This window comes from Delphinapterus leucas, chromosome 15 (assembly GCF_059928025.1).
Source record: "Delphinapterus leucas isolate spDelLeu-1000000601 "Yukka" chromosome 15, BTC_Dleu_Yukka2, whole genome shotgun sequence".
Lineage (NCBI taxonomy): Eukaryota > Metazoa > Chordata > Mammalia > Artiodactyla > Monodontidae > Delphinapterus > Delphinapterus leucas.
In genome coordinates this window covers 84,063,932-84,134,417 of record NC_143143.1, presented here as the reverse complement: position 1 = coordinate 84,134,417, position 70,486 = coordinate 84,063,932, and the positions used below count along the sequence as shown (strand labels likewise).

General features: G+C 50.1%; 2 protein-coding genes across 8 annotated transcripts in view; both read right to left on the bottom strand.

The window, feature by feature from the left end:
• Window positions 1–10,923, bottom strand: part of NPEPL1 (aminopeptidase like 1) — an 18,082-nt gene extending 7,159 nt beyond the window's left edge. Inside the window, exons 1-6 of one of the 2 annotated variants that reach the window (XM_022597366.3) lie at window positions 10,669–10,923; window positions 9,790–9,975; window positions 9,019–9,189; window positions 5,088–5,177; window positions 4,556–4,637; window positions 2,751–2,893 (exon numbers count right to left, since the gene is read on the bottom strand). In XM_022597366.3, coding sequence (XP_022453074.2) covers window positions 2,751–2,893; window positions 4,556–4,637; window positions 5,088–5,177; window positions 9,019–9,189; window positions 9,790–9,975; window positions 10,669–10,818 — 822 coding nt within the window. In that variant the 5' untranslated portion in view covers window positions 10,819–10,923. The remainder of the gene's footprint in view (window positions 1–2,750; window positions 2,894–4,555; window positions 4,638–5,087; window positions 5,178–9,018; window positions 9,190–9,789; window positions 9,976–10,668) is intronic. The other variant, XM_022597365.2, reaches the window with a different exon arrangement.
• A 2,458-nt stretch (window positions 10,924–13,381) lies between these two features.
• Window positions 13,382–47,160, bottom strand: STX16 (syntaxin 16). 6 transcript variants are annotated; one of them, XM_089897108.1, is made up of 8 exons: window positions 46,284–47,160; window positions 31,748–31,855; window positions 31,197–31,337; window positions 30,059–30,224; window positions 28,881–28,972; window positions 28,180–28,323; window positions 26,882–26,962; window positions 13,382–13,494 (listed from the first exon to the last, which is right to left on the bottom strand). In XM_089897108.1, the coding sequence occupies exons 1-8, from the start codon at window positions 46,362–46,364 to the stop codon at window positions 13,453–13,455; spliced, it is 855 nt and encodes a 284-aa protein (XP_089753234.1). In that variant the 5' UTR covers window positions 46,365–47,160; the 3' UTR covers window positions 13,382–13,452. The 6 variants fall into 6 exon arrangements, with proteins under 6 accessions (XP_089753234.1, XP_089753235.1, XP_022453076.2 ...); XM_089897109.1 differs by having other exon boundaries at window positions 13,410–13,491; XM_022597368.2 differs by lacking the exon at window positions 13,382–13,494 and adding an exon at window positions 23,063–24,496 and having other exon boundaries at window positions 46,284–47,158.
• Between the last annotated feature and the right edge of the window lie 23,326 nt (window positions 47,161–70,486).

The window sequence follows — 70,486 nt, the reverse complement described above, 5'->3', positions numbered from 1 at the left end:
TGAGTTACCTGAAGAGGGTACTAAAATGCTTCTCCCTTTTCTAACTACAAAAGCACTGGGGCCAGATTTCCTTTCTGTATCTCAACGAAAACAGATCACAACAGACTAAATGCAGATCACAGCTGTCTTCTATTAAGGCACACATTAAAGAGCTGCAAAAAAGTAAAACATTGCCACTCCTCTCGGTAATTTTTTTTCGTTTTGGAAAATACAGTTCTTTTCATAAAACTGTATTATTTACAATGGTATGCAATGGGGTCATATTGTTATTTTTTAATGAATTAATAAATATCTTAAAAATTTCCCAGTTTTAATTTCTAGTAGGGTAAATACCAGCAGACATCACCCTTATAAACAAAATCTCTTTGGAATCAATACTTGTTAAGACTGGAAGGGGTCCTGAGTCTAACACACTTGAGACCTGTTAATTCACGCTGATCCTGATTTGCCTTGAAAACCAGGGTTGTTCCTGCAAAACTGGGAGAGGGTGCCACCAGCAAAATGACTAATTTCCAGGAAGCCCTGCTTCTCACTCCCGCCCTCCAACAAGCCACCATCCAAATGAGCCTGAAATTCTGCCCCCCAGAACTCAGGGCAAGAGCCCCCATCAAGGGTGTGGGCGGGGAGCCAGCACCAGGTGCAGCTAGAGGGGCTCACCATCGGCAGAGAATTTAAAATGGTAATAAACCGACCAGAAGTCAGTCTGCCTGTTGTCATCAGTGGAAAAATATTCCTCCTGCTGTTGGCTGAAGCGAGCCCTAATCACATGAATAAAAGCTTCAAGTCCACCTGTGTTAACTCCTACAACACTGACTCCAGCAACACTGTCCCACATGGATACTCATCACTGCCGGTGGCGCAGACTCCGCGAGGTGCCCTGGTTCTGAGTCGGGCTCCGGAGGCGGCCGGCCGGTCAGCGTCCACAGCGCCTGTGATGGCGAGTTCCTGCCCTCGGATGGTGCGCTCGGAGTGAACCCCAGGGAGCAGCGAGCCTCTTTGCTGCCCTCAGTCTCGGGGAACCACTGGAGTCGTGGTGTTTAAAATGTTTTTACTCCACAGACGTCTGAAAGCTGCTGGACTTGATCTCAAAGGACCGGAGACACGGATGCTATACCAATTTGGGGAGTTTCTTGGGAAATGGGATTCTTAGCAGTCTCTGCCGAGGGACCCTACTGTTGGAGACTTTCCCTGAGTATTTGTGTATCCGTTGCTTCATGGGATAGAAACTCTTCAAAATTAAAATGAATTGTGTTGTTTTGGATCAACTATGAGTGAACACAGACTGACCAACCTGGTACCTCTGTCTAGTGAACACAAAGACGTGAAGATGACCAATTTCGATAAAGTCATTGACAAATCCCCAGAAGCTAAGGCCTGACAGCAGTGTCTGAGGCTGGCATACATCACCACGAGAGAATAACGTGGAGGCATCAGTTTTTTCCTATCAAAAATGACATTAATGCTATTTTCTTTTTTTCTTTGGCCGCACCTCACAACATGCGGAACTTCCCTGAATAGGGATCAAACCTACGTCCCCTGAAGTGGAAGGTGGAGTCTTAACCACTGGACCACCAGGTAAGCCCACATTAATGCTGTTTAAAAGTGTTAATGGATGACTGTTTTCTTTATTTGTACTATAACATTCATTTTTAATTTTTTATTGACATGATAATATGTATGGAATTCAATGAAAGGGAATTCACTACTGGTGTTTGGTTTTTTTAAACATACATTATTTGTTTCATTTCCCGATTAGTCCTGAAAGTAATTTTGTTGTTTAGAAGAGGAGGGATGTTAAAAAAAAAAGATCATCTACTCTAGGTACCAAATACAGAAGTGCAAAAAGGAGCAGCACAAGCCCTACCCTGAACAGCAGCTGACCCTGGGGTGTGACGTCAGAGGAGCGACAGGGAGTGGCGGGACCGGCCGCCAGCCGGAGGAAGGAGGCGCACCCACAGGAGCAGCTGCCGCTTAGCTCCAGCAGGGCGCCCCCAGGTGCCAATGCACGACCAGCGCTGCCAGGTCCCCTGAGGTTACAAAAGGTAAGAGACCCAGTCCCGTGAGAATTCTTCCTGTTTTTAAATGCTGGTAACTAATTCGGATTTTAAAACACCATCTGGGCCAAGAGGACGCGTCTGAGAGCCACGAGGGCTGCCAGTCGTCAATGTCTTCCCTGCGCGAGCTTAGCTCGCGCTCAGCCGTCTAAAAGCTCCCTCTCCGGGATGGCTGACTCTCCTCTTCCAGTTTCCCCCTGGAGCCCAGCCCGGGCCTGGAGCACCTGCATGTGGGATGAGCAGATGAAGACACCTCTCCCCCTGCTCCTGGTGCAGGGCAGGCCCCTGGGCGTGAGAAGGGGCCGCCCTTAAGAGGGACTCTGGGACTTGCAGCCTCCCAGCAACGCTCCCAGGCGCCTGGCTCCTGGGCCCAAACTCCCCTCCCTTTAACCAGGGCATCTGCTTTCCGAAGGTCTCGTGAGAACCACCACTAAGCATCCTCTTGGGGGACCTCAGACGGTCGTGGAGACGGTGGGCGTCTCCCCAGGCCCCTTCCTTCTTCTCCTCCAGATTTTCTGTTTCCGGCCTCCTGTCTGAAGTGCGGGCGTGAAATCGTCTGCCTCTCGGGGGACTGGGCCCCACGGCCTCCCCACTGGACGCCCCGACTCCGAGGCCCAGGAACCTTGCTCCTTCCTCCGACGCCCGAGAAGGGGCCCTCCCACCCGGCCCCGCCCGAGCCCCAGCCCCGCACCTCACCTTCCCCTTCATGCTGAGACCCCCGGTGTCATAGACGATGCCCTTGCCCACCCACGCGATGGTCTGGGTGGCTCCGACCGGGGTGTGGCTGAGGACGGCTAGGGCTGGGGGGTGGAGGGCGGCCTTGCCCACACCGTAGATCCCTAGGGAAAGCACAGGACACGTCAGTGAGGCGCGGGCTGGACCCAGCAGAAGACTCCCGGAAGCCCCCCAGCAACACTGCTCTCCCCCCGAAGTAGCCACTGGCCTGTGGACGTTCCTCCCGGAGAGCTCCCTGCCCCCTCCCGCCCCCTCCCGCCCTCTCCCGCCCCCTGGCCGGTGTGGGATAGGGGAAGGCAAATGAGTTCACTGCCCTGGGACTGCAAATGAATTCTGCACGAAGTACTGTGAGGCAAGAAAACCCGCTGAGAAAAAAAATATTGTACCATTCCCAGAAAGACGTGAACAGGATTGCAGAATGAAGTGGTTTCTGGATAATTCTGCAAGGCCGCTCCAGCCCCTGCCTGCCCTCCCTTCCCTGACCTCTCTGTGCACTCAGGAGGTACCTCCCTTTCCGACCTCGCTCCCACCACTGCCTCACTGTTGGTTCCTATGCCCTATCTTTCTCAAGAAAACTGTGGCTTGCTGTGGGCACAGCCCATGCCTCACAGTCCCCCAGTAATCGAACTGCACAATCGTAGCAACCAGGATAAGGGGCCGTAATAGCTGCCTGGCAAACTGCTACTCATCCTGCAAGACCCGCTGCCAACGCCACCTCCTCCGTGAAGCCTTCTGACTGAACGGCCTCTGCCTCCACTAACGTGTGCCCACAGACTCTGCCTCTGGGCATTCACGATCGTGTGGATCCCCTCCCCGAAGTGTGTGCAGGACGGCACGTCTCAGTGCCTCCGGGTGTGGCAGAGATGACAAGACCACTTCCAAGATTAGGTGACAGAAGAAGACCTCGCCTCTATGTTGCTCTTTCTTGTCTCTTGTTCGGAGACCTTGCTCTGAGAGAGGTAGTTGCCACGTTGTAAGTTGCTCAAGGACAGGCCCACAAGACAAGGAACAGCCAGTGGGGCCCAGAGGCCTGCTGGCAGGGCCGTGAGTGAGCCCTGCTGGGAGCACGCGGCCAGCCCCAGTGGGGCCTTCAGATGACCGCAGCCTCGAGAGAGGCGCTGGGCCGGACCCAGCTAAGCCACGCCCGATTCCCCCCCTACAGGACTGCAAGACAAGGGACACGTGTTGCTTTCGGCTGCTACCTTCTGGGGTAATTGGCTTTGCAGCCTCAGATAACAACGACAGTGACCTTCCCAGCTCCTGTCCTAGTCACCGCACCTCAGTGCCTGGGAGTTGGGGGAGGACAGGCCTGGCAATGAGGAAAGGCTCTCTGAGGAGGTGGCCAAGGCGTGCAGGGTAAGACGGCCCCGTCGTGAGACTGTCTCGGGGGAAAGCATCCCAGACAGAAAGGGCCGCAAGTGCAGGCCTTGATGTAGACGTGAACTTGTGTATTCGAGGAACAGAAAGGCCCTGCTGGGTGAGCCGGGGAGCCAGGACAGCAGCACGTGGGAGGCTGCAGAGGGAGTGGGTGGGGGAGGCCTTGGATCCTGAGGCTTCCAGGATCTGAATCAGAATCTGAATCGCTGCCTCCTCTCTCCCCCACAGATGGTCTGCTTCCCAGGGTCTGGCCTCGGGGCTGCACACGGGCTGGGTTCCTTCAGAGCGAAGCTTGGGACGACACACCATGCAGCCTGGTGCCCCCCTGCCACCCAGGTACCCCGGGCCGCTCCTGAGGCCAGGATCTGTGAGGACCAGCCCCCACCCACCTCCAAATCCTCTTGTCTTCAGCTCCTCGTCCCGGATAACGGTTGGGACGATCCCCAGTTCTTTTCCAACTTTCTTAATCTCCTGGATGGGTTCATGGAAAAAACAACAACACACAAACACGTGAAGACGGCTTAAATCAGGGCGAGGCCAGGGCCTGGGCCAGGGGTGAGCAGATGCCTTACGGTGGGAGAGGGATGGGCTGTGATGCCGTGGCTTTGACTCTTGGCTCTGAGCATGATTAAACCCAGGAGAGGCGGCTCCCCCTCCAAACTCTGCGATTTCCTGCAGCCCATGGCTGGAGTCCTGCTGAGGGGCCTTGGGGAGGAAGCTCTGTCCTCCCTCCACCCTCAGCTGAGGCCTGGGGGCCCCTCGGCTCTGGGTGGACGGCAGGACTCTGCCCGCAGCAGCCCGCGGCTTCCCCAGACGAGGTGCAGAGACTGTGGACCATCCCCCCGCAGCCCTGGGTTTCCTGACTCTCCTTGGGGTCTACCGACACCATCCCAGTCCTGGCAGGACCCCAGGGCTACGAACCTCGAGGAAGGTGTCTGTGTTCATCTCATTGCAGGGCGTGTCCACGATGCGGGCTGCCAGCCGCACGCCTTCTGTGGCGCTTGTTAAACACTAGGAGAAACAAAAGGCCGTCACTGGGGCCCTGGGACCAGGTGGAAGGCATCCCTCCTCATCCAATGGCCAGGGGCCCAGAGGTGTCAGAGGCACATGTCACCCGGGAGAGGTTGCAGGGCTGCCGCCAGGGGAGCAAGGGCAGGTAGAAGGGAAGCAGAAGTTTGTCCGTGACCCTCCAGCCGTCTACATAAAGTCCAACGCAGCTCCAGAATCACAGAGGAACCCTTCAAGTCTGGCATCCTGCCCGGCCTACCAGGGGCCCACCTTGCTTTCTAAACCTCATCTCCTGCTACGTATGCCCCTCATCCAGGTGGCAGGTGGCCCTCCTGCCTGCCTCTGAACACACATTATGTCTGGCCTCTGCCAACGCCCTACCCCCTTCTCAGGAGGAGGTGTTGCCCTCTGTTATGGACTGAATGTCCTGAAGCCCTGACCCTCAATGGGGTGGTATTAGGGGGCTTTAGGAGGTGATCAGGTTTCAACGAGGTCAGGAGGGTGGGGCCCCACGATGGGATAACTGCCCCTAAGAAGAGGACATAGCGCGCTTCCCTGGTGGCGCAGTGGTTAAGAATCCGCCTGCCAGTGCAGTGGACATGGGTTCAAGCCCTGGTCCGGGAAGATCCCACGTGCCGTGGAGCAACTAAGCCCACGAGCCACAACTACTGAGCCTGTGCTCTAGAGCCCGCGAGCCACAACTGCTGAAGCATGCGGGCCTAGAGCCCATGCTCCGCAACAAGACAAGCCACCGCAACGAGAAGCCCACGCACCGCAACGAAGAGCGGCCCCCACTCACTGCAACTAGAGAAACCCCGCGCGCAGCAACGAAGACCCAATGAGGCAATAAATAAATAAATAAAATAAATAAATTTATAAAAAAAAAAAGAAGAGGACACAGCAAGAATGTGGTGGTCTGAAAGCCGGGAAGAGAGCCCTCACAGGACCCACCGTGATCCTGGACGTCCTAAACATGTGCTATTCAAGCCCCCCGTCTGTGGGCTGTTGTCATGGTGGCCTGAGCAGACCAAACGACTCCCCTTCTGTTGCCAAGATCCCAGCTACGCTTTGAGGTACTTCTCAAAGGCCATATCCTCCAGGAGCTTCTCTGGATCCTCCCAATGGAGAAAAGGTCCCTGGGCCCGCTGGGGAGGTGTTTTTCTCACGTGGGCCCCATGTGAGTGTCACAGCCCCCCACCCTTTTTCCTGGTCGTCTGATGTGACACTGCTCTGGCCACAGGGCCAGGAGGGAAGGACACAGACAGACCGGCCTTGGGCACCGACCCAGTGCCCAAAGGGCAGCAGGAGCCTGCCACCGGCCACCACGGGAGGCACTGCAGAAAGGGCACGGCACACGCAGAGGTCATGCTCATCCCCTCTCCCCTCGGCTGTCCACGTAGCAGGAGATGAGGTTTAGAAAGCAAGGTGGGCCGCAAGCGTCAGCCGTGACGCTCAGCTTTGCCTCCTGCCCCACCTGGCCCTCCAGCACCCACCTCCAGGGCCTGGCTGCCTTTCCCTGTGCAGGAAAGAGGCAACATCAAGAGAGAGGCGCAGCGTGGGTCTGGCGGGGGTGAGGACGGCACCCCGTTCCTCACCGCCTCTTCCAGCGCCGCAGGGACCGGGAGGGCAGGCTCCGGGCCCACAACGGCAGCCCAGCCACCTCTCAGGCTGTCCCGAGGCAGTTAAACCCTGGAGCCTCAGAGGCAGAGACTTGACAGCTCAGATGCGAGATGTGCCGTGTAGCCCCCGCTGCCTGTCAGCGGGCTCTCCCCCAGGAGGGTGAGGGTCTCTGTCTGTGGGGCACCTACTGTGCACCAGGCTCCACACTAGACTCTGAATTCAAAGACGTCCAAGGGACGCCAAGTCCAGCAGAGAATCACAACACATTGTTCCATTAGATGCCACAGAGGAGGAGGGTAGGAGAGGCCACAGACACAGGGTCTAAGTGGTCCCCGTGGTGAGGAAAAGGCCAGCCGGGGTGTCAGAGACTCATGTGCTCACGATCCAAGACAGAAGAGAAAGAGGGCTGACGGACGGTGGCCGCGGTTTAAGCCTGGCTCTACCCCATGCTGGCGTGGCCCCGATAAGTCACTTAATATCTCTGAGGCTCAGTCTGCTCAACTCTAAAGTGGGGAGAGTTAACAGAACCCATTTCACTGGGCAGTTGTGAGAATTAAGCGTGTGCGCACACGTGTGCTCGGAGCAGCGCCTGACACCTGACAAGCACGCGCAAAGCGCTGGCCCCTGCCTGGTTGTGAGGCAGTGGGAAGCGGAACCGGAGGGGGGAGTCTGGAGGCAGCGAGGCCAGTTAGGAGGCTGCCGCCATGGTCCCAGAGAACAGTGGGGTGCAGGTGGGCAAAGTAGGTGGGATGTAGGGGCCAGGGAGACCCTTCATCACATACAAAGCCGGTGCGGGGATCATTATGCACAGGACCAGGACCCTGCCCTCCGGGGGCTGGGGGACTCCGACTCCAGCGCAGGGCACAGAGGCTAAACTCAGATGCGTAATGTCCGGTGCAGATGGCTCTCGGCTGGCAAGAGGGTCTGGCAGTGTGGGAGAGGCTGGGCTAGCCAGGATGGCCAGGCCTCCCCGAGGAAGGGATGCGGGCAGAAGCCGGACTGAGACCAGGCAGAACCAGAGCCGGAGGGGCCCTGGAGAGGGACCCTGGGCAGGACTGGGCTTGGTGAGGCCAAGGGACAGCAGGAAGCCAGTCCCTGTGGCTGAGGGCAGGAGGAGAGGGGCTTGGAGGGGCTAGAGGATGCTCAGGCCTCCAGCCCCAGCCCAGACCTCAGAAGGAACTCCCTGGAGCTGGAGGGAAGGAGTGATCATTGGTGTCCAACTGCAGGCTGGAACCCAGGGGCACTGAAACCACCCAGAGAGGAGGGAGTGAGGCCAGAATGCTCCCACGGTTGGGGGGCGGGGGGCGACCACAAAGGGAACGCGGAGAGGGCGGGGCAGGCGGAAAAGGTACGGGGAGGAGAGAAGGCTCAGGCTCCCGGCTGGGCGGGTGCCCTTCAAGGAGGGATGACCAGTGCTCAAGTCAGACAGATGTGGCCCTTGGAAAACAATGTCAGGAAGGGGGTGGGCGAACTCCATGCTGGTGGGCTGAGGGGGGAAAGGGAGTTAAGATAGGCAGAGCAATCGGACCATGGGAGGTGAAGGGAAGAGAAAAGAGGAGCTGTCTCAGGACGGCAGAGATGAGGCACATGGTCTCCTCCTGGGGGAAAGAATCCCGGTGGAGGGGGAGCAGTTACAGACCTGGGGGCACAGAGCGGATGAGGGGCTGCTCAAGGGGCCGGAGACAGAGCGCCGGGTGAGGGAGGGGAGGGGAAAGGACCACCTGAGTCTGGCGGTTGGAGCGGGGGCTGCAGGTGGGGAGGGTGAGACCACAGCACCACTGGGCTGGGAGGGTCACCACGGGAGGGAAAGCTGGCATTCGGCCCACACGAGGACTTCTAGGTTGGAAATCACTTCCAGCCTCGCCATGCCTCAAAAGGATCAAACGAAGGAGGATCAAATGAAATAACATATGTAAAAGCGCACCATAAAGGGTAACGTGATACATACACGGGCAGGATTATCAGTTTCAAAACATGGAAGCGCCTGGCGCGGGGTAGGTGCTTGACCAACACTGGCTGAATAGAACCGAACCCTGAGAACGAACGAGACCACCCTGGGGAGAGGGAGCCCGCTGCCCGGCTTTGGACAGGCCCCGGGGGCCTTCTCGGGAATGCCAGCAGCCCTGTCCTGTCCTCCCAGGGAGTGGGAAAGAGAGCTCTGCCCAAGCTGGGGGGCGGTGGGGAGTGCGGCACGGGGCCCCAGTCTGAACTTCCAGACACCCACTTGCAAAGTGGACACTTCCACTGGCCCGTTGTCTTGTCCCACCAGGAAAAACTCCACTGTGACGGTCTTCTTCTCCGGGCGCCGTGATGCCCCCGAGCGTTGGGTGAAGAGTGGGAAAGCGCGGGCCAGGGCACAGGCCGAGGCGAAGGCGTCTGACCGCTCACAGACCATCTGCAGCACAGAGAGTGGAGCTGTGGTGAAGGGGAGCGAAGCGGGGTTGGGCCCGGGGGATGGGACCCAGGGCCCAACCCATGGGAGCCGCCATCAGGAAGTGCTAGGGCCCCAGAGCTGGGTCAGAGGCCACTGTGGAAACAATCTGGACGGAGATGCCCCAGCAAAGCCATCATCCCAGGGGCCTTCCCCGGAATCACTGTCCCACGATGTGAGAAGAAAACGTCAGCCACCAGATGGGGTCAACTGCCTCTCGAGACAGGAAGGCAGGACGTGCAGCGCTGCACAGCGGACGCAGGCTCAGGAAGCCTGGGTCTGAGTCTCAGGTCTGCCACCCAAACTGATCTGGGGTAGACCGTTCCGTCTCGGGACCCTCGGTATCCCCGGCAGCGGTAAGGCCGGGGCTGCACGGTGCGGTCGCGGCAGCATCATCCACACCGGGGATACCGTGGGCCGGAGTGCTCTGCGGTCCGGAGCGCTCTGCGGTCCGGAGCGCTCTGCGGTCCGGAGGGCTGAGCCACAGGCCCCGGCCAACAGGCCAGCACGCAGCGACCCGAAGCTCGGGGGCCCGTGCGGGGCCAGCCCCTCAGAAGAACTCACCAGAATGCACCGATGGGTTCCCGGCGGCAGGCAGGTCCGCACGAGCCGGGTGACGAAATGCGCGGCCGAGGGGCTATTGTGCCGGCTCACCCTGGAGGGCAGGGCGGCCACGGTGGCGTAGTTCAGGTAGAGGGGACAGCTGTCCGTGGGGCTGGGGTTGAGCGTGCTTAGGGCAGCCTGCCAGAGCTGCATCAGAAGGGGAGACACAAGACAGACACCAGCCTTTACAGGGCCGCCGGCCAGAGCCCTGCGCGCAGACGCCTGCCTCACTTGCTAAAAGGGCACTTTTGCAGCCTCCCCGCGGCACCCAGGATCCCTAATTAAGAAGTGTCACATCTCACTAGATAAGCGCTGTGTGCGTACGCTGGCACGCGTCCACCCTCGTGGGATTAAACAGTGGGGACTTAAACGGCCAGGCTGGAGGCTGCTCTGCTACAAACGCTGGAAACCTGCACTGGGGTGGGACGCAGCCAGGTGCCCCTGGAGGGGGGCGGGCGGCACCGCCACAAGGGCTCTGGAAGGTGGTGTCAGGGCCGCGCAGTCTGCCGGGGCCCGGCCCCTCGAGGGCAGTTCCTTCGCGCCTGGTCGAAGGACAGGCCAGCTCTGCCCACGAGCCTGCGGCCCGGGTGGGTGCGGGGCACGCGCGGCCTCCGGGCGGGGCTGCTGGACGGGAGCCCGCTCCTCTGCTTCCTGGGAGGCGGGCGGCCCCGGGCCTCGCCGGCCGGCCTGGCCTGCTGGGCGCGCCCGGGCCGGCGGGCGGGCGAGCTGGGGGCGCCGGGCGGTCGAGGCGGGGCCTCCGCGGCCTCCCGGCCGGCCCGGCCCCGCCCGGCCTCCGCTCGCCGGCAGGGCGGCGCATGGCGGCCGGCGCGGCCCGCTCACCTCCTCGGTGACCCGGGGCAGCAGCTTCCCGCGGACGTGGCTCCAGGGCACGCGGTGCAGGTGGTGCAGCTGCCCGAGCAGCAGCAGCGGCCGGCTCTGCGGGTCCGCGTCCCCGGCGCTCGCCTGGAACTGCAGCCCCACGCTCGCCATCTTCGCCGGCCTAAGCCCCCTGCCCCGGCCACCGCGCCCGCCGCGCTTGGGCTCCCGCTCCGGCCGGGCCTCGGCGCCGCCCCGGCCCTGCCCGGCCGCCGGCCCCGCCTCCCCCGCCGCTCCGGGCCGCTCGCGAGACGTGCAGGGCCCGCCCGGGGCGCGAGGGGGCGCCGGGCCGGCGGGGCGGGGGGCAGGCCCGGGCCGGGCGGCCCGGGGCCGCCCGGACCTGCAGGCCCCGGCCCGGGGCGGGCCCCTAACTCCGCCAGGCCCCGCACCGCAGGCAGTAGGCCCAGGCCCGGCCCCACCAGGCCCCATTCCCGGCAGGCCTCAAGCCCCGGCAGGCCTCAGACCGTGGCAGGCCCTGACCCTGGGGCAGGTCCCGAGGTGGGTCCTTCCGTGCTAGTGAGGAAACACAGCTCTCCAGACGGTACTTCCGGGAAGGGGTCCCCCAGCCCCGGCAGGCTGCCAGCGGACCCTAGTGGACCTGAGCTCCAGCAGGTCCTGAGCAGACGCAGGCCCGACCTCAAGGCCACCCCAGCCCGTCCACCAGACCACAGTCTAGGTGGGCCCTGAGCCAGCCCAGCCCCGAGGAGAGGCAGGCCTCCCAGGGGTCTCTGAGCGGCAGTGGTGGTCCAGCTGGACCCCTCCCGGAGCCCTCGCCACACCCTGTCGCGTTTGGGCTGGCTGGGTGATTCTTGGATTCGGGCCAGCTCCCAGTCGCACGAGGACCCCCTGGCATGCTAGGCAGTGTACATAGTCCCCTTCTCCTTAGTGGGTTCCTGAACCTTTGTCAGACCCCAGTATTTGCCAGGCCTGTCCTGGATGTAACGAGGGCACCGGGGACTGGGTGTCCATTCAGGTTGCTGCTTCTGGGATGGCCAGTTATGAACCCAGGCATCACCTCCCCAGACCACCCCTTTGCGAGAAGCTGTCCCTGCAGCCTCCCACCGCGCTTAGGGAGAGAGGAGGGACAGCCAGTGGTTTACAAGACCCCTGAGCCCACCCCTCGCTGAGGAGGGAAGGCTAGTGGAGGGGCCCCTAGAGGGTGGGGGGGCACCTGGTGGATGGTGAGTGTGCCCGGCTCCCACTGCGGCTCAGGTACGAGGGTCCGGGGGTGGGGACCCAGTTGAGGAAGCTCTCCCAGGAGTCATTTAAAGATAAACACCTGTCACTCCATCCCATCCACATCCTGATTGCTCAAGGGCCTTTGGTTGGCACCCCTCTCTGCTACCTCAGCTAGTTCCATGCACCAGTCCTCTTATATTTAGAGTTTTCTCTTCATAACCAACCTTAAAAAGCAGCAGAGCCAACTCTCTAGTGTGGCAGCCAAGCGCCACGGCCGCTGACCTCCCAGCGTGTCCCTGACTCCCTGACTTGTGACTTGCGCCACCCACGCACGAGCCACACTCCCATCTTCCCTGTCTGCTCCCTCCACGTCTGTCCCTGGCACAGGGCAGACGGCCCCAAGCATCCCACGGACTAGAGCCTCTTTCTTCAGGGCCTGGCACAGAGCAGCCCTCAGTTTCTGACTGAGTGAAAGGAATTCCTTCGAAACCCTCAGCTTTCCCGACACAAAAGTCAGCGCTAATTGGATCTTATTTTCCTCAAAAGATTTTACAGCAGCTGAATGTTTTCACACATTTGTAAAGGGTACGAAGAGCATGTATGAAGATCTATCACTCTTTCTTCTGTTTGCAAATATGCTGCAGACAGGCGTGTGGGGCACTTGGGGGCGGTGGGGAGGGCTTCCTGGAAGGTGAGGGACGTTAAGCCCTGCCCTGATGGATGAAGTAGGACTTATGCAGGCTAACGGGTTGGGATGGGACGGGACGGGACGGGACGGGGATGGGGGGAGGCACAGACCCCCGTGTCCACGGGGCTCTGAAACCAGAGTGTAAGAGCAGCGGGTTGCCAGAGACTAGGGAAGGAGCGGGGTCAGGGGGACCAGGGAGTCTTTGATTCAATCCATAGACTTTTGCAAAGTGAGGGAGGATCTGAGCCGCATTTCAGAAAGCCAGATCTGGCAGTGTTTGTGTACAGGGAGTTGGGGGGCGGGAGGGGGGCAGAGAAACTGCTGGTAGACCATCTTTCCCTTTAGAATTCTTCCGTATTTAATAATAGACTGAATAACCCCGATGGCCCCGAGAAAGGGTGAACAAGATGATTAAATGCAACCAACATTTATGGAACACTTACGTACACAAAGCAAGAGAAAATGGTAGATGCTTGTTAGAGGCAGATATTCCTGCTTCTGGTTTTAAGCCGTCCCTGAATCGAAGGGATCCAGACTAAACAGAACATTAAGGAATGATTCCACTTCAAACGCCCGCCAATTTCCTCAAGATGCTGCTTGTGACAGATATGACTATATTCCAGGAAAGTACTTTCCCCTTTTCACTGCAGACTCTGCGGACTTCAACATAAATAAGACAGGCCCCACTTTGTTTAGATAAATTTTTATGAAGGTATTAATCCTGAGCTTAGTATATATTTCACTGTCAATGAAAAATTCACCTCAATTTAATTTTCTTAAAAGATGAAAATTTAAAACAACTTACCAGGCTCTTTAATGCAACCCAAGAAGTAACTCATGTTTTTGATGACTTGAAACTCATTCCAAACTCAACTGGGTCTTCAGACTTTTAATTTAGGAGTTGAGGAAAAGACTAAAATCTTCTGGAAGAAATCAGAATAAAGTTCCCAGGACATATTAGGAAGTTTTTTGGTACAGGTTACACACTAGAACATAATACTTAAGTCATATCATGTAAGATGGCTCTCTGTGTATGAGATGTGCATTTTTGTGTTAATTTCATGCCAGAGTTTACCTATATAAAATCAAAACATATGAGTACCAGTTCTGAAGAGCTTCAGGCCAGGTCAGGCTTTGGGGATGTGCAGCAGTGTGTGTGTGTGTGTGTGTGTGTGTGTGTGTGTGTGTGCACGTGCGCACAGGGGTGAAGGAACAAACACAGCAGTAAAACCAAGAAATTCAGTCACTGGGAGAAGACTGAGTTTGGATGAGATATTTGAGCTGGGTCTTGAGGGCAGGTGTGCCAGCCAGTCTGATCCCTGACAAGGGAATCGTTCACGCGAAGACCCAAAGTACTACTAACGGGCAGGGCCCATTCTGGAACCAACGTGGCTCCCGTGGCTGCACATAAAGTGTGCGTGAGGTGTATGCTGAGCCCTGGCCTTTGGACTTGACCTTGCGGGCCACTGAAAGCCAGTGGACGTGCCTCAGTCAGGACCAACGTGAAATCAAGGGAGGGCTTGTTCCTGGTTGAGAAGGACCTGCTGCTTCTTGTTCCCAGAGGATGCAGAGGAAGGCTCGGCTCCAGCCACCTCCCTCCATGGAGCAGCTGGCCTGCAAGGGAGCCCCCATCCAAGAAAGGTGGTGGGTGACCCGTGCACAACCCCCCTGGAGGCTGCCTGTGTCCAGCGTGTGCCCTCCATCACCACGCCTGGACCTCAGGGAGCCTCCCAGTTACATTTTGTAAATACTGCGTCAGACGTGCCAACTAGAAGATTTGTATGTTCCCTCAAGGATTGAAAATTAACTGATTGCCATAAAAATCACATTTCCCTAAACACTTTTTTGAAAAATGCATGAACTTATGGAAAAGTTGAAAAACCAGTACAATGAATATGCCTTTCACCTAGGTTCATATATATGTGTATGGATGTGTATGGGTGCATATATAGGTATTTTTCTCTGCATCATGTAAAGTTAGCTGCACACACTTAACCCTAAATGCCTCTGTGCATCTCCCTTAGGAACAGGGACACCAGCCCCCATGATGACAACAGCCATGGAAATTTAACACAGAAGCCATTCTATCATCTAATGCAGTTCCCATTGAAACTTCTTTAATTTGTCCCCAAAATGTCCTTCATGGCCTTTTCCTTTTAAATCCAGAATCCAAGTAAGGATCAGGCGTTCTGCTTGGTTGTCAAGGCTCTTTGGTCTCCTTTAATCCAGAACAATCCCTGCCTTTGTCTTTTCTGACATTGACGCGTCTCACAGAAGGTCCCCACGGTCTGGACTCCTCTGATGGTTTCCTTATGATTAGATTCGGGTTAGATGTTTTTGGCAACAGTGCACATTGTGTTTCCCACTGGGCCCCATCAGGAACCGCATAACCTAGGTTGTCTCGCCTTATTGGCCAAGGCTGGTAACTTGGTTTAAGCGGGGTCGGCCAGATCTCTTCATGGTAAAGGTATACTTCCCCCTTTATACCGAATAGAATGGAAATCAGCTTCCTCTTTATAATGCATGGAGTGACACTCTGAGACTATGAGAATGTTCTGTTTCCTGACAACCTTTCCCCCATGGCTTTCAAATCCAATAATGATCTCTGCCTGCATCAAGGACTGGTTGCAGCATGGTTATTTTCCAGCTATCTCATCCCTTCTACACTTGCTGCCTGGTATTTTTTTTTTTTTTTTTTTGCGGTACGCGGGCCTCTCACTGTTGTGGCCTCTCCCATTGCGGAGCACAGGCTCCGGACGCTCACGGGCCCAGCCGCTCCGCGGCATGTGGGTTCTTCCCGGACCGGGGCACGAACCCGCGCCCCCTGCATCGGCAGGCGGACTCTCAACCACTGCGCCACCAGGGAAGCCCTGCCTGGTATTCTTGAGTAAAGAAGCCCATCACCTGTGGAGGTCTAGGGCCAAAATGAAAATGTGGAGCCTCTTTTTCAAGATGGTGACAGAAGAGCATTGACCCCAAGACAGGGCCTGGGCGACTGCAGTGGCTGCAAGCCCAGGATGCCGGCCTTTCCCCCACTGAGGACATACGTAAGTGGGTATCTTTCAGCGTCTCTGCTCCAAGCGTCCCCACTTCGGCCGGTGAGAGCCCAGCAGGCAGGTTCCTGTGTCTTTTTCCCATGTCCCTATCGGTTTTTGTGTATTTCTGTCCTTTCTGGAACAATAAGATGACCCCCGGGCTCACAGTGTGCCTTCCTTGCCCCACCTCTACAGCCAGCCACTTCCAAGGAACCCTGTTTCCTTTTGGTTGGGGGAATGGCCGGTAAGAAAGTAAGAGCTTCCTATGGAGAAACCCAGAACTGCATTCCAGGTGTGCTCACAGCTCCTTGGGTGTCACTGCTCCCAATCCTTCTAGAGGACAGCAGTAGAATTTGTTTTATAGGGACACTCAGTTGTTCTTTCCTACAACTCTCACCAAATAGCGTCCACTCCTGACAACAAACCTACCGCATCAAGCTTCCTTCCTCCCATCCTTCCTTCCTTCCTTCTTTCCTTCCTTCCTTCCTCCCTCCCTCCCTCCCTCCCTCCTTCCTTTCTTCCTTCATGTTCTTAGAATGTATCCCACTGATATCTTCAAAGTTTACTTCGTGTCTGTGTGGTCTGTCTATCTGACGTCCATCTAGATTCCTATGTTTCTGTTTGTATTCAACGTAAGGGTTTGCTGGGTCAACTGAAGTAAAAACACACAATGTGAGAGCCGTGAGTTCAGTTCTATTTGGGGACTCACTGAGGACTCTAGCCCAGGAGCTCTGAGGAACTGCTCCAAAGAGGTGGGGTGGGGGGAGGTGTCAGTATATATGTGATATTGGAGAAGGAGTAGGTGCAATCAAGCACACGTCTTGGTAGAAGGTTACTATTAGTCATGAGGAACAGATACCTCAGTTCAAGATTTCAGCACTTTTCTAAGTATGGGAAGATACAAGAATCTAGGTTCATGAAATTTTCTCCTGAAAATATCTAGTTATCTGAGGGTCTGTTCTCCTTGTTTTCCCAGAGCACAGAGGGCCTCATTCCTGATCTCCACCCTGAATTCCTTTCAGGGTGTATGGTAGGTAGAACTGGATGACGGGCAACATTCTTTGTTTTACAGCTGTTTTGTAGTTCTTTTTTACATTTTCAGTTTTTGAACACGTAAAACATTTGTATGGTTCAAGAGATGAAGCTGTGAAAAGGAATGCTCAAAGAAATCTCCTGTCCCACCCCTTTCCACATTCTCCCACAGTAACCATTTTTATTACTTTTTAGTTTATCTTTCTTGTTTCCTTTTGAAAAAAAAAAGATTATATATATTCACGGATCTTACACAAAAGACAGCATATTGCACGTCATCTTTTGCGCTCTGCTTTAAAAGCACATTCTGTCGTCTCATCTCAAGCCCTGTGTTTGTTTTTACCTTCCAGGATCAGTGGGATGACAGAATGTGTTAATCAAAACGTTACTAGTGGAATCATTTATGAACAACAAAAAGCATGCCTTCTTAACATCAGTTTTCAGGGCTTCTCGGTAAAATGAGGGCTGAATGAGTTGCTCTCGGAGCTCCCTGGCCGTGCTAGCAGCCTAAATTATTCTCCCAGGAAGGGGAAAGTGTCAGATAGTAATGACCCTCATGTCTCGGGAACTAAATTTCTATTTACTTCTCAACACCTGCAAAATTATTTTTGTGGTTGTAAAAGTTTTCAAGGGCATATTGAAGACCTGGAGCCTGGGGATGGGGTGGCTGAAGGAAGTAAGAGAGAAATCATTAACAGACCAAACGTGGTTCTACATTCCTTGAAGCAAACTCAGCATATAAAATGGAGATGTATAGGAAAGCGAAATGAGGGGTCCGTGTTTATTTTGATCAAGAAATCGTTTCTTTAGGAAAAGCTTCCCTTATAGGATCCTCTGAAGTAGTAGGCTTCTCGAGTGCCTCGAAAATGACTCAGTCTTCAAAAACCCGAGTCACACTTTTTTTGCAGAAACACTTGTGTAAGGCAACACGTCTATCTTAGTATCTAAATGTGGATCTCTTCAAAAGTGAGAACGAATCCGAATCTGTTGCTCATGATTTTGGTAGAGCTGAGCAGTGTGGAGGTAAGGCTGGGGGAGGGAAAAATTAACCAGAAATCCTTGGGTTTTTTTTTTTTTAAGGCCCATGAGAAGGAAATTCAGTATTTTTTTCTCACTGATTCTGGAAGGCTCCATATTTTGGGCCGGTTCCTAGTCATGGATGGGAAGCACAAAGATGCAGCAACCTTGCATGTATTATTACCATGCAGGTTAAAATGCTAGGTTTGAAATCAGATCACTTATCCCTTCTCGGTGATTTACGAAACTTGAGTGACATTATAACCCAAACAGAGTAAAACGCATTCCAATCAGGTCTGGGGTTCTCCTAACATCTTCATAAATTCAGTAACACTTAAACATCACCTATGAGAACCATAAAAAGACATTCTGAAGGCTTTTTCTTAAAACGTAAGTACGCACTATAAAGTACTGTTTTTAAAACATGATTGATTTGTTACATTATAAATTCAGCAGCACGTGAAACCAAGTTGTGTATATACCAAGAGTTCCCCTCTTTTTTTTCCCTTTCCTTTAAATGAGAGGCTACTCTCCATCCTCCAGTACTCCTGGGGCCATAGAACAGGGAGAGGAGAGGTGGGCGGGGTACAGTGTCAGGCGCGGGGGGCTGCGGCAGTCCGAGGGGAAGGAGTGACAGGGCTGCATGGCAGCCAGCTCTGGGACTTAGCAAGTCAGGGTGCATGATCTGTGCTGTGTGTCTGCACCTTCGCCGGGGACTTTCGCCTGCCGCTGTTGTGCAAAAACACACGACGGGTGCCTCCACAAGGCACGACGTTAAGTGTTGAAGTCCTGTGTAAATTTAATTATCAGCATGAACTGAAGGTACTGTCATCGTTTAACTCAGCCGACCTTTTAAATGGATAACCAACCTTGAGGCTTAATTGGATTCAAAAAAATCAATTTCTAGCCACTGCCTATCGTGGAAATGAAGCGCTACATTCTCAGGCAACTGTAAAATCAGTTCTGCTTGAGACTATTTTTTATTATTTACAACATCAACATGACATGATCCATCTTGGTCAGCGTTTTATGCAGACGTACACCTTTTATGCGGACAACCGCCGATGGACACGTACGCACACCGAGGCACATCACAAAAACAGCACTGCTGTCTGCTGGGCGGCAGCCTTAGTCATCGGCAGCCAGCTCTTCACACCAATTACACGAAAAACTGAGCTCGGGGTAATGACATACCGCTGTTGGCAAATCTCTCTTAGCCTCAGTCTGCTCTAATCTTTGTAATAAGAAAAAAAAAAAATCCTTGAGGAAGCTTTTACCAAATCACATCTTGACCATTAAATCTTTCTGGAAGAAGGTCATTTAATTTTAGGGAAAGAAATGAACAATGAAAAGGGCGTAAGCAGAAACAGTACTGGTCTGGAAATTGGGAAGTCTAAGATTCTAGTTCCCGCCATGCGTTCCACTAGTCTTGTGACCCTGGCAAACCCTCTGTCAGCTCTCAGTTTCCCCATCTGGAAAAGGGGGAGGTTTGGCGGGGAGAAGGGGGGCTGCTCTATTTCCCTAACAGCTGAGGAAAATGGAGGTCTATTATGGTGCCGAATCAGAAGGCCAAGTTTAAAAAAAAAAAACAAAAACAGACATTTGATTCCCTCAGCACTTCCTCTGAGCAAAAGAGACCAAATGATGCAAACCAGAGCCCTTCTGCTTCCATTACAACAATTACAAAATGAGAGAAATAGTGATTCCTAACGACGGAATTTAGACAATTAGCTAAGAAGCAATTTTAGCATAACAGTTGACAAACAGAAATCACTAAACCCAGTGGCCTAGCTTAACTAAGCCCGATTTAAATGTGCATCGCATTGAGTGGAGTCTCACTTAAATGATCCATTTTAGCCAGATTACAGAGCTGAAACGGGGCCCCACACAATTATCTTAAACATTCAGGGCAGGCCAGAGAGCTCATTTGGACAATTGGACAAATGGTTATTTTCTTTTGCCTCAACTGACCAGATAATTGTACACAAATCCCTGCCATTTGATGCTGTGGAATGTCCCTTTGTGTTGGAAGAAGACCCAGCCACGGACCAGTAGACCACCGTGGGGGTGGTGTGGAGTCGGGGGACGGGATGCGCACGGCACACGGCTGATGCCCACCGTCCAACTCCAAGTCCTGAATCGGAGGCACCTTCAGACGTGCAGAGGTTCTACACTCCCGCACCAGCACCCTCATTAGTTCTAACACCCATCATTTCGAAGGGGGTTGTTGTCTCCCAATTTAAAAACAAAACTAAACAAAAACATCAGGCAGCAAGGTTAGAGGTGGCATCTGGGTGGTCGAGGGAACTTGGAGAGAGGAAACTAGGAGTTTTTAAAGGGCTCACACACACAGGGATCTACACCTCGGGCCCACATGTCCACGTGTGCACAGCGCTGAGTTTCAGAGTGTAGCTAACATCAAACAAGAGTGTGCCCCTCTAAGTCTTAGGAGGAGAGGACACTTAGGATAACCAGCCGATGAACTAGCACCATCCCATCCTCCCTACACCCGACTAATGAGTGTCCGATCTGTGGAGACAGCGAGCCAGTTTCTCCGCATGGGTCCCACATTTGACTAGGACAGGGGGTCCTGATGACCAGAGTTAATAAGCCAGCAGGTAGAGAAACACGCCACCCAATAAACGCAGAAGCAGATGGTGGCAGGCTGGGTGAGTCGTTCTGCTGTGGCTACACAGGTGTGACGGACAAACCAGGAGGGATTCTAGGCTGCTCCGACTCCAGGTTACCATCACAGCTCTGAGAAGGCGCTCAGGACACTGACAGGGGCAACTACTTGCAGCCTGCCCTCCTACCGTCAGTGTGTGTCCCCGAGAGGAACCACCCAACGGCCCACACGCGACACAGTCACGCCTGAGGGCCAGCACCCAAGGAGCTCTCTGCCCAGCAAGCAGTGTTTCCAATCACTGTACCTGCGCATCCCTGGAGCACCACCTCAAGAGAAGGCCACCAAAACCTCAGCGGGAACACGACCCACGAGGCTACCGCTCAAGGAACACACGCGTCCGGCAGAGCCCACGCGTGTGGCCGCTTCTACCGCGGCCCCATCAGGATGGAGCGTTTCTTCGGTGTGTATCCTCGGAGAGTGGACTTGATCGTGGACAGAGCCAATGGCTGATAAGCAAGCTGGGGGGCTGTGGTTCTAGTCCAAAGACAAGGGGAGCGCACAGGAAGAGGAGGCTGCTTCTTCCGAGTGGATCAGCGGGCTCCGAAGACACCGTGTTGCCTGGGGCACCAGCGACCTCCAAGGACTGAATGCCTGGTGCCCAAGGAGACCGCCTGCAGAGTCAGCTCCCGCTTCCATGTGTGCGGACCCTGGGGTGTAGCTAAGAAGACACACGCCCGGTGCGCCCCGATGGCATCTCTCGCCAGGCATGCACGGGTGAGAGTCAGCGATGAGTTAACAGAGAACCATCCCGGCCTTGGAGGAGCCCAGCACGTTCGAGGGGAATTACGGTCCTGGCTTTGAGTTCGACTGGCAAACACCACCCCTGAAATTTTCGGATTAATAGGATGGGAAACGTTCAAAGTCATTTAGAAGTTCAAGTCTCCCGGAGCCCGTGTGTACGAATTACTTCTCAAAAAGGCACACGTAACTACGGTTTTATCTAAGATCTCCAGTGTTTCTTGGTATGTATAGAGAGCATACATTTTCATCAGGAAAGTAATTATCTGCCTTTTTGTATAGTGGACAGCAAATCGATTGGTCCCCTTGAAAGCACCCATTAGACAGAAAGATGGACTCTCAGACACTGAGACAAAGGCCTCGGCACAAAACAAACAGTCATCAGCCCAAACGATCACAGAACAGGCCAGGCTCTCCCGAAACACAGACGCACGTGAAGAAAACATGTGCCCCATCGTTAAAATTAATACTAGGATAGCAGGATGTTCTTTAATCTGCACGACTGCTTTATTGTACAAAAAGTTTCCAGTAACAGTAAATTAGTTTTAAAAAAAGGACAAAAAAAGTCATTTTAGATAGAAGCGCTTCACTAATTGCTTTATTTAAGCACACAAGAAAAAAAGTCTTATCTGACCAATTAGGTTGGAAGGGTTTTATTACCTTTAAGAAGCCATTAGCCAGGATAAAACACTGAAAGCGCTTGTGTCAAAACAAATAAATAATGCTCTCTCAGTTAGCAGAGAACGCAGTAAATTCGTTAAATTAGAGATGTATGCGGCTTCACACCCATGGTGGGCGAGCCAGCACCTCCCCCCAACCCCAAATTAATAAAACAAGAGACAGTAGCTTTCAGTTACGATCTCCCGGGAAAGATCAGGAGCTTTGGGGAACTGACAGTTAATGTCTACGTTCCCCCTCTCCAGCCCTGGTCAACAGAGCCACCCAGGGCACGTTACAGGGGGCAGGGGTCCGGGCTGCGCCCCGAGGAGCCCTCCCTGTGGGTCCTCTTCTCGGGGCGCGCTCCAGGCGAGGGGAGAAACTGGGCAGGCCATCACCGCCACCAGAGCTGCCGGCAGGAAAAGGAGGGCGAGAAGGACCCTCAGGTGCCGGGACGCTGAGTACTAACCCGCCCCCCGCAACGCTGCCGCGCTTTCCGCAAGTGAAGGCTCAACAGAGCAAGTACAGTGTTTTGCGGTGCATGGGCTCAGGGCCACTTCCCCACCTTGGGCCACAGTGGTGGCAGCGGACGGCTGGGCTTTAGCTGGCACTGCACTGGATCCAGTCAGCTGCCCGGATCCCACACAGGATCCTTCAAACCATTCCTAGTCAGATTCATACTTTTACCCAAATGAGTTGGGTAAAAAACCCAACTCTAGTCACCCTATTCACTGAAAATAAATGCAAATGAACAGTGATCCTTTCTTAATGGGCCACTTTCCTTCAAACTTGAAAAGCTTCAGCAGTAACCCATATCACCATCGCAGGCTGTCTGGGAGGGAAGCCCCTCATCTCGACAGCCCCACTCCTAGGAGAAGCTTGACTCCATGAGGTCAAAACCGTTGAGACGAAAGACGCCTACGGCTACTCTCGAGGACCGCAGAAGCCCCCCGCCGTTTCAGGGGCGATCGAGGAGGGGCTGGCCTCTTATCCCCTGGCCTTCTTTCCCAATAAATAACTGTCAGGGAATGCCGTGCTATTTCCTGAAATGCCAGGGTCACCTTTAGACCCTCCTACGGCCGCATCAGCAATAAGAAAACCAGTGACTGCCCCGTGTCGTAAACCACTTGGGAGGGGAAGGCTGGGGCAGGGGTCTGGGTTTTAAGCCCATGAACTGTTTGGACAACTTGAATCTCGGGACTTGAGTTTAAATTTCTGGAAATAACTTCAAAGTCAATCCTAGAGAGACATTTTATGTGACTGGTCCAAATAAACGGCAGCACATTTAATGAGATCATGCTCTTTTAAAACATTTTAAGAAAGGTAAAAATCATGGAAAGCCATTGAAAATGATGCAAAGACCATTAAAACAATACTGGTGTCTCAAGACCAATTAAAACATGAACAACTTCAGTTTTCAAAGTTATCATCACTTTCCACATTATTCCACAGGTCCAGGAATATATTCAAGCACCATATTGATAATAGGTAAGTAAACAACAAAGTCCTACACTGGCGATCTGATTCACGCTCACACAAACGAGGGGCTTTTCTAGGCAAGATTTTCACAAATTGCAAGAATATGCCCACTTTCTGGGCATGGTAAGCGGCAATGGAAGGGCCAATAAATCAAACCACTGGTGGAATATTTTACTTTGAAATGGAGTGATGTGTGGTTAATAATTTGAGACCCACTAATCCTATATGGGGTGACCCATTTAGAATGGCCTCTGTGTAAATTCACAGTTCATTAAATGGTGTCTGGTTTGAACAGGTCATTAAGCAGTGAGTACATAAGCAATGCATTGAGCAAGGATGGCTGGGGACGAGCACAGGGACACACTGGCTGCTTCCGGTGACTTTCACGACACTACCGAGCTTCCTCTCAATGTGAGGTTATTTCAAATCACCAACTTTTAAATTTAGGTGGTTTTGTTTAGTAACCCCTTTTGGTTACAGGAGAACATGCAGTGCACAACTTTTAGATGAGGAATACTCCATTTACAATTAATTTAAACTTATAAAGCTGTTTTAACTGGTCCATCTAAATGTGTTAATTAACATCAATGATGGTTTCTTATTTTTTCACACTTTGTTACTCTGATCATTAACAGTGATGGAAAAGCTAAATTAAGTTAATGGGGAATGGATTACAAATTCTTAAAGGACTTCTCAGTTTGTTTTCAACTGGAAAATATATAGAGAAAAATGAAGAGGCATTTTTGCCTTTACTCATAAATTTTTGGTACCAAATTTCTTAAAAACCAGATGGTTTAAAAAAAATTTTTCCAAAAATTATTTTAACATGCTGCTCAGACATGACTGCTAAAAAAATAGCATATACAGATATAATATATTGAACAGCGTGAGGAGGCCTGTAAACCTTCAACTCGTTTTCTCTTTCTAAAAAAAAAATATATTATAACTGAAGAGAGAACTCATCTCTAATCTGCAGCAGTATCCAAGGTCCTTCAAGTGTTGACAGTGAAGGAAAACCAGAAGCCCCTTCCCCTCGCGTGAGCACGACTGTGCGGCCGAGTCCATGGAAACGCTCGCGGCCCCGACGGGCCCGGGGCCGCGCCTCTGCAGGAACCCACGGGCGCCGGGCGCGCGCACCCGGGTCCACGCGGGCCTCACACACCGACCCCACGCTGCTCAGTGCGACTTCACGCCGACGAGGACAACAATGAGGACAATGATGATGACAAATAATATTAAAATCACAAGCATCTTCCGATTCTTCTTTTGATACTGCTCTGCCTACAGAGAGAGGAGGGAAAAAAGGCCGTCATTTTCCCCAAAATCCCAAATCGCGTCTCGCTCACTTCCAGTCCTAGGCCTCTGGCTGCACCCACACACCCGACACCTCTGCCACCGGCTCCATCACCACGATTCCTGCCATCAGCTCCCGCGGGTTCAATCCACGCGAGTCCCATGACCCCGGAGCTCCCTATTTACCCGGCTTCGCTAACGCCCGCGCTGGGGACCCGCCATCACACGGAGGCCGCCGGAGAGGCAGAAGGCTCTGCTTTCAGATCCCTGTGGGCCGCTTCTCCTTACTTCTCCTTCCACTGACCGCAAGGACCCACTCTTTCAACAGAAGCCTCTCGCTTCCGGACACAGTTCTCTGGATGAACGCACAGCTCCTTCACTAAGAAATCGAACACCTGGCTAAAGTTACCACAGCCAGCAGGGATGGAACCGAGGGTCCCAAAGAAGCTTGTTTTCTACCTCCTCTGAATTTGGGAACAAGAAGAAACTCAACCTTTGAAGTAGAAACAGGAAAGTTGGCCCTGTGGTGTCAAGCGCAGAAACAACCCACGGAGTCCAGTGCTGTGCGTCTGGTGACACACACGCCCGTGGTGCAGAATGTGACCCACAGAAAGGAGCGGGGAGAAGAGAGTCGTGAGGGTGTCCCCGTCCACGTCGGGGAGAGCACGTCCTGCCCTTCCGTGGACAGCGCTGCTTCACAGTGAAGGGGAAAGCAAGGAGACAGCCTGAGGGCCGTACCTGCTCAGAACGTGCAACCTCTCCTGCCCTACTTCCCCGTCCCCACCAACCTTCCGACCAGAACGTCTGTTTCCTAAGCGAGCCTGCCCGCCCACCAGGAGCCACACAGCCACAGGAGGAAACCTCAGCGCAGACAGGTTCACCCGTCTGGAGAGCCCGGCCCGTGCGAAGCAGCTCCCAAGGCTCCATCAGCCTCAGATGAGCTGACCGCCAAGGCAACGGCCAGCCATGCCTGGAGAAAGAGGACGGCGCGTGCTTAGTTTTCTAATGAGTAACCTGCAACACCACGGAAGCTGACACCAAATGATACACTTCGAAACCTCTCAAAATGGTTTATAAAGTAGAACCTTCAACAAAATTTTTAGTTCCCACTAGATTTGTACACTCGCGCGGAGAAAGCTTTTTCCCCTTATCTGTGTTATATCAAAAAACAAGTTTCGCCAGTTTTTATTGAAGAAACTTCAAAACCGATGCATAATTCAACAGCATATGAAAGGCCGGGCATTACAGAGTGACAAACTAAAGTTAGTTTTCACTCTTTTAATACACAAAGCTTGGCAACCGAGTGAACCCAACGCTTAAAAAGCCCTCTGCATGTACAAGGCAAGCCTCTTTTTTCTCAGTATATGCTGGAACGCCACTCCCCATCCGGCATGTGGTGACAAAAGCACGTGGAAGAGGCAGTGAAGGGCTTCTGGTCAGACCTATGCGAGGTCTTTCTGTAAACCTGACACTACCGTCAGATACGGCCATCTCTGCCACAGGAAGTGGCTGGTTTCAGAAAGGTGATAGAGAAGTACATTAGTGAATGTACTAGGAAAAATGACCATTATATACGGCTAGGAATACTGCTAGGTCTCAAAGACATGAGGAAATGGACACAATTTATTTTATTTGTGAAGTATCACATTCCTTTTAAAGAAAACATGCACCCAATTATATATGAGAGTCACTCAGCAGCGTATGTGTATGTTTCTCATAACTCACTACAAGATTTTTAAGACGTTTTCCATCTATTTTTAACAAGTATCATGAAAAACATTCCTGAAACAGCCACTTTATTATTAGCCAAGAATCAGAGAGCTAATACTCTCACTTCAACAAACTACTCTTTCCTCAAGGTAGTACACAGATATACTGCGGTAATTAAAAGGGAAAATTAGATTTTTATCTTCTCCAGAATGAATCCCCACCAGCAATTTATCAGAAAAGTATCACAACAAAGAGAGGCCTGAGTCAGCAGCAACAAGCAGATAGAATGCTCAACACATATTTTAACAAATACCCACTCAAATCGATTTCCTAAAACAAGAAGACCTAAACAAGGAATAAAATACTTTCTAAAAGGGAGAAAACCCCAATTCCTTCAGAATTCCCTGTCACGAAAGGGGATTCTCGGCAATTTCAGACCTGCGTGTGAGGTACGCCCGGAATCACTGACTGCAGGAAAATGGCAACAGTGCACGTGGTCGGCTCTGAATAAAAACGACATGGTGCATTTTTACGGTCCTATCTCGAGCCGACGGCAGACGAGAATGCCGAAGCCAGTTACGATGGAAGAGAAGCCCTCTCATGAATTCTTGATATCTCATAATAGTTCTTCAGATTCTCAACCACTGAAAGATATGGCATTACCTTGTGGAGCTGTTTCAAGCCGTCTTCCGTTTTGATACAGGACTGTTCAACATTATAGTCGATTCTATCAAGGACGGTACCCTGAGTAATAAATGACAGTTACAGACGATCAACAACCACAACTGGGAACACGGAACTTCAAAAATAAGAGATGCAAATCGCAGACATCATTATCCACAGAATTATCTGTCTTACTTAACTGTGATGGAAAGGTGCACACTGCCAGGTCTGGGATCCATCACCGTGCAATATGAGGCACTCAGGGGCAGGCTGCTGCACTAGTTGTAATGAAAGTCTAGCTCAGGAGGAAGAGATACTGACAAATTGAGGTTTCTTTTTTGGATTTAGCCACTGCAGGATATGCCATATTCAGACTTACTGGGGCTTTAAAAAATATACGGTTCAGTGGAAATAGGCTCTGAGTGGTGAAGGGCTTGCGTCTGTGCCCGTTTGTTGCTTAAATACTTGGATTCAAGTAAGCAGAGAGGGCCAGTTAAGCCAGGCCTGGTTACGATGAGGCCTGGAAATTGACTATCATGTCTATAAACGTCAGTCACCATGTGGCTCCATGGGTCAGAACAAACACGGTAAGCTCCAAGCCACATGTAAAATTACACATTCGCCTCAGGGAGAATTTTGTTTTTAATTGTTTAATCTCTTGGTTCAAACAGGAAGAAGGGACACTGGGCTACACAGAAGGACAGGGCTGTGAATGGAAACGTGCTGTGTTAGGAGACGACAGCAAGAGCAGTTCCGTGGGAGCCTCGGGAGTAATTAATGTAACTAGATCTCCCAGAGCCTCGCCACTCCATTCTGAGGCTGGTTTCAGGGGGATCAGGACCCAAATCCCTGCTGGCAAGATAATAAAATACCCTAATCAGATTGCAACAGCGAACAAACAATTTAATTCTACTCAAGAGCTAGTGGTTCCAGTTGCCATTACACAATAACCTGCCAAAATTAGAAGGGAAACCTTATCTATTGGCAGAATCACTGCTGAGCATGGGCAGACCAACCAGGCCCCCACCGTGGGGTGCTCCCATAAGCACCCTTGGGGTAGAGGCAGAGACTAGGAGAACTGTCACTGACATTTGTTTTTTATCTAAAAAAAAGTTTATTAGTGTTTTTATGGGGAACGATAGCAGTATATGTACATAATCCTTACACACACATATACATACATTCGGGGAGTAGGTTCAAATCGTTTTCCTGACGGAAGTGCAGAACCAGAAACGTCTGGAGAAGGACTAGATACTATGGCAGGAAAGCCCGCTGAGGAGGCAGGTAAGTTCACGTACCTGCTCTGCAATCATGGCCCCTAGGTCCCTAAATATCTCGTTTAGGTCGCAAATAGACTGCACGATGCGGCCAACCTCCCGCTCCCGCGCGTCCACCATCAGCGTGCTCTGCCCCACCAGCGCCAGCTGGTCGTCTGTGAAACCCTAGCAAAACAAAAAGGACGAAATGTGTGCGTTAGCTTTCACTCCCCTCAGGAAAGCTACAGTGTACCATTTTAGATGTAACTGAAAGGAAATAAATTCTGAAACTATTTCTGTAAAGCACATAAACCACAGATAAGCACTTATTCTTCCCTAACAGGAAAGATCCAAATTCCCCAAACAAGCGGGCTCTAAAGCACTAGCGGCCAAAGCAGGGGACACAGAGAACCCCGCGTTTGCAGCTACCCAAGGGCTAAGTAGCAAAACCACCGGGGAGAAGCCTGCGCACCTCTGGGTTCTTCCCAGGAGTGGGGTGGGCAGACTGCTTTCCGGAAGGTTCTGGAAGGCAGATGACAAGGTCTCCCTGCAGCCTTTGGAAAGGAAGAAACAGTATGGCCCCCATGACCGTTCTTCCGCCGGCTGCAAAAGCCACTTGATGGATGTGCACGTCACGCAGGGCTGATCCATTTGCATCACATGGAAGTTAAAGGTCCACGAAGAGAAGGAAAACAGACCGGAGCGCAAATGCACGGCAGTCAATTCTGCAGCCCCTCACGTACCCGATCATAAAGAGTATTATCGTCTCCATCGTCCATCAGTGGTACTGATGTATCAAAAAAATGCTGGGATCTTTCCTCTCGATTCTTCAGGCCTATCATGGATAGGAATTCACTTTACTTGAATACGTAAACCATCCTGGTTACTGTCCCACCGTTAAAAAGGGGAAATCTAGAGTAAAACTCAACAGTCAAAATGGAGACATTCTTAGCAGCTTTAAAAGAACCCTATCTCACCTCCAACAGAGGTGGGGGGGACAGTAAAGGACTACAAACATGCAACAGTGTGGAGTACTTGGGGTTATCTAAGACAAAAATCACACCGTAAATGTGTATAATTCACTGGATGCCAAGTGAATGACAAAATGACACAACCATGTGAGAATCTCTAAGAGAAGCAGAAATATTTAATCTAACTGCTGTTACAAAGCATTAAAAAAAAAAAATCAATATCTCTCCCTAAAACCATCTCTAGTAGAATTCCAAATGGCCCTAGTCAAATTTTAGAAATAGTAAAATTAAAACACAAATATGCCAGTTGTCAGGAGGAGGGAGAACTAGTTTTGGGGGAGCCTGTGGGGATACTATTGATTACAATGGCAATAAAGGAAAAACCAGTTTATAGGGTAATTAGAATGAGGGTGTAGCTGAAGCCTGACTTGGCACTATTTAGGAAGGAAGGGAGGCCGAGTAAATCACTGTGCCTGGGGAGAAAACGTTTGTTTAAACTACTCCCAGGAAAGGTGTTGAGACTCTCTCTCAAATACTTGTTGTTGTGCAAATATGAAGCTTTAACATGATTACAACTGTTTTTTACCTACTTAGCAGCAGCTCCTCCACCCCTAACATCTAGAAAGCTACAAGCTTTTAAAATGTGCCAGACTGATTTTCAAATACTTTAAACTTGACACGGCCTATGTTTCTGTTTTGTTCTTTTTTAGATGAGAACGATTTGACACCCTGTCGCCGTGGTTTCAACCTGGGCATGGTTTCCCATTGGGGGCGGAAGGGAGCTCCTTTCTGTTCCGTAAGGTGGGAATGTGCTCAAAAGCTAACAACGAAAGGCACAGGACAAAATGGAGACTAGTAGCAAAAGAGAAGGGTAAAAACACCAAGCTGTGGCAGGCTCTAACGCCGGAACCCCCGTTACTCAACGAGGCCCTGCACGGGCGGACACTCACGCTTGAGGTAGCCCGACTGCGCGCGCCGGAAGCGGGCGGACAGCTCCTGCAGAGTCTGCGCCAGGGAGCCCACCACGTTGCGAAGCAGCCGCTCTTCCTGCTCCGAGCAGGCCCTGCGGGCCTGGCTGGGCAGTGCCTGCACTGCACGCTGGCACCTGTGGAAGAGCTGGGAGAACAGGTGGCGCTCACAGCAGGCCGGCGGGTGGGGGTGGTGGTGGCCCAAGGTGCCCCTCGGCCTCTTCGCTCACCGGCCAGAGTGAGACACACAGCGCTCTGTCCAGACCGGCTGGCTCCGAGAACGGCCAAGAGATCAATGCTGAACCGGACCTGAACAAATGGGGTGTGTGTGCGCGTGCGCGTGTGCGTGCTTGCGCGCGCGCGCACGCTGTGTGCATCACTCCTTACGGCCTTCTTCTCATTTAGTCCCGACAACCACCCTAAGAGGCAGGTATTATTATTATCACTCCCATTTTACAGACGAGAACACTGGAGTCCAAGGGATTAAATGAGAATCATGCCATTGTTACATGGCTAAAAGCCGGGATCCAAACACTCCAACACCCCAGGGCTTTTCCCACCCACCCCACCGCTTCTCTGTGCATTAGCAACACAGGAGATTTAAACAGACGGAAAATGTAAGCGCGCTAGTTTACACACGAGCCACATTATTTTAGAATTATTCAAACGTAACATTTTACAAGAAACATTTCTAGGACGCTGAGTTTCTCTAGGATACTAATAGACTCAGTCTGGGGCAACAGCTCTCCATCCTTTCAGTTACAACCACCCTTTTTTTTTAACATGAAAAAATCTTGCACACTCGTATACAATAGAACTTACACATCTTAAAACCAAATGATTGAACTCAATAATGTTCTGAATTTAATTTTCAAATCAACCCACAGTGGTATCTACGAACAAATGAAAAACAGTCCCCACCCCTCCAAGGCACGGAGCAGACGCTGCCACCTGGAGCAGCTCAGGGCCTCCTAGAGTCCCTCTGTGAACCTCCGGTCGGGAAGTGGAACTCTGGGATTAATCTGCAATCTGATTTAGAGCCGGACCGCGTTCCGGATTTTGAGAGGGGGAGAAGGCTGGGAAGCGCAGGCTCCCGCCTGCGGGCCCCTTCCGTCCTCACCTGCGTGATCTCTTGGGTGGTTATTTCGATGGCATGCTCCTGCTCGAGGCTGTCATCCAGGGTGGGTCTGTTTAAGTGCTGGTCATGAAGGCTGGCTAACTCCTTCATCTTCTGTTTAATCTGGCCAACATCGTACTGTATCTAAACACATGAAATCACAGAACATCACTGCTGCCTGCCAGGTTATCTGTCTGCCTCTGAGACAACTGGCTACACTCACAGTACGGAGCTCAGTCTTCAGCCAACTTGTAGCTGCCTGAGCAACTTTTAATTCAAACGACCAGACATTCAAATAGCACTCCTGGTTTCACAGTTCTTCAGTTCATTTCTATAATTCAGGTAGTTAGTACTAAAACCAAAATCACAAGCGTGCACACACACACACACACACACACACACACCCCTTTCTTGTGGCATGTGAACAGAATAATCCTAAATCTAACATACTTCCAGGGACACTCATTGGAGTCTTTATGGCAGGTATCTTAAGATACGTTAATGTCCTAATTACCTCAATAAATAAGAGAGTGTGGAACTAACATTCAACTTACTTCATCCACTCCATCCACCCATTTAGGAGGTAACCGCTTTGTCACGCCAACTGCTGCCTCTGGGTCTAAGCTAATGCCCGACACCAGAGCCATGCGATCATCAGCGAGCTACAGGGAAATAAAGGGACATTAAAAAAATTATTCAAATTCAATTTAGATAAGCACAGTCTTACTCCCTTTTACTGCTGCTCCCTAAGAAGATTCAGAAACGGAGGAATAAATGCACTTCCCTGTGTTACAAACTTGCTTCTGATACTGCTAGGGTATGGAATGGTTTTCCTGTCTCTTCATGCACCACTTCTTAATTTCCTTGGGCATACTTGTGGACATGCATTTGACTTGCTCTGGCTATGGAAATGTAATGAAAAAGTCAACAAAAGATCCTTACAAGAAAAACCTTAGTACTATCCTATGATGGGATGGCATGAACCTCAGCAATTAATTTGATCAGACAGATGCAAGTTAAAAAAAAAATTCTAGGCTGTAAATGGAACTAACACAAAAAGGTCACGGTTTACTTACATACACTTAGCTTATTTTGTGAATAGGGCTGATCTAGTTATCTCAGTCACAAGATCATTAACCATGTGTTAAACTGTGTGAAAGAACTGCCTAAAACAGTCAGCAAATTATCCACCATTTGGCAAAAGCAATCCTTAAAATTTCAAGGCACTCTTACACTGTCCTTTCCTTTCTTTGGTTAAATGTCCACGGGCAACATTTTCACTTATTTTGAAATGATCTCAATAGTTCTTGTTTACTTTACCTATGTAATACACGGCCGGAGGAAGCTTTTAAGAATGGGAGGGGAATCGTGGGTTCGGCATGCTGAAGCTGCCCTCTGGCCTGGAGGCAGTGAATGCTGAAAGGGTCCCGAGGTACCCTCTGGAGCCCAGCACTGACAAATGCCAGTTTCAGAAGATGCAAATGATGATCAAAATAGAATGGAAAACAGCACATGAAAGTCCTTCCTTTACAGGTAATACTTTGTAAATTTTCTAAATCACACTGCAGAATTGGGTGAAGAATTTATATTGCTTTTCTCCCCACCTCTGCATTTATCTAGATTTATTGTTTTTCATTCATTTGGCAAATACCTGTTTGCTTTTCTAACAATAAAGGAACAAGGCAAAATGTTTAACATCCTCAGACGAAGGGGGAAGATAAATCACATAAGGAAAAGCCTAAATTAAAAGAACTCTTCAAGTAATAAGCCCTAAATCCCGAGCAGAGAGATTGTAGCAAAATCCCTAAAAGCAAATGAGAGTCCTGCGTCTGCCAGCCGTCATGCCTGGGGTGGCGCTGCCCCCACTGGCTCAGGGGACCAGCAGCCCCAGAAGTGCTCCCAGAGTGTCTGAGTCGTGATCAGGGCCAGCGCATTCCGCCGCCGCGTGGACCCTGCAGGGCCGGTGTCATTTCAGGTCTTAAACAAATGGTGCGTCATCCCACCTGCACTATCTGGGCTTCTGCGTCTGTGACATGGTAATTCTCAACCAGAGCCACCTTGTCTGTTTTTAAGAGTTCACTAACAGGAATTTTACATTCTCTTTATTATTTTAATCCTCACAAAAGCTAGGTGAGCTAGGAACTATTATTCCAATCTATAAATGAGGAAATTGAAACTCAGGAAAGTTAACTAGCTTGCCCAAGGTCACAGCGTATTATGTGACAGATTAAAACCTGGATCGGCTACTCCAGGAGCACCGTCCACCCGGATTGGCAGGCGCGTGAAATATAACTGTAACTTGCTAAACGCACCAGGACAACAAGCCCTCAGACTTAAAGGATAACACCAGACACGGTCCTCGGATCCATTCCCTACCAACTACACCAGGGACTACAGGACAGGCTCTGGCTGAGCACAGAGGCATCCACAGAGCAGCCTCTCTCGAGGACCAGCTGCAGATGCAGCCCCAAGGTGCAGACCTCACTCCACACAGAGTTGTGTATTCCTCAGAAGTCCTGCCCCAAAGTCACCAAGAGCTATGCAACTTTGTGGAGGGCACGATGACCAAAACGGAAGGGACAAATCACACATCAGCACCCAGCGTCTGCCAGCTATACAGCAGGCACTGTAGAGTTGCCCGAGAGCAGAACTTGATCTTAAATCTCCAGCTGTTCATACAAAGCAACACCTACGGGTCATAGTTTCTACTACGCCAGTTTATCATCTAACCCACTACATTTTACTATGACACCGTATCTCAATAAAGTAATAATAGGAATTTGTTTTATTTAGAGCTTTTAAACTCACGATTTTGAACTGCTGTTACGGTTTACTAATATCCATTAAACTAAAAAGGATACAGAGATGGTATTCACCTAAATTTATCTGCACGATCATTAGTATCAACTTCTCTGAAACAAATAAGAAATTATAAATCACATATGAAAAGTCAGTTGAAGTGGATTCAACTCTTTTTTAAGCAGTACTTGATTTTACACCATAGATGTGTTCCCCCAAAAAACGCATGTAAAAGAGTGTGCAAACACACCCTCTTCAAGTGTCCTAAGGAAGCTTGCTCATCGAGAGATCCCCACGTGAGGGGGACAGATGCTAGCCCATCTAGCTGGCCCTAGCTTTCCCACATGCTGTATCAGGATGTTGCCAATAAGACAGAAGAGCTGATTCTTTGAGACTGAGAGCTTTAAACAGGGAAGAATTGGTCCCCTTTACGGTATAATCTGCAGCAATAGCTCATCATGATGAAGAAACGCAGCCGGACTCAGAAGAAACGTGGCATTTATTTTATCAGTATGGATTTGTAATACATTTCACAGTATGTACTATTTTTCTTTTAAGACTGTTTTGGGAAGGGAAAACCTAATTGAAGATAAGTGTCACTTAAAAATGGGAACAAATATGAACATTAAAAAATACATCTTAAATGCAAAACAATCACCCTTTCAACTTCAGAAACCTCACTGCCAATCTCAACACGTTTTCTCATTTTTAAGATCCAGAATATATCAGTTTTCAAGTTGCCATCCAAGCCTGTTCAGACCTTAAAAAGCTGCCAGATTTTTCATTCTCTTTACTTGTCCCTACTCCACTCGGTGTCCCCCTCCCAGATAGATGGTGTTGGTCATTAAAGCTTTTCTTAATGAACTTGTGCTTCTGAAGCAAAAAAAAAAATCTTCCTTACTTTTTAAATAAGAAAAATTTTTTTTAATAAAATTGTGTTTATGAGGATTAAGAATTCTTGTCTCTTTGATTTGTAACCCTTGTCCTCCAAGAACTATAGTGCACGACCACAACCCAGAGTCATCCAGCTCAACTGCATCAAGGCAGGAAAATTGCAACGGATGCTCACAATGGCGCACCCAAAGGCTTCTTGTTCAGCTCATCAAAATTATCTTCTGTTCCTGGTCCACTTTAGACACTGACAACTGTCCCTTTAAAGAGTACCAGACAGCATGCACGAGTGCTTGATCTATGGACGGAACACACACACACACACACACACACACACACACACACACACACGAGCACAGTCTTGTAAATCCTGCTGTCCCAAACATACAGCCTTCCTCCTCTTAGTGAACCCTGCCTTTACGAGAAGGCTGATTTGGTGTACCGTAAGATTAAGGAAATGGCAGGGCCCCTGCAGGGACTAGGAAAGTCAAACACAGCCCCTCCCACCCCCCCGCCACACACCCATGTAAAAAAAACACACCAAGTTCAGCCATAATGCCCTGGTAATAAGAACCAGTACTGACCATTCTGGACTTTTTAAATGTTCTGTGGCAACGAACATTTAAAAAAAGTCCAGAAGGGACGTTGACAATGACAGCCTGGCAGCTCCGGTTTCCACCTGAGACAGTGTGGGAGTGTGTATGATTGCGGTCAGAGCACAAGCATAACTCACTGGGCTCGGAAGGCTAATTGAGACAATTAGGCTGAAGAAATCTCAGTTCTTTGAGGGAGTGAATAAGCCTGTTGTAGAAAAGAGAATCAGGGACTGTCAGCCCTACAGTTTTGTTTTTTCTTTAATCTGTGATAGTTCTAAAAGTGTTTACTTTTTCTGATTATGAAACAATAAATGTTCAAAATTGACACTTCTTTAAATGTGCAAAAAATATAGGAAATTTAAAAATCTGACAATCACACCACCCAGATACAATGTTACTAGTTTCATTGAGTTTCCTTTTTTTCTCAACTCTCATATACGTCCTAAAAAAAAAAAAAAAAGTAGGGAGCAACAATTAACCTGCGCTCTGTTGGTGCTGGACCCCCACTGACTTGGTCATTTTAGTCCCAACAACAAAAGTCCAGAGGGCACTGCTCCCTGTTCTACAAATACAGACACCGAGGGGCTCACAGACTTTCCTTCTCAATGCTGCCCTCAGCAGGGGGACCAGTGAGCCAGCCTGTGGCCCCCACGTCCCTGCTACTTCACCCTGCCCTTCCCAGGCTATATGGTTTGGGAGCCTGATTTTACATCTTGTAATTTTTTAATAGTTCCTCCTATGAATTTTAAAACCCAACAACTTGGGAGATGACTTTGTCCTAGGCAGGGAGTAGATGAGAGCAGAGAGCAGAGGACAGGGCCATACGCTGGGCAAAAGGGTGAACGGTGGGTGGGTTTTCTCCCTGGGCACACCTTACTTAGTATTCCTGAAGAAGAACACAGCCTGCTATCCCCACGGTGCAGCAGATCTTCGAACTGGTTTGAGTAGGAGAAACGACAAACCAATGTGAACACACTGCAGGAGGCCACCCCGTGACACAGTCAGGACAGTGTGCTCAGGCCTCACCTACCCAGGGGTGGGCTTCCATCTGACCCACGCCAGGATCGATTCGAAACCCTACCGCAGCCTTGGCAAGGTGAGGCTCTGGACACCGTTCCTAACACAGCCCCAGCTCCTCGGTCAGCGCCTGGCACTTCGTGGTAATAAATACGCAATTATAATTAGCTGCGTGAGTCAACAATAAATGGAATGAATGAATGAAGTAAATAAAAGACAGGTCATATACAATTCACTTCACTGATACAATGGTTCTGGACAAAGGACAAGAAGGGGAAGTGAGTGGCTCGGGTGGCCGAAGGGCCACGTGGCCCCGGAATGGAAAGGCTTGGAGCTCGGAGGGCCTCTTGGCACGTGAGGTGCGTGTGGCTGGGAAGGGGCTCTCCACTCGGGGTCTCTGCTAGAGATCGTGGCAGAGAGAATTTCTGCGGGGGGAGCCAGTGTCTGGAACTTGCTGCCTGAAGAGGAAGTAGGAGAGACTGGAAATAGGTTCAGACGGCGGAGCCCTCAGGAAAGACGACCCTTGACAGCCCCGGTGGGAGAAGTGTTCAAACTTAAGCTGTTCTGCTGTTTGTTTTTTCCCCACAGCCCACTTCCTTTTTGGGGCCACAAGTCCCACATTTCCAAACCGTTCAGTAAGCGGTAGCATCCATTCTTAGATGGATGGGTTTGGTTTTAAATACTAATTGTTTTTTAATGACTCAAGTAATAGATACACATGGTTTAAAAATATATATCCAACCTACGGAAAGGGTTTGCAACAGAAAGGCAGTTTCCCTTCCATCCCAGACTTTTTTCCTGGAAGGTATCCACTGTTAATAGTTTCTTCTGTCTCTTTGCAGAAATCTAAGTACACACAAGCCTGAATGTTAGTTATTTTTCTTAAAAAAATAAAATAATTTTTTTTTTTTTTTAAGAGTAGGAATCGCGGTGTCCAGTGTTTCGCATCAGGCTTCTCCCCCACTTGGCCATGTGTCTGGGAGCTCATTCCCTGCAGCCCTCAGAGACAGGCTGCACTCTTTTTAACAGGTACAGTACAGGGAATTAGAGTTGCTATATAATTTATTTAACCAGTTCTCCACGAAGGACCTTTAGGTTGTTTCCCATCTGTTGTTATTATCAACTAGTAAGGGACCCCATTGGTTTTGAAGACAGTGGCCCTAACCCCACCTCACCGTTCATACTTCTAAAATTAAAACAAAAACCAATGACACCCTCCCACCCCCAATTTTAAAAGGACTCTTTTAAAAAGGTCTACCTTTAGGAAAAATATTTTCAACCCCTTCATGGCTGAAAAGATAACAGAAACACAAAACCAACAATCACAGTTCAATCCCCTTTTTCCTCAACGCTTTTATTCACACGACTAGAATAACGTGCTGTGAACACATACCCTCTCCATCTTCCGGGAGAATTGCTAATAAGTGATGAAAAGGCCAAAATCGTGCTGCTAGGAAGGGGGGGGGGCACGTAACGATTAGTCAGTCAGCACAACCGGAGGGCCACTCGCTCGGGGCCAGTGACACCTCAGCAGACATCTCAACAGGTCTGGCGGCTCCGGGTCCTGCTTCCTTAGGGCTTTTGCCAGACATCACGTCCTTCTACACCTCTGAGCAACCTCACTGCACAGTCTCAGGAATCAAGGGAGTTGCACGCATAATCCTAAAAACAGTCTGGCTTATTTTAAGTGCAAGAAATTTTACTGCTTCCAAAGTTGAGACACTTTCCCGACAGTAGTAAATAATGTTCCTAAGCCCTTCCCTAGATCATCAATTCACCTGGCGTGAAAATACATTAAATAAATCCTAAGTATTAAACTGTAAAACACAACAATTAGAAGTAATCAAAACAAATGCTAAAATATGTGTACACTCTTAGCATTTTACATATGACCAAAGATTTCAGAAAAACAGGCATAAATTTATAAACTAACATACAAAAATAGTCAAAACACAATACCTCATCCAGCTCCTGAGAGATATGTTGTTCCCATCAGCCCATCCAGTTAGGGATAGCAAAAAAAAAAAGAGGGATGGGGACAGACAGACAGATAAGGGATGGTCAGTTGAGAAAACACTGAGATTTTACGCAACTGTAAAGTTGACTAAAAATAAAGATCCACTAACCAAAGCATTTAAAAAAATCTCCCCCTTCTGATTCTTCCTTTTTTAAAAAAAAAAAAAAAGCTACGTCAATATTTATCTTATTATGTTTTTTATTTTTATTTACCATAATTGTTGTTTTGGTAAATGAGATAGGATACAAACAATAAATAGTTGTAAAAATTAAAATACAATAGAAACAAATAAAACACACTTGCTTTAGTTTCAATAAAATATAATGGTATTGTTTCATAAATATCAAATATCATACACAAGATTCTAAATTTCCCTGAGGAAGATAAAATCAAGAGAGCAAAGCTGAAATGTAATTTTACCATGTCAAATAAATGTAAATTTTAACTTGTAAATCAGCCCTGCAAATGCAGCAAAATTAGAAAATGAAAAACCCCCAAAATTGTCTATGGCCGAATTCAGATAATATTTGAGTGACCACATATGTAAAGGCTCTACAGATTAAATCCCGAAGACACGGCTTTCTCCGTGGTAATAAGCAAGCCGAGAAACCACTCTTCCCCGGAGAGAGACACAGGTGGTAAAAGAAAAGAAAAACTCTTCCCATTTGCTTCGCATGCATTATTATTAGTCTAGAAGGCACACAGTTATTTATTAGGCTATTATAAAGGAAAGTAAAACAAAACAAAAGGTAAGGAGAGGGTTTTTTTTGTTGTTGTTGTTTTGTTTTTTAAAGGAGGAGTAGAAAGGAAGCAGCACAGGCAGGCAGAAGATTAAGTTTCAATTTAAAACCAAAGGTTCTTTTTTCGATCAAAGTGGAACTCTATCTTCTGAACAGACATTTCCTAATGACAGATAATCTGAACAACTAAGTCTTTTTTTTTTTTTTTTACAGTATTGATCACTGAAATAATTAGTGGTGAATTTCAATAATCAACTGTTGATTTTTTTTTATGCTGAGCAGTCAATTTAGAAAATAAAAAACCATAACTTCTTTCTTTAAAAATTAATAGTGCAAATGAAACTGGTCTATCAGGGCCAAAATATTATTAAACAATGACAGCAATAACAGTGTAACCACAACATTCCTCCATGTAAAAATTCAATCAGCTGACATTATAGAAAGCTGAAAGTGCTCTTCATTCCTTCTACACTTTGCCATGAGAGCAAGAGAACTATATTTCTATACACACCCTGCCATAACAGTAGTACTACAAGATATTAATAGAGAAGATAGTGTCAAATGGAAATCTGATTTAATTACCTTTTATTTTAAGAAGAAAATCTCTTTATTTTTTAAAAGCTTAACATTTTCAGCAAGAAAGCATGGAAGTGATTTTATTAATGAAACAACACACAAAGCAAAACCCCTAATTCAGTATCTCAGTCTGCACATCTGCCTGTTCTGCAGGGGCTCCTTGGCATCCAATCTTTGGATAAAGCATTACTGCAAACCCTGGTTAAGATCTCTGCTGCACATGAGCCTGGCCTCTTGGATTATCAACCAAGCACACACCCTGATCTTTTGGTTTCTACAATTATTAGTTGACAAGAGGTGAAATCAGAATCATGGGCTAGATACGACTCTTTTTTTTTTTTTTTTAACAAATAGGAAAATCAAGCTTCAGAATATATAAATCCATTTCCCCAAAGTCACAGGGCTGAGATGGGGACAGACCCAGGTGTTCAGGCCTCTTTCCACCCCACCTTCCAGTTTTCCTAATTTTATTACCAATTCAGGGAGTTACTAGTGATGGGCAGCTACTACCATACCACATTGGGAATTAAATTCAGGAGGTCATCTTTTTGAAGAGCATTATCCCCTCCCGTTTTGCTACTTAAAAGCAGAAGGCCTTTCAAAACTCCCCCTGCCACCAATTTACCAGAAAATGTTGTCAAGACCTGAATTAAAACATTCAGAATTACCATCAGGAAAAACCAAAATACAGCCAAATGAAAACACAGTACTGCACACCATCACCTTCTAAATCTTTATAACGTCTACATCTAGGTTTTTGACCTGCCAATGGCATACAATCGAGCAAATACTGAAAACTCCAAGTAGCATGTGGAATTTATTGTCTAAAGAACTTTCTACATAAAACTGAAAAATAAGTGGAAACCCATCTGTGTTTACTCAGGAAGTCTGGGAAAGTTGAGCAAAATGAGTTGGAAATACAGGTCTATGCTATAGTGATACTTACTTTATTTCTGTTACTACCAAAGTAAAAGTTTGCTTCACTTTTATCCAACAAAGTACCCTTATTCTCAAGTACGCCTCTCTGCTCAAATGGAATCTTTAGAAGCAGAAAAGCAAATAGATCTAAAGAGAAATATACAATGATTTCATACTTGGATTCTAAAGACAGAGAACTAACTTTCCAACAGACTCAGCATGGACTAAAACATAGAACTTTCAATATGCAAGTCAAAATGGACTTGCATGGTTGTAAAATGAGATAAAGATGCAATCCCACCGTAAGAAAAAAAAAAGATTTTTTTTAATGGGTTCTTCCATTCTCCGGGACCTGCAGCACAAGTCGGGGAAAAGCAGCCAGCACTCCTGTGGCCCAGCAGGTAATACAGGGCTCCCGGCCAGGTCTGCCTGAGTTCCCATTCCAGTTCCCTGGCTCACTAGGTGGGCAATACTGAGCAAGTTTCCTAACTCCTCTAAGCCTTAGTTTCCAGATCTGTATCATGAGAAAACAACACCACCTATTTGATGGAGCTCTGTGAGGATGAAGTAGGGTTACACCTGGAGAGGGCTAAGCCCAGTGCCAGGCACATAGTAAGCTCTCAATAAATCTTGGCTAATATTATAGTCAAGACTGAAGAAGGACCTCAGTTTTCTTAAAACCACAGTTAATCCTCAGTTGTTTTTTTTCCCCCAAAGCACACCATGTTTTATTAAAAATAATGTGCTGCTTTCAAACTAATCTAAGACCAATTAACTCTAGCTTCCATGTATAGATTGTGCATTATTCTGAAACCGAGGGTACATTAAGCAGTAAACACTAACAAAGTAGCTCAAATCCCTCTATAAGACCTGTTTCAGGAGATCAAAGGAAATCACCCAAGTCACACATCCCCTCATCGGATCAGAACAGCAACTCAACATCTACTTATCATTCATTCAAGACTTTACACGTTTTTTTGAATGATTATTTAATGCTGTAAATTCATTCCAGCTCCTTAAAGCTAAGCTGCCTGTAACTACCTGAATGAGGTGTTGCCTTAAAACCTGCACTTGGCAGACAGAATGTTAAAGCTTCTCCACAGTATTGGAGCTACTTTTGAGGACTTTAGCATCGGTCTGATGAGCGGGGCAATGCTGTTGACTGTGATTTCCTCCTTTTCAAGTTAAAGCTAAGGATGCAAGCCTTGGTCAGGAGAAACAATGTATTAAAACAGAATCTAAGAAAGCACTGCTGAATCCACAGGGCCACGAGAAATCACCTAACTCAAACCCTCCGTTTATAATTAAGGCAAAAGATGTCAGAAGAGATTAAAAGCTTGCAGGAAGACCTGCATTCTGCGTCAGCTACAGAGTGAAACTTAGCCCTAAATTCCCAGGTTTAAACTCCAGGGTTCTTCCCTTTATTTCACGCTGCCCTGAGGCAGAACCGTGATGGGGCATCCAAAACTGAGGCCAAAACAGAATGAATGGGAAACGCCAACGGCTGCATTTTTGCTGACAGTCTAAAAATTAAACCCCTGGTCTATTTTTAACAATTAGTTTTACTAATATCAACACAACCGAGAATACAATTAAGTAGAATTTTGTTCAGTTCTGGGTGCTGAACTTTAAAAAGCACACAGAAAAACTAGACTTCATTCATAGGCAAGAAAACTTAACCTCTCTGCCTGAGCCGGGACTGCTGAGCTAGAGAAAGCTCCGGGGCACCAGCAAGCTGCAGGGTTATCTCTCCTGCAGGAGAAGGAAGAGGCTTCCTGTGTCAGAGACCCGGGGGCCAGAAGCAGAGCTGGGATCACAGGATGCAAGACACAGACAGAGATGGGCTTAATAGAGGCAAGGACTTTTTTCGCAGTGAAAGAGGTAGAGGTGACGGCTGCTGGAATTTCCTATCCCCATCACATAATGCGGTCAAGGAAGGCAGGCAGAGGGGTTATCACAGAGGGGATGTTGGGTCAAACGACCTTTAGGTCCCTTCTGGCCCTTGGGACGTTTTGTTTGTTTTGTCACCGCACATCCTCCTTAAATTCCTGCTTAGCTGTGACATATCTGCCTGAATGCGGCACAAACCTGTTTTATATGCGTATATAGGTACACACAGTAACCCCACCACCACCAACCACCAACTTCTACTTTTTTCCTCCAACTAGGATGCAAAAAAATGCCTGTTTAAATTCTTTGAATGATATGGCTTTAAGTACCCTTTGTTTTGAGGTGTGTAATACACACACGCACACACAAACACCACTTTACAATCAATTTCCACAGCTTTCACCTAAAATAAGGATGTGCAAATTCAGATTTAAAACTAAAAAAAAAAAAAATTATTTCAGATGTGATTTATTTCTAATTGTGAGATAATTTGCACACCCCAAAATCAAGGTCTACAGCTTTTTCTTCTAACTAGGAAGTAGAAATTTCAGTTTATGATTTTTTAAGTTACACTCTAGAATTTAGTTACTTCCTTTTTTAATTACCTGAGTTTTAGATAAATATATACAAACTGCCTTTTAATTGTTTTACTTGTGTTTTTAACATGCCAGGTATTTGTTAAGTTTTTATTTATGATTTTTCAAACATGCAGAAAACTATGTAAAATGGCACAGCCTCCCCCCACATATTCATCACTAGACTTAACAATTTGCTATACTCTGCCTTATTTGTTTCCTTTATGGGGGGGGGTGTTAAGTATATAAACTAGGTGATGTTTTGACATTTCAATACGAAACATTTCAGGAGACCCCTCTAATAAAGCTAACAAATTTATTTAATTAACTAATAATTTCTTAATACCACCTAAAACCCAGTCCATATTCAAATTTTATAGCATTAATTTTGTTTGATTTGCTACATGATTTTGAAATTTACAACTCAGAAATGAGGTTTAAAATTTTTTATGAGCTAGATATGCAGTGAAAAGTATCAGATCAGTTATTTAATAAAGTTTTAAAAATTGTGTTAGACGTAGTTTTCCCCAAAATGTTTATAACATTTTCCCAACTTCCAGAAAAACTGAAAATATTGTACCCTCTATGTAGTCATGCTAACATCTTGACATACTTAATTTTGTGTGTCCGTGTGTGTGTGTATAAATGGTTTCTGTAGAATCAACTGTAAGCAAGCTGAAAATATAATTCACCCCTAAACACTTCGGAAATTTATGACATGCCATGTTTTTTAATGCACACAATTAAAATATATAAACGTGTGACTTCTATTTAATTCTAACTTAGGCAAACCATCTTTGTTTAACTGCAAAAATCTGTATTTTAGATAGTCTTAATTGACTACAAGGATCTTTTAAATGATCTAATTGCTCATAGTGATCTGAGAAAGATTTTAAATAGTCAAACCAATATATGTAACATTTTAAATGGTATAATATGTAAAAAATACTTCTTACTGCTCTGACTTAGGCATGTATTTTTAGTCTGACTTAGAAATCTATTTTCAAGAAAATGTCTGAGTTAGCTAAATATACCTGTACATTTTCTGACATATCTATTTTTCCAAATTGTACAGTTTAGCTATATATTTTAAAATATCTGACTTAGTTTATATATATATTTAAAATTACCTAACTTTGAAAAGCATTTTAAAAATAGATTTGACTTAGAGATGCACTTTTAAAAAGCTGCCTATCTCAGACACCAGGTTTTTAAACCGTCTGACCAAATGATTAAAAAAAAAAAGTCTCATGTTATCCTATGGTTCAGTGTATTCTGAACCTTACATGATTAAAAATTTTAAAGCAAACATTATGCTTTAAAATCAGTTAAAGACTGATACCTTAGAAAACATAACGGGAGTTTTAGTTCTGTTTTTTTTCTCCCCACGAGGTAGCATAAAATCAAGTCATTTAAGGAACATGCAATTTTTACATCTTATTTAGCAAAACTAAAGTTTCATGGAGGATTTTTTTTTTTTTCCACTCACTTCTACTCTCTATTTCTTGGCTTATTTCAGAACATTCTTTTTAAAACTAGCGCTGGAATTAGCCCGTTCCCATTTTGCACTTACTTCAGTATAATACGACTTCTTTCAGTTTACAAACGTAAAAAACCTTCAAATTCTTAAGTAAATGAAAAACTAAACACACTCTGTCCCTCCGTTTTCTATGCTTTTTGACCTAAGTTTACCGTGATTTTATTCCTAAAACTGCTCACACAGTTTACAATATCTTTTCTATATAAGCAAGCTGACCAAATACATTTTCCTCTTGTGATTTACAAAAAGGAAGAACTGTCTTTGTAGACCCTCTGTCAATAATCAAGACAGATGGCCTGATTTTTGTGACGCATTTAGATCAAGTCATAAAGAAAAAATGTAAAGGGAATACAGTCCCTAACAGGTGAAATAAATGTGAGATTCCCCAAACTGTATATGTCAAGTATAACCCCCAAGAACCTGGTCTTGGGGTGACTTTATTCTCTCCTCCTCCAATGCTGCTTCTATTCAAACCCAGCCCGTCTACAGCAAGGACCCCCCACCACCACCACCACAAACTAGTTTCATAACTTCACTTTTCCATTTAGGCTACCACAGAGCTCATCTCCCTCCTCCTGTTTAGATCATGCACACACACCCCCTTATTCAACAGAGCAGGAAACTGAGGCTCAGGAAGAGAAAGGAGCCCCTTAAACAAACGGAAAAGCAACAGCAATCTTTCCAGGCCCTCCCAGTAAAAGATTCTACTGCTGGGCTAAAGAAAGTTTCAGGTTAATTAAATCAAAAACCGTGGGCTATTTGGGGGGGTTGATTTTCACATACACACCATGCTCTTTTTAAAAAGTTCGAATGGAGGGAAAAGCTTAATTTCCTGTCTGGGAAATGGAAAACGAAGAAGCTAGCACCTTACAGCCTCACAAACGAGAGCCCCCAGGAAAAACAGCGAAGCAATTATTCACAGGGAACACGAAACACAGAGGGCTGCGAGGCCATTAAAAGAAAACGGACGAAAAAAAAAACCAAAACAACAACTCCTTCCTCTTTGGGGGCAGGGCATCGTGCATTTGCAAGGATTTGGGTCTGCGAGCCTGCAACCCGACCAGCAGAACCGAAGTAAGGCTCAGTCTGCGGGGGCGGAGTGGGGGAGGGGAGCTTAAAACAAAACGGAACGAAAAGGCTTCAGAAAGGCCCAAAGCTTCCAAACCTTAGTGCTAAAACATATGTAAATTGGAGGCTGCGGGTCGCGCAGGGACGGCCGGGGGGGGGGGGGGAGGCGGGGGGGGGGGACTGGGAGGGATGCGGAAGTGAGGAGAGAGTGCAAGGCAGAGGTGGAGCAGGGGCCTAGCACTGGTTCTTCCCCAGCCAGGGTGATCGATGCTCTCGGACCCCAGCCAAGAGACCTTGCATTTCCGTACTAGTCTTATCTTCTTTTTTAAACAGAGAGACAGACAGAGACAGACAAACAGGCAGAGCCGCAGTGCACACGGTGCGTGTGTCGGAGAGGCCGCCGGGAGACTCACCGCAGCGATACTACGTGAATGCAGAGGCTGCAGGTGGTATGACTACTCACTTGCTCGGCTAACAGCTGCCGGTTTTGGATGGAATTATTCCGCAACAACAAGAAAGCGTCCGTTAAACGCCTGGTGGCCATGTCTCACCCTTTGTGACCCCCGCTCAGGGGCCCCCCGCCCACTTCGATTCCAGATTTATTCACTTTCTTTCTCTTGGCCCGGCCTAGTCTTGCCCACCCTTCACAGGAGCTTCTCTTGACAAGGCCTCAGGCCTTCAGCTGAGCAGCCGCTGCTTTGCGCTTCGTCTCAGCACAAAGACCCCTCCCCAAATAACCACCTAGGCTTTCCGATTGTCTGACTCCCCCTACCCAAGACCTGCCTTCGATCTCTAAGCACTTAAATCCCCCCAATCCTTGCGTTGCTAGCCAACTTCCCAGAGACCCCTCCCCAATCCAACCTTGGATCTACAAGCGTCTAACTCGCCAATCCGGCTCTGGACTGGGAGGCCCTGAAGCCCCCTACCACATTAGTCTCTGACACCCCCTAGGGCCTTATCCGGCTCTGCCTAACTTGGCACACAGGCGTCTGGGCCGGGCCCTCAGGCCTGTCTCCAGCTCAGTTTCCCCACCAGAGGCCTGGGAGGCCTGCTTGAGGTCCCCTTTGGACAACCCGAGCCAGGCCTGGGCCCTGAACTCCTGCTGCTGCCTTCTGGGGCCTGGTGTGAGCCTGCTAAGGCCGAGGCCCGACCTCCTGACCCCTTCCCTTTGTGGGCGGCCTGGTCCTTCACTGCCACAGCAGGCTGCCGGCCTGCAGGAGGGCATCAGGGCCTGCCTCCCCGGCCTCCTCACTCCTCTTCTCCGGCTCCCTCTATCCCGGGATCTGACTGCTGCTCAGCCCCGGGCCGTTTCCGTGCTACGGTCCCGGGTTCTGGCGTCCCCCCTGGCCCTCTTCCTGTCCGTCTCTCGCGAGTGCCCCCCTGCGACGTTCATAAGCCTTGCTCGCAACGTTCCGGGCGCGGGAGATCCCTACCCCCCCCCCACCCCCCGGCTGCCCCGGGGCAAGGGAGCGCTCCGCCCTCTCCCGGGGTGCTCCCGCGACGCTAGGTTTCCCCTTCCCAACTGGGCCCAGGCACCGGGAGCGGGCCGCCGGGCGGGCCTGAGCCTCGAGAGCGTGGCCCCCACGTTGCAAACAACCGCCAGGGGCCTTGGCGCGCTTATTAGAGTGGAGTCGAGCGGCAGGCAAATTTGGGCTCCTGCAGAGCCGTAGTTTGAGGCGCGCGGAGTTGGGGCGGGAGAGGAAAAGTTGGAGACGACTGCCTCTGGAGGCCGAGCACGCTCCACTGCAGGCGGAGGCTCACGCTCGCTTTTTTTCTTTTTCTTTCTTTTTTTTTTTTTCCAATTCTGAAAAAAAAAAAAAGATGTATCAGAAAAACAACCAGGAGGGGAAAAAAAAAAAAAAAAAAAAAGCAAAATCTGCAGCTAGAGCTCCAGGCCGCCTGGGCCGCGCCGCCGCTTGCGGTCGGGGGTCGTGGGGGGTGCCCGCCCTCCCCGGCTGCCGATTTCTGTAGGGGGCACTGCAGGGTTGTAGAATCTCAAGTGGAAAAGTTCCCCGAAACTTTGACAGCCCCCCCCCGCCCCCAGCAACTTTTCCCTGCCTAGTGGGCCCGCGCGCCGGCGTGCCAAGCCTGGCCCCGCGACCCCCGCCCGCTTTCCGGCGCTGGAGTCGGGTCGGGGAGCCCCTCACGACCGCCGCTGGAGGTTGGGGACCCGGGTGGCCGGGATTCGGGCAGGGGCTCCGCCGGGGAGCGTTGGGATCGAGCCGCCCGAGCCCGAGCGCGCGAGCAGGGACTAGGCGGTCGCCCCGAGAGGTGTCCAGCCCGGGGCCACACCACGGGCCGCACGAGGCCACCCCACCGGCGGCACGAGGTCACCCCCTGGGCGACCCGAGGCCGAAGCCCGAGCCAGAAACGGCCTGGGCCGGGCGCGCGGGCCCGAGGGGGTCGGGGTCGCGGAGCCAGGCGGCCGCGCCTCCCCCGGGCCCGGGCCCGGGGCTGTGCGGGCTTCCCCTCCCCGGGCGAGCCGGGGCCGCCGTGCCACGCTCGCGACTGAGGTCTTAACAAAGGAAAATCGCCCCGGCACTCGGGAACGGCCCCCATCTCCGCAACTGGTCCTGCATTAAACAAACTTTACACACATGTGTGTATTTTCCGAGCGTTTCCCGCGTGCTAAGCTCCGGGTTTGCAAAAAAGAAGGAAAGCAAAACGGGAAACACAAAGCCGGTGTCGGCGCTCACAAAGGGCGGTCGCCCGGGCGGCGCGGAGACCCGGGCGGTGCGGAGACCCGCGCGCGGCTCTCAGCTGCACCCGCGGGGCGCCCGGCGGAATCCCGCCGGGGATCCGCCGGGCAGCTGGCGACCCGCTAGATAGAAATATATCATTTTTCTTTCCTAAAGGAGAATGTTTCTGTGCATCGGTTGTGTAACTAAAAATTGTTGTGAAACATATCTTTGGGAGGGATATATCAAAATGCATAAAAGAAAAAGAACCGGGAGAGCCAGCGAGCAGGGCTGGCGCGTTCGTTTCGAGGAAGGGGCTGTGGTTTTCGGAGCCGGGCGGCGGGAGAGGGAGATGCGCGGGGAAGCGGCGCTCGTTCGCGGGCTTTCGCGGGCGGTGGACGATGCTCGGGCGAGACAAAACCTCGCAACCGTCTCGCCGCCGCGTGTCTCCGCGGACAGCGAGCTGCCTGCCTCTCCGAGCGGGAGGCTGCGGCGGGAGAAAGCCGCTGCTCCAAAGGCAGGGACCCCGGTTATCTCGTGGAGGGAAATTCGGGGAACCTGTGTGCGGACCCCCGGCAAGCTCAGCACCCCGGGAGATATGTGCCTGTTTGCCGAAAGAGGGAGAGAACTGTCCCCACACCGCGTGCGATCCCCGCAGTGAGACCTGACCCAGGGCGCACGGCTAAGCCCCCTGCTCCCCGCTTCGGGGGACAGATATTGTAAATAACAACCGAGCCGGTGTTCGGCAAGACATCAGATTAGAAACGTGGTCCGCACCCTGTTCCTTTCTTTTGAGCACTCATCACCTTGCAAAGCGGGGACATGTTTATCTCTGGCTTTCTCCCCCAGGCTAGAACGTGATCTTCCTGTGCAGGCACCGTGTTTTATTCATCTTTGTACCCTCTGCCATTTCATCTATTTGGGACTAGGCTCCAGATAAATGTTTTGTTTTGATGTGCATGAATGAATTAGAGACCCGCGATACCCTCCACAAATTCTCTGACCTCCCTCAAGTGACTTTAAGCCTTTAGAGCCCTTATCGGTTAGGAAGGGGAAAATGTGGGGTTTTAATAATCCATATAATCCGTGCCCTGTCTACCTCTCGGGGCTATTGTGAAGATCCAATGAGATAAGTGAAAACCTTTGTCAGCTATCAGATGCTGAGCGAATATTATATAGGATGGTTATTCATTCATTCCCTTCACTGGGAAAGCGTAACAAAGTAATTCCTGGGCTTGTGTTTCAGCAGATGGTGGTCGCCCTTCCTGGTCAGTCTTAAATATTTATTGCAGGACAATCTCGTTCTTACATTTAGGAAATCAATCAAGCTTCCATTTCTTTGAGAGAGATGAACGGGCGCTTGCCCACATAAATAATGGAAGAAAAATCCCTGTATTCTCCAAACAGCCACCTCAAGCAACCCAAGAGCCCAAGAGCAGGGAAATCATGAAGAATCCGTGAGACTGGCATAGCAACCCAAAGGTGGCAGCGTGCAGCTATAACCTGGCTGCGTCCATGCACAAGATCATGTGCGTGAAATAGTGTTAAGCGAAATGGAAGCCCTGGCCAGGACATGCACACTGGTGGAGACCGTGTCCAGTCCGTGTACGCCCTGACCCCTACTGGAAGGGAGGTGGGTTGGGGGGAGAGGGAGGATGTAAATCATTACATTTGAATGTTCCTTGGCTGTTTTATTTTCCTGTCAAGTGGCTCAAGGCTGATTTTTTTTTTTTTTCAAGCATTCCCTCATGGCCAAGTATGTGTTTCCTTGGAATTGAAATCTAGGTTGATGGTTTTATATTTTAAAAGCTTTCATTGTGACTCATTCTTGGCCTGGGATAGGATTCTGTAATACTCCCCAAGCTCAAAGAGCCTGGGTGTCCTGTTTCTTGGGCTTTGTACCCACTTTCTAACATTTTGCCAGTGGATCCAAGAAGTCACTTTGGGAGACAAGTGTTTCATTGTCTTCTTGTCATCTTAATCAGTGCGGAAGGGAACCATAAACATGGACTTTCCTGGCTGAAGCCAGACAATGGCAGGGGCAGGAGAAGGTTTTCAAGTGCAGATAGGTCAGTGGTTAGACAAAATGGGTCAGCAGCGCCAGACCCACACCCTTCAGGGAAGGAGTTTAGATGAGATAGGGCTCACGGAACCCTCATTTGGGGCCAGCGCGTACTAAGTGTGCTGACCGTGGCCACGTGTTTTACTTCAGGAGCCGTCCTGCTGACACAAAGCTCACGTAGGCTGGACTCTCCCTGGAAGGCTTCACAGCAAACTCCAAATAGTAGGTCATGGTGGTGGGAACTGGGTACTCCCTGAATACATTTCAAAATTCTTATTCTGTGGCTTAGGAACCCAGATGTGTCAAAACAGGTGGAAAAGGGGTTTAAACAGTGTCAAATGGACACCTTTTACCTTGGGCCTTCCTAGCGCCTTTTGGAAGACAGATGGTCATTCTTTTATCAGGATGAGCAGCAGAAGCCCCTGAGCCTAATGAATGTCTCGTTTGCACAGATCTGACATAACAGGTAGATTCTGACCAGATTTAGGAAACAGGAGCTTTGTTTTCTGTCTCCCCAAATAGCTCCTCAAAACCTTGAGTATTTCCAACCTCTGGAAACGCCCTAGCTCTGTCTGCCTTCAGCCACGATGCCTCTCGTGAGCAGAGAGATGCCAGAGAGAGGCAAGTTTTGTTTTGTCCAGACTCCATTAGGTTTTTATAGCAGACAATTCAATTCAGGAAGCATTTCTAAAAAATCTAGCAGTGGCTCTGCCTAGCTCTTGCCAGGCACTGCTAAAACGGCTGAACCAGAGCAAACCTCTGGCCTTCAAGGAATGCAGCCTCCACTGTTCTGCCCAAATGCTGCTTCTCATCATGTGTGTTTCTCCAACAGCCTAACACACACTTCCTCTTTCCCTCCATCCATCCTCTACCCTGCAGCCGTGGTGACCTTTCCAAAGCGCGACTCTCATCATGTTAGTGCCTGATTGAGGCTCTGAACCAGCTCCCTCTGGCCCACACCAGCGACGCTCAGAAGAAAACAGGTGTTCTCCAAGCCGGGCCATCACTAATAGTAACTAATGACGGTCTTTTCTTGGTTGGCAGAAGCAGATTAAGCTAATTGATGGAATAGTCTCCACTTTAAGTGTTGCTCCCCTCACTCTTCCTTAAGCCTTTGTTCACTGCTACCCCTTGGCTGAATACAGTGTAAGATTATATCTGATTGATCCCAGGATCATGAATTTCACTGACAAATTTTTTTCACATATCAACATTTCCTGGTGTTCTGCACATGGGTGTTCTGTATGGTGGGGGGTCTGCGGGGAGGGAGGCCAGGCATTCAAGACCCTTCCCAACAGCCCTCCACCCCAAACAGCGAGCTCTTCCCTTTCCAGACCTTGGCTCAGGTGGTTTTCTCTGCCTAGATTGTGGGTCTTTCCCCTTTGGCTTTGTGAACTCTTCCTTCAATTCTTAGTGCCATCCATTGTCTACATGTCATAAATGTTTATGGAATAGATGAATGGTTGGACTGACAGATGGAAAGATGAGAGGAAATATATTAAGGACCAGCATATACCAGCAGGTCAAGGCCTCTGGTCCTCTTTCCCCACTTCCTCCTCACTGTGCTCCAGCTACACTGGCCCTCCTACTACTTCTCAGACCGCCTTAGAACTTGCTGCTCCTGCCTACTTAGTCTATTCACACGACTGGCTCCTTCTCACGACTCAGGTCTCACATCACCCCATGTAAAATAGTCCCCCAACCTCGTCTGTGCCATTGGGAAAGGAACGTCCTCTCCTGGGGCCCTGGGCCATCATACCATGTGGCTGTGTTTGATCAACTTCAAGACTGAAACGACATCTAACCTCATGGCTTTTGATCTTTGAGGTCCCCAAAGAAACCTCTTAAGTAACAGCTCATGCCAGCAAAGCATACATTCTATTCTCTTCTGTGCTCTGTTTTCTTCTGTGGGATGATGTTGACACATGTGTCCTCAAATAAATCAACCTTCACATCTTAACCATCTTCCTTGGCAAGATCAATTAGTCGAAGTGCCAAGCTGGGGCTGACCTGGATGACTCAACCCTTGAAAAATATAAAGGAAATCATTGTGTTTTCACGTTAACAGGCGTTGAGACACAGCCAGCTCATCTATTTCTATATTTTTTTTTCCCATGGTGGTAACCACTGGCCTGTCCATGGTATTCTGAGTGTTGTCAAGTACAGACCTGGACCCAGTCTTCTCCAGATGCCACCCTGGTGACCAGCAGCCTCTCATTAGCCACGTGGCCTAGTAAGAGTCAAGACTCCTTGGGCTGCAAGGGACAGAACCCAAATCAAATTGGTTTCAGCTTAAAAGCAAATGTATTGGCCCAAATAACTAAAAAAAGAAAAAAAAAGAAAGGAAAGAAAAATCTAGGCAGAGCTGGATCCAGAGGCGAAATGCTATTCACAAGAGTCTCTCTCTCAGCTCTTCCTTCCTCTGCGTGGGTTTCATGCTCGGGCTAGCTCTCCCCAGGAGGTGGCAAATTGATACCTGGAAGCCCAGCCCTGGTGTCTCATGGCATAGCAACCCCAGTAGAAAGGACGCTTCTCTTTCTCAATAACTTCAACAAAAGGCTAGAACTGACTCTCACTGGCCTGTCTTAGTGAGGATGAGTTCCATCCTCATCCCTGGACCCTGAACACCAAACTGTGGCCAGAAAGTAGTGATCATCTGATTGGTCGGGCTTAGGTCACGTGACCACTTCTGGACTCAGGAAGGTGAGGGCAGCTGGGTCTGAGCCACCCAAACAAAATGCACTGCAAGTTCGCCCTTTCTGAAATCAGTGTGTTGGACCCAAGAAAAGGGACATTGGGTACTCGAATGCAGCAGGTTTCTGCCTCAAGCCCTTCACACATGGCCATCTGCCTCTCCTTGAAACTCACTCCTTCATAGTCTGTCTGTGGCCCAGTCCCCAGACGTTTGGTCCTTGCTTTTCTTATCTTACCCTTTGCCTACCCGTGGTTTCAGGGACCACCTAGCGAGAGGTTCTCTCCACAGACTCCACCGTGTCCAACAGCACAGAGCCTCCTGGATGTCCTCCCCGTCCCACAGTGAACCCCTGGCTTCCCACCTAGGTATACTCCTCCTCCTGGATTCCTGATCATCATTGGTACCACCAGTCAGCCGAGCCCCTAAGCAGAGCCTTTGGCATCATCCACCATCCTAGATCCTCCTTGTCTGAGTCAACATACCATCCACAACCAGAATGCAAAAGATTCCTCCTCCTACGTATGGGCGGTCCTTCTGCCCCTCCGTGCCCACGACCACTCCACTGGTCTCGTCCCTTTTGCCTGGAAAATCACAACAGCGGCCTCTCAGCCTTGTCTCCATGCCTCTAATGCTGGTCCCTGATGCGGGATGTTCTCTAAACCGTCACCTTCCCAAAAAGATCAATCTGGTCGTGCTTCTCTCCTGATTAGATGCCTGCTCTGTCATCCTACTGCATGTGGAGAAAAAATGAACGCCTTAACTTTGCCTCTAAATGCCTGTAGTGGCCATGCCTCTCGAGCCACACCCACGGGGAATCCTATGCCTGGTGGAACATTCTCCGCACCCTCCGTGTTTACCATTTCCGTGCCTTTTGACATCTGATAGCTTCTGCCTTGAAGTTTTTCCTTCACTCCCACCCCCTCCTCCTGGAAGACTCACTCACCTTTCAAGATCAGGTTCCAATGTCACCAGTGAGCCTGTCCCCAGCCCCGCAGGCAACATCCGTCACTTCCCCTTCTTGGAGCACAAAGCACCATGTCCATTCATGGCCTGGAGGACACGCCACGCTGTCTTGTGTTGATCTGTTTCCACATCTACCTTCTCCACTCGTTGGGGGCCGTGGGGAGGGCAGGCACTGCCGGGGGAAGTACTTGCTGATTGAGCATGACTGGATGAATGACATTTGAGCACTGCTGATGGGGGATGTGGAATGAGGCAGGTTATAGCACATCACAGTGGGAAGATGGATCCTTGTTTTACAACCAAAGCCCAGGGTTTGGGAGGTGAGGTTTGTGAGGCCAGGCTGGACCAAGCGAAGTCCAGGTAGATGTCTTTAGGGCCAGCTACCTGTGACCAGGAGGCATCCATAAGCCCAAATGGCTCGAGGTGTATTGGGGCTAAGGAGAAGTTTGTATAAACTGAGGACAGAGGGAGAAAAATCCAGCTGAATTCTGCATCTCCAATTGGCAGATCTCCTTTGAAAGTCCAGCTCATCCTTAGCCACAGTCTAAACCAATTTGAGCCTCAAGGTTGGATTGTCGGGGGTAAACACATGCCTCTGGTACCCACCCTCTTTCTCTTTTTCTGCTTCCAAGGTTCAGTTACAAACCTAGTTAAGTGTTTCCTTTGGCTCTATTAGATGTGACTCAACTATTCTCCCCTGATGGGATCAACGGTGTGCTTCATGTCTTTTTGGTGGAAATAGAGGCTGAGTGAGTCAGACTGGAGTCAAATTATCTATGGAGCTATGACTGGGCATGAGTCTGAGTGAAACTCATTCAATTCTGTCTAGGTGCCCTCTTTCCCCCAAGGAGCCAGGGAAGCAGGGCATGTGCCGCTTGCAACATTCAGTGGAGAGTTGTGTGCAGGCCCATGGGGACCACAAAGTGACACGACTTGATGTAACTGGGACTCACTCTTGCCGAAGACCAAGTCTAAGCAGGGTAGGGTAGAGGTCTAGGGAGGGGCCAAGCTCCCACAGACTTTTCTACGTGGGTCACATCTCCTACTTCAAAGGTTACCAGGACTGAGATGTTTAGCGCCTCCTTGGTGCTCTGAGCACCATTTCCAGCCGTCGGCATTGAGATCCCACTCAATCAATGAAGGTACCAATTGTTTTACCAATACAGAAGTATTGAACAGCTACCATGAACACAGCATCATGGAGCCTCTGGAGTCATGGAAGACGCTCTGCTCTCAAAGAACTCACTGTCTAGCTGGGGACACAAAACCAACAGACAGGAAAAAATTAGTGAGCATTGGAGCTTGAAAAAATATGCCAAAGTGACTATAAAGGCAGCAGCGGTTCAGAAAAGGGAGAGATTGATGTTTCAGCGAAAGCTTCCTCATGAAGGAAGCAGAGGAGGACCTCTTCCTGGAAGGATGGGAAAGGGCTTCAGAAGGGGGAGGGCATTCTAGAGACGGGGAAGCAGCATGGGCGAAGCTGAAGAAGCAGGACTCAGAAGAAGGTGGGCGAGGGACCAGGAGAGAGCCCCACTGAGCCCCGTAAACACTGGGGAGGTGACCATGCAGAAGGAGTGAGATCTGGAGTCCCCTGAAGGTCAGGGGTTTAAGGGACATTCATTCAATTCATAAGCACTTATCTCGTGCCTACTCTGTGTCAGGCACTGTGGATTGTGCCGGAGGTTCAGAGATGAACCAGACACAAGGAAAGTCAGACACCTCAATAAATATCTTCCAGTAAGTGGTACAGGGGACATACCCACCAGCTGCCTGGAAGCCAGAGAGGGGCAGCTGGCCTCACTTAATGAAGGTTAATGGGGGCTTCTCAGAGGGAATCTCATAGAGCATCAGAAGTTGTCCAGGTGGGGAAGGGGCAGAAGCATGATATGGTCATGTACAAAGATGTTCACTGCAGTGTTGTTTATCAGAGTGAAAACGGGCAGACAATCTGAATTCCCAGCAAAAAGCCACTGATGCAATAGGTTATGGTTCATCCATATGGAATCCTGTAGAGCAGTTAAAAAGGATAAAGCAGTTCAGTATATATTGATTTGGAAAGGTCTCCAAGATACAGTGTTAAGAGAGAAAAAAAAAAAAGCAAGATCCATAAAAAAAAATACTGTATGCTCTATTTCACATGAGGAAAAATTATATATGTGTTTTGCTGGCAAATGACTAGACATCTCTAGAAAGAGATGCAAGAAATATGGAATAATGGTGGCTTCCAGGGAGGAGAGCCAGCAGGGGAGCACAGAGGAAGGCTGTGACTCAGCCTTGGTGTAAAATGACTCCAAAAGGAGCCATCGCTTGAAGCTTGAATCTTAAAAGGTGCGGAGGGCCAGCCAATGGATGGGTTAAGAGCAGTATTCTGGGGGACGGGACGCTCAAACGAGCCTGGGTGTTCCTAGACCCTTAAAGATGGTTGGGAGGACGATGGGCAGGTAGAAGATGCACCATAATGCACCATAATGAGAATGATGTTCCAGCCTAAGGAGTTCACACCTTAATCCAAAACCACTCACTCACTCCATCAGAGTCAATACTGATTCAGGATGGCTCTCCAATATGCTAACTTGGTATCTCCGTTGCCTGGTTCAGTCCAGACAGGCTGCTAGAACAAAATGCCTCAGACTGGGTGGCTTATAAACAACAGAAATTTACTTCTCACAGACCTGGAGACTGGGAAGACCCAAGATCAAGGTGCCAGCAAGGTTGACCACTGGTGAGGGCCCTCGTCCTGGTGAATCACTGGTGTCTTCTCACCTGGTGCAAGGGGGGGAGGGAGCTCGACGGGTCCTCCTTTATAAGGGCACTAATCCCATTCATGAGGGCTCTACCCTCGTGACCCAGTCACCTCCCAGAGGCCCCACCTCCTAATACCATCACCTTGGGGGTTAGGATTTCAACACAGGAGTTTCGGGGGGCAGTGGGGGGAAACAAGCGTTCAGACCATAGCACTTGGCCAGGCTGAATGACATTTCCTAGAATCCCCTTTCTTCCATGTTTGTAGTCGGGATGGGCCACAAGGAGATTCTTGCGAGTTTCCGGAGGCATCGTTCCTGACTTGGGACACAGGATGAACAAACCAATGTGCCGCCTGTCCCCTGACAGTTCCCTTGCCAGGAGGAAGAATCAGAAAATAAACAGCAAACAAATAATGCGATCTCAGAAGGTAAGGATTTGCCAGCAGAAAACTAAAAAAAAGTGGCCTGCTTTAGACCAGGGATGTTTCAGGGAAGGCCTCTCAGAACAAGCGACCTTGATCTGAAGGACAGCGGGGAAGGCCAGTCGTAGAGGCTCAGACTGAAGGTCGAGGTCAAGGGCTCCGAGGTGGGCCAAGCCAGAGCCTTTGAGGAACAGGTAGGAGCCGACAGGCTGGCGGGTCGTGAAGGAGGGGAGAGCGTGAGGGGTGAGGTCAGAGCCGAGGGCCTCGTTGGCCTTGGAAGTCGGGCGTTTGGATTTTATTCTAGAAGCATCCTGGAGTCAAGGTATCTTTCAAAGTTGGCCACGTGAGAGGCCACACACAGCTTTTCCTTTGAGAAGTGGGGATAAACCATGGTCTTGCTGTGTGTGTGCGTGCGTGTGTGTCAGAGACGGAGGGAGAGAAATTTCACGTCTTGGTCTTTGCCTCGGGCTGACTTGCAGATCTCTCCACCCTGCGTCTGTGCTGGGAGGGCCCGGCTCCCTGCTGGTCTCACCAGAATTCCATCTTTCCAAGGAAATCAGACTTCCTCCTGCTAAGGAGTTCTTTCCAGGCCCCTGATAAAAGCATTATGTGAAGCTGAATAACTCGCACGGTTTTACGTTTCATTACCCCGGGATGCCATTAGCAACGCGGAGCCCTTCTGCCTTTTTTCAACAGAATTTCCTACCCTGCTCTTCCTGGAACAGAAGAAAAACGAAAGGGGAGAAATGGTCTCGGGGAGTTGGGCCCCCTTTCAGCAGAGGGAGGACCTCTCAGAACACAACAGATGGCAGCCACCTTCCCAAGGGTCATTGCTCCACGTCTCTGGCTCCTGTTCCAAGCCTCCTGGCCTCAGCATTTCTATCTAATTGATTTAGAAATAATGAATTTATTAGATAGATACTTAGAGACCACGGAGGCCGCAGGAGGGAAGCCATTTGGCCAAGGTCACGTGCTGCCCAGCTCGACTCCCACCGTGGCCTTCAGCACACTAGAGTCCCTCTGAGAAGAATCAGTACCTTCCCTGGGTCCCCGACAAAGACCAGCATCTCCTCTATGTGGGTCTCTGGGAGAGTGGGTCTCCCTTCTCACTAAATCGCTTAGATCGTGGCCTGTTCCCGAGCAGGAAGTGGGCTGGGTGTGCAGGTCAGAGGGGACGGAAGCAGGGAACCACTTACGCTGGGGAAAGGACTCGGACCCTTCAGCCGAGCCATATACAGGCTTAGAACACAGCCAGCTTCTCTTGGGTCGGAAGATGACTGGTCACCTCGTGGGAGGGCTGGCTGCACTCACTTCTCTCCCATCATTTAAGACCTGAAGCTCTACCTTCAAAAAGCCTTCCTGGATTGATGGAAGATGAATGGATTCTTTGGCCTCGACCAGCGTTTCTGGACTCATTGGTCATTCCAGTAAAGGTCCCAGAACTGAGCCTCATTGGCCAGATTTAGGTCACCTGCCTCTTCATCCCAGAACCAATCAATCTTTATCCCTGGGGGAGGGAGGGTCTGTCTGGCCTGGCCTGGTTCACCCACAAGGGCTGAGGCAGGTGTGGGGAGGCCTTCCCAAGGAAAATCAGGGTGTTGTTAGTGGAAGAAGGGAAAGTCGATGCTGGGCGGGCAGAAGGAACAGCGAGCCCCAGAGACCGCAAACAAGGATTTCCTTGTGTCCATTTCAGAACCACAAAGAGCTGCGGGTCCACATATTCATTTCTATATTATGCTCGGGCAGAGTGAGGGCTTTGTAAACATTTGTGGAGTGAATGAAAGAATAAATGAATAGTAAGTGAATGATGGACCTCCTGGGAGAGAGAGGCAGTCCCCACGGTGGGAATAGAGCAGGGGACGGCCCCGGACCCCACGTTTGGCTCATGGAGAGTGCACGAGGCCCCGGCAGGCTGACTGCACCCCTGCCAAAGGCGCTTGGGCTTGAAGCTAAGCCGGAGGCTGCGTGAGCTGGCATGCTGGTGGCAGGGCTACAGGCTCAGGGTGCAGCTCCATGTGAAATGAGGGCTGTTCTTCCCCCTGTGTCAGCCTTGGCCAATGGCCCTGGTCCTGGAGGAACTTTCCAAGCAACAGATGGATCCAGAGTGATAGGAGGGAGCCCCCAGGTGTGATGATTTCCTCGCTCCTGGGAAGCCGAGCCGTCACCAGCCCAGAATGAAGAATCGTTGATGGGCTTGTCTCCTGAGTTGGGGGGTGGATTGCTGGGGGGGGCCTGGACAATATCCCGAAGAGATGGCGGGGCAACATCCCTTCCCCAGAGGCTGGTCTGGCTGGAGCAGGGCTCCCTGGGCCCCTGACAGTAATGCTGGGCATGGGCAACGGTGACTGAACAGACAACTCCTTTTTTCCAGTGCAGGAGGCTCTGATGGGCCATCTTTAACACCTGGGAAGGGTACTGGGGAGGGGCCATGCATGTCTGGATGCTAAACAAGGCGGCTTTGGGATGCTTTTCATGCAAATCCCATGATTGAGTTCCCCATGTGTGGGAGCAGTTTTTTCACAGCTCCTTGTTCTTAAAATGAGAGGCACACAGAGGCTGGAAAGATTTGGTAGCCCCCAAAGGACCTACTGGGAAAGAAACATCCCCAGGCTCTCGGCTCACGAAGAAAAAGCATCCCATTTTTCAAGAAACTCTGCCTAACCATGCTTCTCCTTGCGGGAAGGAGGTGCTGTGCTACATCTGTGCTCAGCACCCGATACGAGTCATCTCAAATAACCCTCCAAACAGTCCTAGGGGCCAGCGTTCCTGAGGTCATGGAGAGGCAGAGCCAAGATGGAACTCAGGTCCGGCTGGCTCCAGGGCCCACGCCCAACCCCTCAATCATGTTGTAAATATTGAGGGAATCTACTAATGCCACCCACGATGATCTTGGTTAAGCCCACTCAGCCAAGAGCACCTTGTAAGCAAGTCCTCTGAGGACAGCCGTAGCAGAGCCCCCAGGAACAGGGGTGGGACAGATACTGAGAGTGTGCCAGGCACAGAGCCAGCTGCTGTGGATGCCGTGGCCGGCAAGACGCAAGGTCCCTGCCTCATGGCAGACAGTAGAATCACATGAAGTGTGATCCGGGAAGGCCTCTAGGAGGAGGTGACACTGGAGCAGAGAAACTGTCTGGGGAAGAGTGTCTCAGGGAGAGGGAAGAGCAGCATCTGTGATGTTGCCCGAAGGACTTGGGGTTTGGCTGAATCTAATCGGGCTGTTGCCCATTTTTCGAGTCTTTACTTGTGGGCCACCTCCACGTCTCCCTCTCCAGTTCTGAAACGCTTTGTGCCCCTAAGTGCTGTGGTCTGAGAGCAGCAGTTCCTCTGGCCTGGAAGCCCCCATCCAGTCCCTGCAAGCTACAGCCACAGAGGAGGTTCTGAGTCGGCCTTTCCTTTCCACGCTGGGTCTGGCGGGCTTCCACGGGCTGGGTGGTCTCATTCCCCCATCCCTGTGGTCGCCTGCCCTGGCCGTCACCTGAAACGGAAGGATTCCGAGGCCCTTCTCCCAAAACTTCTCCAGAACGTCTCCATGTGACACAAGGGCTGGCCAGCACTTTCTTCTCTGCTCCAGGGAGATTCACCATTAAGAACATTTTCTTTCTTTCTGATTTGTTTTTGTCTTTTAACAACCATGGATCTCCAGCTGGCTTCACGTTCTTTCCTCTGGTGGAAAAGGTTGCAGGAATGTTTCTGGCGCTATCGCTCTCACTTGATTTTAAAGGTGCAGCAGGCCACCATCAAAGAACCGAGTAGGGCAGAGTGAGGGAGGTGGGGAGGGGCGGGAACAGCTGTCCAATGACTGTCCCTGGCCTTCAAGGAGGTCACTCCCCCACCAGACTCCTCAGTTTGTCCGCTCCTCAGGTGGGCACATATATTCTTGACCCACAGGAGAGTCCTGAGAGACAGAAGGAGGAGTTTCCACGTGGCCGCAAGCATTCGAAAGAAAGGAAGCTGGAGAGAAATCTCTCTAGATCAGGTCCCCAACCTGGGGGCTGGTTGGTTCTCTGCTGGGAGGCTGTCCTGTGCATTTTAGGGTATGGAACAGCTTTCCTGGTCCACACCCATGAGAGGCCAGTGTAAAACCTGAACTGTAACAACCAAAAATGTCTCCAGACACTGTCAGACACCCCCAGTTGAGATCCACTGCTCTTTATGTCCCAAGGCCCTGGATGGTGTCCCCAAGGCTGGTAGCTGTCAGGACTTGGCGGCCTTCAAGGGGAAGGCTCTTGGTGCCTCAAGGACTGGGGCACATTGACACTGTGGGGAACCGGGAAAGACTTGGACCCCAAGCTGGTGCGAGGCAACCCTTCACCTGGACCGGGACACATCATCGCCTAGGAGGCCCCTCTCTTGGGAAAAGATGTCACTTCCTCTGAGTGCTCAGAAAGGCCCGCAGGATGCAGAGAATCCTCCCAAAGCCCCCGTGTTCCTGCTGCTCTGTGACCTACAGGAACATCAGCCCCTTTCGGCAGGAGATGTGTTCCCGAGTTGCAGGGAGAGAGGGGTCTGCGGACCTCCAGCACATCAGATCCCAACAAGGAAGGCCAGTTGGGGCCTGGCGGTTCTTTGAGAACCTCCCTTACACAGCTCCCCAAACTGGGGTGGGTATGGCCTAAGCTTTACTTTTCTTACACTTTCATTTTTAATTTTTTTCCCTTGGTTCTTGGCTCTGGAAAAAGTGGAAAAAGGTATACAGTGACCATACTGTCGATGTCTTGTTCAGAGAGGAGGAAAGATTTCACAGTTACTCAGAGAAAACACTGGCTGACGTGTGGCTTAATAAATCACGCCCACATGTATGCATTTGAGGGGGGGGGTGGGTCTCGATGGCATTTCTCCTTTCTCAAGAAGAAAATTTAAGCTCCAGACTCTGACACGCGGCCCCATTAAATAGGGCCTTTCTCCCTCCTGCCTGCCGAGGGCTGCTTTCATAAGAGTGTTTGTCAAACAGCACAGATCCCCACTCCCCCTCCGTAGGGAATGCGGAGACTCCCACACCGGCCCAGCATCTCAGCCCTGAGGACCTGGCCTTGGGGGAGGCAAGCAGGGTTTCCCCGGTATCGAGTTCATGAAACTAGAGACAGGAAGGTGCCTTCCTGAGCGGGGACCACGGCACTTCCAACATCCAGGACAGCGTCAGGCACGTCGTCTGTACTTAGTAGGCGTAGAAGAATGACTCCTTTACACCCAGACTGGCGAGATCTTGGTCTTTGGCACATCCCCCCGCCCAGTCTCCTCTCCAGCACACAGATCCTCCCAGCCCCTCAGGCTCTTCTCCCCCTCGCTTATTCTAGCTTGTAGTCACTAGGCTATATAACGACTGTTGAATAAACTATCGATCAAATAACAAATATTTTTAACATCTATCATGTATATACCACTGGGTTAAGACCTAGACAATATATGGGGCTTTGGGGAGGGGGAATGAGGCTCTCAGTGATGAAGGATGGCAAATACATGGTACGCCTGCCCCTCTCTTCCCTCCCGTGCTCCTAGCAGACATCGCTAGCCATTCACTGCACGTGTCGTTCCAGAATTCTGTTTGACGTAGAGCTCTGGGCTGCTCCTCCTTGGGCAGGTCTCTCAGTATGTAGCTCTGGGAGATAAGGGGTCACTCACTTGGCCAGCCAGATGTGTCACATCTATCCTGGTGATCAGTGGAGTAACAGACGTCTTGTCATCCTATTCTGTGTATCTTGGGAGGATTAGACACCCATCCGTCATAAAGCAAAGACCCTTAGGAGGCAGAGCCACGAGTGCTGATGGCCAGATGAGGCCATGGCAGAAGGCCTAGGCTTCCTGAGGGGCTACTGCTCACCTCCACCATGGCCAGCCTGAAAGACTTCCTAGAGGAGGTGGCATGCCAGTGTGTTGGCTGTCTCACTAGGGCATTTGTCTCTGATCACATGGCAATCCTGCATCCCTGCTCCTCAGTGGAACCCACTGCTATGCAGCCATGGGAGCCTTGGATACATTCTTAGAACTGGCCAAACCTTCCCCTCCCCAGGGCCTTTGCGTCTGCTGTTCTCTCTGCCTAAACTGCTCTTGTCCTAGCTCCTCCCATGGCTGGCTCCTTCCTCACCTCCAAGTCCCAGCTCAAATGACTCCCCCTCAGAGAAGTCCTCTGGATGCACCCTCCTGCTGGGTCTTCCCGTAAGTCTCTATCTCAGCACCTTGTGTTGTCCACTAGATGTGAGCTGGCCTGCAGGATATAGAAGCAACCCAAGTGTCCATCAACAGATGAATGGATAAAGAAGATGTGGTGTATATATATATATATATATATACACACACACACACAATGGAATACTACTCAGCCATCATAAAGAAGGAAAGTTTGCCGTTTGCAATAACAGGGATAGACTCAGAGGGTATATGCTAAGTGAAATAGGTCAGACAGAGAAAGCCAAATACTGTATGATGTCACTTATCTGTGGAATCTAAAAAATACAACAAACTACGGAACATAACCAAAAAGAAGCAGACTCACAGATATAGAGAACAAACCAGTGGTTACCAGTGGGGAGAGGGAAGGGGGGAGGGGCAGGATGGGGTAGCGGATTGAGAGGTACAAATTATCATGTATAAAATAAGCTACAAGAATATATTGCACAACACAGGGACTATAGCCAATATTCTATAATAGCTATAAATGGAGTATAACCTTTAAAAATTGTGAGTCACTCTTGTATACCTGTAACTTATATAATATTGTACATTAACTGTACTTCAATAAAACAAAAATAAATGAATGACTACATTGAATGCCTTCATGAATGAATAAAAATTTTTTAATGGTTAAAAAAATAAATAAAAATAAACGCTATGAAAATGGTAAAAAAAAAAAAAAAAAAAATGGATCTGAGTTGGCCTGGGCAGCTCATGACTCTGGCCCTAACACAGATGGTCAGGCACACTATAGGTGATCAATAAATATTTGTCCAAAGAAGGAAGAAGGAATGAAGCTCAAAATGTTTCGTGGAATGTGCAGGGGAGAAGGAGGCCTTTGCAAAGCCTGTCTAGAAAGCAACAAACCACATTGCACATCTCATGGAACCCTGGTCACTACCCTGAAGTTGCTGTTAACTCTTCTGCTGCAGAAACCCATACAGCAACCCTGTCCCCTGAAGTGAGCTCACTGGTCCTCCGAGAAGCTGGCTTCTGCACAACCTTCCCACATGAATTGCGGGTGGGGTGAGCATTGGGGGCAAGCAATGGTGCGGCCAACCCATTGGCTGATGGAAAGCAATGGAGAAATTGTCCCCTTAGCATGGGATAAGATGAACAATAGCCTTAATGCCCATGCACCTGGCCCGGGCCCTGTGCTAAGAGTCCCCCAGCCAAGTTCCTTTCAGTCCTTCTAACAACCTAGTACCTCCATTTTACAGATGGGGAAACTGAGGCTCAGAGAGGCTTGGCCAACATTTTAAAGAGGGGGAGAGAGGAGCTCAGAGAAGTGAAGTTTCTTGTTCAAGGCTGCGCAGCTAGTAAGCAAGAGAGCCAGGGCTCAAACCTGGATGGCATTACCCTCTCAGGCCCTGGTACTCTTTATTCGGAGACCCTGCAGCAAAGGGTCTCAGAAGGGGAGGCAGGTGGGGCCTGGCCAGAGTCAAGGCGTTGGCCCCCCACATGGGCTCAGGGCTGAGGGGCTCTCCCTTGGCTGGGAGGAACCCTGAGAAGGTCTGCTGCTGCCCCTGGCCACAGCCATCCCAGGGCCTCTGGTCTGAAGTGGGAAGCCATGTCAGACACAGACCTGGAGCCCAGCCCATGTCTGGAGAAGGCCCGAGGGCCCTGGCCCACCATCTTGGATGGTCTCTAGGCTACCCATTTCTTCCCCACCTTTCTGGTTATCAGAGCCCCATGCAGCCTGGAACAGCCCTCCACAGCCCAGTCCCCCATCTTTTGTGCAGCTTCCCATCCAGGTTTCTTTGATTTCTGCAACTGTCTTCCCACCCAGGCTCCAGTTCAACCTCCTTTGGGTTGTATCAGTGTCTTGGGGCTGCTGAAACAAAGTGTCACAAACTGGGTGACTTAAAACAACAGGAATCTAATCTCTCCCAGTTCTGGAGGCCAGACATCTGAAATCAAGGTGTGGGCAAGGCTGCACTCCCTCTGCAGGCTCTAGGGGAGGATCCTTTCCTGGCCTCTTCCACCTTCTGGTGGTTGACTTGTGGCTGCATCCCTCCAATCTCTGCCTCTGTCTTCACATCATCCTCTCCCCTCTGTCTCTGTCTTCTCCTTTCCTCTTCTTTTTTTTTGGCTGCGTTGGGTCTCTGTTGCCGCGCGTAGGGTTTCTCTAGTTGTGGCGAGCGGGGGCTACTCTTCGTTGTGGTGCACGGGCTTCTCATTGTGGTGGCTTCTCTTGTTGCAGAGCACGGGCTCGAGGCGAGTGGGCTTCAGTAGTTGTGGCAGGTGGGCTCAGTAGTTGAGGCACGTGGGCTCAGTAGTTGTGGCTCGTGGGCTCTGGAGCACAGGCTCGTAGTTGTGGGGAATGGGCTTTGTTGCTCCACGGCATGTGGCATCTTCCCGGACCAGGGATCGAACCTGTCTCCCCTGCATTGGTAGGCAGATTCTTAACCACTGTACCACCAGGGAAGTCCCCTCTCCTCTTCTTATAAGGACACCAGTCATTGGATTTAGGGCCCACCTGAATAATAATTTAGGACCCACCAATAACTTCATCTCAAGATCCTTAACTAGGTACATCTGCGAAGATCTTCCTTCCGAATAAGGCCACTGAGGTTCTGGATAGATGTGAAATTTGGGGGAGACACAGTTCGGTCCACGCCAGGGGTGATCAGGACAGCGGCTGGATGTGGACAAGCAGCCCCTGGGCATCCAGAGCTGCCCTCTGGCTTGTTGCCCTGGTGGGTACCACCTCCCACCTCCCACCCCTCCTCAGCACCAAGCCCCCTTAGTGGGGTCTACGCAGCCCCGTTTGCCAGGATGACTTCAGGAAGGGCCTGCGTTGCCTTCTTTCTTTAGGGCCAGGATGGAGCTCGGGTCATCCTGCCCCTTGGATTCCATCATCACTGATTTTTACTTTGTTTTCTGGAGTGGTATGTTTTTAACTTGTTTTGTTTCTTAAAAAGGAGGTCAGGGCCACGGAAGAGTCTTTAAGTTATTGTAACATCACCACAGGCTAACAGAGGGCCCATTGTTCCCAGGGTCAGGTGCCCTCCGGGGAGATGTGGGTCTCTCTCCTCCTGGGCCTGAGGCTGGTCCCAGCTGTCCCTGAATCCCGCTTTTGCTGGAAAGTGGGTGGTAGAATGGACCCCGTGAGAGTCATAAACCCCAGGCAGGAATGAAGCACGGCTGAAAAGGCTAGGCTTTGAATGGAATAATATACAGCCTGGGAGCTAAGCCTCCTCTTATTCCAGGGCCCAGGTGTTGTAACAAAGCCCACAGATGGATTCCTGGGAAGATCTGAACCAGGAAAAGAGACCTAAGGACTGGCCTGCCTGCCTTCCAGTGTTCAGAGGCAGTCAAACCAGAGTGACTGCCCTCAGGGACCGCCCCTGTTCATGGTGGAGACAAACACACAGGCAGGGTGCTGGGGAAAGGGGGAGGAAAGCCAGGTGTGGGGTTCAGGAAGGCGGGCTTTGGAACACACCGGCTTCTCTCCATCTGGTCCCGCTGGTCCCCCCGCTGCCTCCCTGCTCCATGACATCATGACAGGCCCCCTCGCTGGGCTCCCAGGTTTCCACACAGGAACCAGAGGGACTTTTATAAACCAGATGAGGGAGCTGGCGTAGGCAGAGGTAGGTAGAGCGCTCCTGGATGGTCCAACAATAACCATTTTATTGAAAATGACAAGAAAGTAGTTTCTATATATACCAGGGGTCCCCAGCCCCCGGGCCACGGCCTGTTAGGAGCAGGCTGCACAGCACATCTGCCACTCTCCATCGCTCGCATCACCGCCTGAGCCATTCCCCGCCACCCAGCCCCCCGTCCGTGGAAAAATTGTCTTCCACGAAACCGGTCCCTGGTGCCAGAACGGTTGGGGACCGCTGCTCTATACACACACATGCCCCCAACCTCCTGTGCTTTTTTACCCTCTCTCTTGTCCAGGAAGGGTTGTTGCTGGGACACGGATGAGTATCTCCGGCCACAGTGAGCACGGGCCTCTCCGAGCCCCTGCCGCACCAGCGATGCCCCCTATGCTGCACTTCCCCGCTTGTGGCCGTTTCCTGACTTCTCTGGGGAAGGAGTTGCTGAGGATCTGCCTACAAACCCTCTATTCTTTGAAAATCACACACAGCTCTTGAGACCAAAACAACCACCTTTGCCCAGACTTGAAGGGTCCTTGACACCAACCGAGGGCCTTGGAGGAAAGACAAGTTCTCACCCGAGGGATAAATGCATCCTCTCAGTAGGGAATAGTGCCTAGAGTTTCCAACTGGATTCCAGAGGGCCTCGGGGAAATCCATGGGCACCGTTTTCAGGTTTCAGAAGCACCTGGCGTAAGGTAGGTGCTGGATGCATATCTGAGTAAACCAAATAGCAATACTATCACCCATAATGTTAACCCAAAGGCTCTCAAGCACTTACGAGTAACCATCCTCTGTGCTAAGCGCTTGACTCTTAACGGGAGACACAGCCCCGTCCCCTGATGGTGACAAACCAGGCACATTCTGGCTACGGGCAGGGGAAGGTTAGATATCGAAAAGTTCACCACTGATAAGGGTTAAACAGCTGTTCAATACAACAGCAGAAGACATATTCAAGGTGGCACACGATTAATTGTCCCATGAATCGTAGGGATGATAAATGTTTTAGCAACTCAGGGGAGGGAGCCATTTGTCCAAGGCTGGCAGAAGAGACAGACACCGTGGGGCTGGGGGGAGGATAGTGCCCTTTCAAAGGGGGCCCGTAGGGCTACTGTCTGAGGGGGTCATTGTCTGAGGGATCCACAATGGTGGGATGTGGGGGGATAGTCTTTGGTTTTTTTTTTGAAGGAGTAGGTCTTACATTTAGCTGTCCACTTGCTCTAGTTTCCCCACGCTGGAGTCTTTAGAAGAACAGCTAGTTCAAGGAAACTGGGAGTTAATGAAAGTTCAATATTTATCTCCCTTCTGTCTCTTTAAACTTCTCGAGGACAAGCCACCCATCTAAAATCTTTCCTCTAGAAACTGGTATTGGAATTTTGTGTGTGCATTATGTGAAACAAGGGTGAAGATGCTGGCTTTAAGCCCCCAAAGCAGCTGGGGCATCTCTCCCTTGGCAAATGGGTTCCACATAATGTTAGAAAAACACATCATTTTCACGGTAGTGATAAGACTGACAAATGTTTGGATTTTGCCTGAAATTTCAATAGGCTAGAGCTGAGGAGTTTCTCTGAAGCTCTCGGAGCTCTGGATGACGTTCGGTTTGGGTATCTCTTAAGAAAACAGCCATTTCATCACGGCTAGTACCATACATTGGTTCATGGATGCCCAAGGCTTTATCTCATTAAATCGTGTCATTCTCTGTAAATGGCATTCAGGCTGTTTCTCTGGGAGCGAGGTTATCTGACCGTCTAGAAACTCCAACCCAGGATGGTGAGATGCTGCTATCTGCAGACTTGGGTGAGACCAAGCCTCTCCCAGCGTCTCCCAAAATGCAAACCATCCAGGAGCTGCGTCGGGTAAACCTGCAGCTGCCCCCCAGCCCAATGGGTCCCGCTGTGGGCCCCCACGGTGAGAAAGCAGATGGCTGACAATGAATCACAGGCTGTCATCTGCAGGGGTGGCTGGTGACGTGCCAGCTGGGGAGGGGGCTTCTGGAGCCAGGAGAGGCCCGGAGGGAGGTGTGCTAGGCACTGAATTAGCCACAATGACCCCACCCTTCCCTGTCTCTCTCCTTCTCTCTTCCCCCACCCCAAACCTAACTGACTTAAATCCCTCATGACAAAAGGAATCTCAGCAAAAACCCATCTTTGTCACTGATGTTAAGTACTCAGAGGGGCCCCTCCCCCAGCCGGGTCTTAAAAGGCAGCCGTGATGGACTCGACACGGGGGCCGGTCCACAGAGGAGGTAGGAGGCCCCGGCTTTGGGGTCAGAGTCCGGGTCAAGTCCCCACTGGACCACTCTATTTGGGCAGGCCGCTCAGCTTCCCTGAGGCTGGGCTTGCTCGCCTACAGGATGGGCTTTCAACGGGAACAATAACAAATAATGCATCTTGGCGGTTAGAAAGTGGCCGGTGTGGAGAAAGAGTCCAGGTAGGCGTTCCTGGCGCTGGCAGCTCCAGGACTTTCTGTGCAGCGCCCAGCTCCACGAGGCTAAATCCCCTCGGACTTTTCATCCAGACCCTCCCAAGTCTCTGTTCTCCTTCTCAGACACTGTCTCAAGGGTAGGGAGAGGAGATGCTCAGGGAGGGAGCAACGCAGTTTGCTAGCCCAGAGGTCAGGGGGTGATGGGGAGGTGGGAAGGGTCAAGGGTGTCTGTGGGGCTTTTCTGGTCCTTCCAGGGCATTGGCGTGGCCCCCAAAGCCTGGGAAAGCTTGGCCAAGCCAAGGGGGGGTTGGGTGGAGAAGATTTTCCAGGCTGGACACAGTAGCAAAACCCCAGAGGTAGCAACAACCCTGTGTTTCCGGGACAGCCAGGGGCAGTGGCAGGAGGCGGGGGAGGGAGGGGAGGGAGGAGTCTGTTGTTCTCTTAAATTAAAAATAAGTTCCATATATTGATGGTCCCCGGAAAGGTGACCCGGCATGGAAAGCCCTGGCAGCCACTGGAAGACAGGGTCTCTGGGGACAGGCCTTACAGAGGGCATGTCACCAAATATCTCAGCAGTTGTGTGAGCTACTCGAGGGAAACAATATTCTGACAGCCACCTCCGACCCCCACCCCAGCACACAATGTTGTCAGGACATCAGTGTGGAAGGAAATACAAGGAGGCGAGCCTTCCAGAGACCCTAGACAGGATGCTCCCCAGCAACGAGGCTGCTGAGAGGGACATTCCCAGAAACCGGAACAATACCGGCTACTCCAGAGCCCCCGAGATCCTTCGCCCCACAGGCCACGAGGGATGAGACTGCGCCTTACCCAGCACAGACTTCTGGGGCTGGTCCCTACCCCCCATCCCGCCGGGGGAGTCCAAACCCGTAGCTTGGCCTCCGAAGCCC

Bases quoted from the DNA above. Each gene is read 5' to 3' on its own strand.
- STX16 (XM_022597368.2), bottom strand. From the start codon at position 46,364: ATGGCCACCAGGCGTTTAACGGACGCTTTCTTGTTGTTGCGGAATAAT. The intron at 30,225-31,196 runs GTGAGGACGGAA...CTGTTCTCCCAG, and splicing joins CCACCCAAGAGATCACGCAG to CTCTTCCACAGGTGCCAGCG. The intron at 26,963-28,179 runs GTACGTGAACTT...TTTATTACTCAG, and splicing joins GGGCCATGATTGCAGAGCAG to GGTACCGTCCTTGATAGAAT.